Consider the following 72089-nt stretch of genomic DNA (forward strand, 5'->3'; position numbering starts at 1 on the left):
CTGTTCGGGCTGAACGCGAAAGGTATGTGCAGGAGCCTTTTTATAGATCCAGCCGTGTTGACCATGTTTTTAAAGTCCGCGAATTCGCGGCAAAAACTGAATTGTTTAAAATGTCTTTTTTTCCGAAAACCATTAGAGAATGGAACAGACTACCGAGCGATGTTGTGCGTGTGACGTCAAATGATGCATTCTTTCGTTCTTTAATGATGTGATGCGATTGTGATGTGTTATTTTGAAGTGAGATATACATGGCGAACGCATTATGCTTGTAACTCTGCCTGCGAGCGGAGGAGTCATGTGTGCTTCTTTTTTGTATATTGCCCCCCCCCCCCCCCCCCCCCCCACTGTAATGCCTCGGCGCTGTGGGTTCCTTACTAAATAAATAAGCATAGGAATGTGATTCGCCTGTAGCATTGCTACGCATACTTCGAGTTTTTACGTTGCAGTCATTGCCCTCCTTTCACCAAACAACCAAGCCTATTTCTTTTTCTTATTAAGGAATACCACAGAAAGCGTTGTCAATGATCAGGAGTGCCGTGCAAGGTTCCAATAGTTTTTCAAAAATAAGGTAGGTATGCCAGCGGCGTCGATTTAGGTACTTTGAGAATAGGTGACCCCATCAGCTAGCTGGACTGAACCTCCCTCATGCGAGAAGGGTGGTAAAATCCACGTGGATCAAAGGGTTCACGTACGGTACGTTTGGTGGCATCCGTTTGAGAACATCATTTTTCTACTTTGAAAATGGGGCCCTTCTATCCAGGGGACGTTTTTCCGGGACCGAGCAAACACATCGTGTACAAGCTGGCCTGAGCTGGTAGGGTTCCGTGTTATAATCTCGAAGAGCTTACTCTAATCTAAAACGGAGACTTTATAAGCCAGAAAAAAAGGAAGAAATAAAATACAGGTGTCGCCATCATTCAATTATTTCGGAAGTAAAATGCGGGCGCCGACAGCAACTTTAGGGCGCGTGTCTAAGACGATAAGCAGAAATGACGTTGCGTGAAAACGATGTCAAGCCTTCCTTTTCGGCAGGGACGTGAAAAGTTCGAACCAAGTGCAGCGGACACGGTGACCGGTGCTGCGCTAGCCCAACTACACAGCAAGGCCACGGATGTGTCATTACTGTTGCAAACTGCCTTGCACATGTCGCCGAGTGGAATAAAACGCGACCGATTGGCGATTGAGTGTCCTCTAGCCGGAACCCGCCCTATTTGTAAGCTCATTTTTCAGTAGTCACCGCCTATCATTCCGTCATCTGGCATATTTCTTTCATAAAAAAAAATGCGAGCAGACCACGTTTTCTTCAAGCCGGCAGCAGTATTTCCTCTATGCCACGTGCACTGACTTATAGAAATTGAAGTAGGGGGAATGCTTCAGAGCGTGCCAACTTTTCGACAAGACGGCGTGTCCATCTGGACAAGGCATTCATCATTCACGGGTTTTGAATACGACCTCCACTCCGAGGAGGAATGCCCGCGGCGGGGGAGGAGGATGGTTAGTAGAAAGGGTGTGAGCGCCCCCCTGCACCTATATAGCGAAATACTCGAACGCACTTCAAGACATAAGCAATATTCAGAGGAAACATGTCCAACATTCCAGGGCCAAAATTTTGAATATTGAACAATTGGGAGATATCATTATGGAAATACTCAAGGCAGTGATCCATTTTTCTTAAGTATAACCAAATATTTCATTTAACGTGTTTCCTTCGGTCACTTGAGAAGTGAAGGCTGTCAATAAAAAAAAAGGGAATGCTTCTGACTTTAGCCGAAACGCTAAATGCAAAAAAAAAAAAAATCCGCTGCCATCGGGTGTTGAGCGGATATACTAATTGTTGTCCCGAAGTCTTGTGATATATCAAAACATTTCATTCATAAATTGTTTCCAGCTGAAAAACGCTTTTTTTCCGAAATTGTTGGGATTGTGCCACATTATTTTAACTATATAGCAACGACCGTCTTCAGAACTCAGAAACGCTTTTCTTTCACACTCCCTCTTCTCTGCTTTCGCTATTTCTCTGGACCTCTAAAGTTTCTCTTTTTTAGTTCTTTCCCTCACGGCATTTCGTTCCGCCTTAGTGCTCAAATGTGCTCCAGACTATCCACTCATGCGTGCCACCTGTCGCATCTCCCCCATTTGTGGAGGCACAGCCTTCAAGCCCATGTTCGCACTCTCTCCACCTTTCCACGAACCCTCCCCCGGGATTTATTTTTGAAACAGCGCAACAAAGACGGGACGTGGAAACTGTGGGGTAAAGACAAACAGGCGCTGACTAACAACTGGGTTTATTGAAAAAAAAAACACACACACACAAATATATAGACAGAGTTGGAAAGATTAATCGCCACCATATTCAACTCATGACACATGTGACGCCAGATACCCAATCTCCCCTTCGGAAAGGGCGACCGATGGGCAACTAATGCACTTTGCGCCCTTCTCACGTATAAGAAAAGCTTCAATAACTTCTCGCGTCATCTTATCACAATGGCGGAACACGATATTGGTGTTCTTATAGTCGGGGGTACATTTGCATTTCTTGCAACGGAATGCACCTTTAGCGAGAGGTTCTCCTTCTGATTTTCTTTTTTCGTAATCTTTTTCGTGTTTACATTTGCACTTTCTGCAGTGGACCGCCACGTGTGACAGGGGGTCTTTTTTTCTGGTGTTATCATGCTCCATCAGTCGCTTGTTGATGCATCGTCCTGTTTGGCCAATATATGTGGCGCCACACGAGAAGGGAATTTGGTATACCACCCCTACCTCGCAAGGTACATAAGGGGAAACATGGCGCACCTGCCAAGCCCTTTTGTTTCCCTCCTGCCTCTGCCTTACCTGTTTGCACATCCTGTCTAATTTCTTCGGGGCAGAAAACACGACGTCAACGCCATATGATTCCAAGCTTATAAAAGAAGGCATTATCTTGTCTTGCCTGCAATCTTCACTCAAGAAGTCCTGCCATGAAATGATTGGGGACAGCATTGCAGCCCAATCAAACAGATTATGCGCGAATGGCTATCCGGCTCACCTCATTTCCAGGGCAGCGGAGAAATTGCGTAGGCAGGTGAAGTATGAGGCTCGGCCGAGTGCAAGAAATGAAAATAAAAATAAAAGGCCGGCAGTGGTTCCATATGCCCACAGCATGTCCCATGGACTTAAAAAAGTGGCAGGCAGATATGGCGTTGACGTCGTGTTTTCTGCCCCGAAGAAATTAGGCAGGATGTGCAAACAGGTAAGGCAGAGGCAGGAGGGAAACAAAAGGGCTTGTCAGGTGCGCCATGTTTCCCCTTATGTACCTTGCGAGGTAGGGGTAGTACACAAAATTCTCTTCTCGTGTGGCGCCACATATATTGGCCAAACAGGAAGATGCATCAACTACTGACTGATGGAACATGGGAACACCAGAAAAAAAGACCCCCTGTCACACGTGGCGGTCCACTGCAGAACGTGCAAATGTAAACACGAAAAAGATTACGAAAAAAGAAAATCAGAAGGAGACCCTCTCGCTAAAGGTGCATTCCGTTGCAAGAAATGCAAATGTACCCCCGACTGTAAGAACACCAATATCGTGTTCCGCCATTGTGATAAGATGACGCGAGAAGTTATTGAAGCTTTTCTTATATGTGAGAAAGGCGCAACGTGCATTAGTTGCCCATCGGTCGCCCTTTCCGAAGGGGAGATTGGGTATCTGGCGTCACATGTGGCATGAGTTGCCTATGGTGGCGATTAATCTTTCCTAACTCTGTCTATATATTTGTGTGTGTTTTTTTTTCAATAAACCCTGTTGTTAGTCAGTGCCTGTTTGTCTTTACCCCTCAGTTTCCACGTCCCGTCTTTGTTGCGCTGTTTCAAAAATGAATACGTACCAACTTGCCCAAATTTTTGCTTTACTCCCCCGGGATTCCTTTCTACTGAGCTGGCATATTTCTTTTCCCAGTTTTCCAGGTCTGTCGTTTTCAGCTACCATCATGCCTGGACAAGGTTCACCCGCAACTGTGTTTATTCCACACCTTTTTTCCTGGTGACCAGTATTTGCGTCGTTCACACCTCTTGTCTTTACGAACGCTTCCGAAATAGAGCATTCTCTGCATTTCCGTGAATTTTTTCTGCTGAGCTATCCATTTCCTTTATCGCATTCCATCAAGTAGCTGGCCAATCTTTCTTATCTCGTGTGAGGCTCTTTGTGCCAGCAGGTGGCAGGGGAAAGAGTGGTGGGCTATTGTCTGGCTCCTGGAGAAGATATTGAGGGTAGGAAAAACTGTAAAAACAGCACCATCAGGAAGTGACGTGTGTGCTCCTTTTAGCCGATGGATTTATTTTCCTGCGAAAGGAACACTACGCTAGTCGCCTAGAAATTTCGAGTAGCCGAGCAAAGGCCATACTGCGCATGCGCGAAAGCAGTGACGTAACACGGCGCACAGCTGGCGCGTCGCTGCCGTCGCTGCACGGGTGACTCAGAGGTGCCACCGCACCTGCCGCGCGCTCTCCATCAGTTCTCTCTCTCTCTCTCTCCTCGTTGTTTCCCAATCCTCCAGGTTTAACCAGAGCTAAACCACTGCCATTTTTTTTCCTTTATCTCCCTCTCACCCCCTGTAAATTGGCCTTCACAGAAAATGCTCAATCCCCTGGGCTTATCTTTTGGTGCAGACTGTGTTATTGACCAGAATCCAAAGCCGTTTTCCGACGCGGCTATTTACCACCAACTCCCGCGCCGCGGGGCGGTCGTTTCTTTGGGACTGCGGCAGCTTCCCGGTAGCACCTACACATTGCCCAGCATACTTCCGCAGCGCGGTATTGCTGCAGCAAGCATTGTGTTATCATAGGGACAAAATTAATGGGATAAAAATGGAATTTCTTTTGACCTTCACGTTAACCTTGTCAGCGCTTTGCACGCGCTTGTGCTCATATGGCTACCATCATCGTGGTGCATGGCGGAGAAAACTTTTTGGCCAACATCAAGCTTTAGGTGCATAGCTAGCATGCAGACAAAATTACAATGCTCTCTTAATCCTTCTTGCCGGACATAAAGCACCCACAGCAAATAGGGCTTCGTTGTCGCCTCCGTGGAGGTGCCCCAGTTATATCAACAAATTATTGTTGTGAGCTCAACTGAGTCTCAACGCTAACAGAAACCAATTTTGTCATGGTTTATATTATCTGGCACATATAAACGTACTTTCCCTTGATTTATCAAAGCTTCAATATATTTTACAGAGAAGCTCTGCTTTCACGAATTTGGGGGCCCGAAATCGCGTCTATTTTATTCGGAAGCTGTCGCCCCGTGTAACAGCATTCCGTAGCCCTTTAGCTTAGTGTAATAGAATGCAATAAAATCGTTTACATTTTCCTATGCTTAAGGTACATACCAAAGTAGAAAGATACTACGGACACCCATTTACCGCGCCGATCCCTGAGACATGCGCGTGGAAAGAGCAACTGAAATTGGCAGCAGTCATGTTTACATTCCGGTACATAAAATGCCATTTAATGGGAACAATAGCAAGCTCAGCACAAGGATGCCGAAGGCGTACTGGTGATCGAATCACGCGCTTTGCAGGGACAACCTTCAGCCTGCAGCTGGCCTACCCGGTTATTACACCATCGAGTGAAATCAGTAAATTCATATTCTTATGCATGAAATTATCAGATTGTAGCGCACATCGAAGAAGGCAATAAACAACATGCAAGCGCAGAAATCTGCTCTAACTACCGGTTTCTAGGCCCTTTCCTACCTGGTCGAGTACCCCCGGATGTCACGTTAACGAGCAACTGTGCGTCAGATAACCGCACTACTGTCTGGTAGAGGGAAAATGATCACCAAGGGGCGCAACAACAGAGAGTTATAGCATACTGTTGCCGTGTTAACGTCACCATTTACAGTGGAGAGTTAGAGCATATCGTTAGCGTGTTTACGTTAAGGTCTACCGTGTTACTGGACGCCGGACTTTCCGGCTAGCCCTGCGCACGCTAGAAGACGTTTTAGCATATATCTTCTCTCTCGCAACAAGTAACCGTAAGGCGAAAACGAATGATGCTGATGGCAGATGCCCCAGAATTATTTAGAAACAAAAATACGCATGGATTGCAAGCATTTCTTCGCAGTGAGATGCTACATGCTTTTTAATCATCTTTTTCTCTTCGTATAAAGACGTGCACAATACTTTTCTGCCACCGGCCTTCAATCGGCTTTAAAAATACCCGCACCGGTAGACAAGTCTACTACACAGGACGCACTCAGCTTGAGTACGCTGCGGTTACTGCGTTGTGAACGCTGTAATATATGCGGCTACATCTACTGTTCACCCCGCGAAGCATCGCTTCTTTGGATGTTTGGATGTATGATATGGATGGATGGATGGATGGATGGATAGGAGCGCCCCCTTTGAAACGGGGTGGTGGCAATTGCCACCATGCTCAGCTTTTCTTTATTTATTATTTTTTTTTGTTTACTGTGTTGGCAATTCTCATTAAGATTCTCCATCAACTTTGCCTACGGTTTCCTACTATTGGTGTAAGAATATGGGTGTAAGAATGGGTGTAAGAATAGTGGCGCCATCTGGTGACAGTAAATCAGAGCGCTCGAACTCTAGACTGGAGAAATGTTCTTTTTCTGAATTTAGTGGTGTTTATAACAAGCATTACAGGATTTTTTTTTTTTTTTTTTGACCGGAGAGAACTATGAAAAAAGAGGAAAATGTTCAAGCTGGCTCAAAAACTACAGTGTTGTCGTTGCTGCTTTCGCAAACCGCACGGCATATAGATATGCTTAACTGCTCGAAAATTGCTGAATTATCTCAACAACACGGGCTAGTTGTCACTTAAACCTCGACGTATGAGTGAGAGTACGCGTATAAAGAGCGAATGCTTTCATTTCGAGCGGCAAATGGCGCCGTTGAAAGCGGCGGCGATGCTGGGTTAGGCCCGAAGCGGCCGTGCGTGGCGCCGCCATGTTTGTTTACGAGCGAACGCTAACTCTCTCCGCAACGCTAAAAGAGATTCCGTAGAATGCGCGCAAACTTCAGAACACAAGAAGCTTAGGCGGCTTGGGAACGTGCTTACCGCGTTGCAAATCATGTAAGAAACCCAGCTACGACAACTCTTTGCCGTGTGCCGCTTCTTTGGATATTTGATTCCATGGTTTAGATGTGAGCGCAGTGGTGCCATCTAGAGACAGTAAGTCAAAGCGCATACACTGGGGTGGAGAAACATTTTTCTGCATTTAGTGATCAATATGCGAAAAATTACCAAAATAGTCTAGTTTTTCAGGGAAGAAAACTATGAAAATAGAGGGAAAGTTCAAGCTGGCACAAAAACAAAAGTGTTGTCGTTGCTGCTTTCGCAAACCGCACGGCATATAGATATGCTTAACTGCTCGAAAATTGCTCAGCTATCTAAAAAACATCGGCTAGTCACTTAAACCCCTACGTATGAGCGAGGGTATGCGAATTAAGAGCGAATGCCTCCATTTAAAGCCGGAAATGGCGCCGTAGAATGCGGCGGCGATGCTGTGTTAGTCCAGAAGCGGCCGTGCAGGGCGCCGCCATGTTTGTTTACAAGCGAACGCTAACTCTCCGCACAACGCTGAAAGAGATTCCGCAAAGTGCTAGCGCCCCGGTAACGGGCGCGCATGCACAGCAGTCGCGAGCCGAGTCCCGTAAATATTAACGTAAACACGGCGACGATATGCTATAATTCTCTAACGACAGAAGCGAGCACGTAATCACTCGTTCTACGAGCGGCGCTAGCGGCATCCCGAGTCCATCTGCACGCAGCACCGACCGCTGGCGACTGGTGTCGAGAGTAGGGGCGCGACCACACCCTGCGTGCGAGGGTCAGGGATTAGGCTTATAAAAGGGGTCGGAGTCACAGAATGTTCACTCGAGTGCTTTCTGGTGACTGCAGCAGCCAGAGAAGAATGGCTCCCACTCTTTCGAAGCTGTTGCACCAGACGAAAAAGAAGCTCCGCAAAGTGAAGAAGGACCCGGCCCGCATCGACCTGCATCGCCTCGTGCTGCTCAACGCGACGCTGCAGACCATACGCGTCCTGAAGGCAGAAATGAATTTCCAAGAGGCGTCGGTTCAACGGCTCGAAGCCCACAGGTTCGGTCCTGAGGGGAGAGCTTGATGATCTTCCACTTGGCCCCAACTTCTTCGCCTGACATTTAGCCCTCGGAACCTTCGAAGCAAGACAACGGCCCTTGTCAGGGCCACCCACGTGATGCATTGGCAGAGCTTCGCACGCCCCATCCATAGCCCCGTTTCCTCTCATTCGTCGACCTGTGATTTTACTAGATGTTTGTTGATGAAATATCCCCGCAGTGTATTTACAGTAGCGGCAATAAGCACTTCGGCAGGACAGTAATTTGTCAATGACCTGGAAGCTTTGCAGTTGACAGAATCGTTTTGCTTTTTTCGCTGAGCTGGTGAGCGCAACAGGCAGTGTGTATTTTTAATTGTATTTGCGCTATTTTGCGCAATACTGAAGTTGCTTGCAGGAGCTCTCCCTGCGTTCTCTATAAGGCCAAATTCTCAGCGCAGACATTATTCTCTTCAACGGCGCTTGCTATATTTGAACTTCACAGACATAAGCATGGGAATGTGATTCACCTGTATACCACGGCTACATATGGTTTGAGTTTTTACGTTGCAGTCGTTGCCTTCCTTCTACCAAACAACGAAACCTTTTTTTTTTTCTTATCAAGAGATACAACAGAAAGCGTTGTCAATGATCAGGAGTGGAGTGCAAGGTTCCAATAGTTTTTCAAAAGTAAGGTTGGTGTGCTAGCGGCACCGATTTAGGTACTTCGAGAATAGGTGACCCCATCAGCTAGCTGGACTGAACCCCGCTCTTGCGAGGAGGGTGGTCAAATCACCGGCGTTTAAAGGGTTTTCGTACGGGACGTTTGGTTGCATATGTGCGAGAACATTATTTTTCTACTTTGAAAATGGGGACGTTCTATCCATGAGAGGCTTTTTGCGAGGACACACAACGAGTAAAAGCAGGCCTGAGTTGGTAGGGTACCGTGCTATAATCTCGAAGAGCTTACTCTAATCTAAAACGGAGAGATTACAAGCCAAAAAAAGAAACAAGAAATAAAATACAGGTGTCGCCTTTATCAAATTATTTCGCAAGTAAAACGCGGGCGCCGACACCAAGCTCTATGGGGATAAGCTACTAAGACGTCGCCTGAGAAACGGTGTCAAGCCTTCCTTTTGGGCATGGACGTCAAAAGTTCGAAACATCTGGCAGAAATACTTTTTAAACCAATTTTCTTGGCTATACATGTGGTATTTTTTTTTTTTTTTGCTGGCGGACAGATCACCAACATAGCGACTGTGAGCCAGACAAAATATTTTAATGCAGGAATGCCTTATTTTACGTCATGTTTAGCTCTTTGTCTGCACATTTTTGTACCTTCGTAGGTGCAAACCACATCGAAAGATATAGGTTTTCGTGGGAATCATCTCCACGGAAAATTTCACTTTTTAAAATTTCGCGGGATGTAGGGAGCCCCTGTAGAAATGCATTACGGGTGCCCATGAGATCATTCGTCACGCACGCTCGCCTAGTGTTGTGCTGGTCCACTCTCCATGAAGAGCTCCATTAAAATATTTCTGCCAGTGTGCCCCGTTGGGCAAAAAAGATTCCAATGCATGCCATGTTGCGAACAATGGCGCGAATAGAAGTAGGGCACTGTCAGCCAGCGTATACAACCCCTCTGTGAACAGGCATCGCAAGTGCGATAGAAACCGCAGGACGCAAGCGGGGCTGGCCTTCGGTTGCTGACGGGGCGAAGCGTCAGGTGCCACACGCACTGAAGCAGTTCTGACCGCGCCGCAAAGGGCAGCAGGGAATGGCCCGAAAAAAATTTTCGGTTTCTATCCTGGCATAATGAGAGCTAAAAAGAATAGACCTGCAAGACTGTGAAAGGAAATACTCCCTAGAATGGAAGCCCGGGGGTGGGAGGGCGGAAAAAAAAGGCGCTGTGGCTTAGCTTGGTTAAGCCCGGTAATTGCGAAAGCAATATCCGTACCTACGCCATGGTTCAGCTGGTAGTGTAGCTGGTGGTGGTGCTTCTGGTTAGACTTGCAGCGATGCATCTGTTATGCAATCCAGTCCAATGTAATCTAATTTAATCTAATCCAATCCAGTCCAGTCAGGCCGCCGTTCATGTGCACCGCCGTCGCACACGGACGGCGCGAGATGGTCACCCAGCTCTTCGGCGTGACGTCACACAGAGGTCATGCGAAAGTTCATTTCACTTGCACCGCCGTCGCACCGCAAAGGCTTGAAAGTGAAAGTAGTATTGCTTTCGCAATAATAGAGAAAATGGGCTCGATGGCTGTGCATCCCCAAATAGGGAGTTGGAGACAGGTGGCACGGTACGACTGACAGAGTGGACCAAAGTTTAGCAGTAAGCCCGAACGAAATACCCGGAAGGAAAGAAAAAAGAGGGAGGGGTTCAATGAACGAGCGAAACAGTAGGTGGCGGAGAGTGCGAAAGCACAGGGTTCCTGAGAAATGATAGCAGGTGGTGCCGAGCTAAAGGCAAGAATAGATAAGAATAACCGATAAGAAAAGGGAGGGCAGTAAGGTGGAAGAACCGATAAGCAAGAGATATGCAGCAATGAAAAAACCCGTTCTTTTTCTCAGAACACATGCAAGACTTTTTTAAAGAATCAAGACAGTGACAGCTTTTACCAGAGATATTCTCTGGTACATGCTCTGGATATGTTGATTTCTGCCGTGTGAGGATTTAAGTTTGTGCATAAGGATTGCTTACTTGTTTTTTCTATCGCTTCCAGATTAGATGGCTGATTGTAGAATGAATAACTTAAGATAATGCCAGTTGTGTACACATTGATTAAAACGGCTGGACACTGCCTTTTGGACGCCCTTTCGAGCTGTGCCTGCACGGAGACCATTTAGTCTAGTTCTCATTGATTGTGCAGTTTCTCCAATATATCGTTTTTGACAGTAAGGGCAATTAAGCATCTGGGTAACAGTACACGCTGTGCAGGTAAATGTAGTCGTTTTATCAAAGGGAAAGTCGCTTGTCGTGCTTCTAACAATAGTGTCGGTTTGCAAATGCTAGCACTTCTTGCATCTAGGCCTAGAACATAAGCCAATTATGGGCGGGGATTCTTATCGAGTCTAACGTGTACTAACGTGAGCGCACACTCGAAGCTCGTCAAACGTGGAATAATAGCTGGTCTTCTTCAAGCAGCACTTGCCAGGAGCTGTTCACACAACCTGAAAAGCAGCGTCACGATCCAGATCAATCGTCTTGAAAAAGCAGGGTATCCCGCCAACGCAATCCACAGTGTAACAGCAGGTATACTACATAAAGCACGAAGGAATGACAGTAAGGAAGCCTCGACAGTGCCTCGGCCAAGACAGCAGAGTCAAGTCATCCCTTATCTGCACAAAATTTCCCATAACCTGAAGAAGATTGGAAACAGGAATGATGTGACTGTACTTTTTTCCGCGCCTACTAAGCTGTCAAGCGTATGTACCGTTCTGGCCAAAAAACCTCAGCGATGTGAAAAGAAGCATGGCACTAGGTTCGTCGAATGTTCCACCAATGTTGTGTACAGCCTGCCTCTCACTTGTGGGTGCATATATATTGGACAGACGGGTAGATGCGTGAATGACCGCATCATTGAACACAAGAGGAATGTGGAAAGTTACAAAACTGGCAACCTGTATGACCATATTGTCTGCCATAAATGCAAACCTGTGTATGAGGGCACTATAATTCTCGCACGTAGCAAAACCAAAATGCAGAGAGAGATCACTGAGGCCTTTTTAATAACGAAAAACGGTGAAAAATGTATTAGTTCCACCTCTTTAACACTCCTTGATAAGGAGCTAGCCTTTTTAGGACATGTGTGATTTGTTGGGCTACTTGCTGTTACATACCTTCTTGTCTGTTGTTGATTTTTATAACTGACGCGGCTTTTGCTTAGAAATCTATACGTCTTGTTTTTGTTGTTGGTTTTTTTGTTGTTGGTTTTTTGAGTGACGCGGCTTTTGCCTAGAAAATTGATTTTATTCACTCAGGTTTAGCCTTTTGGCTGTTCTTTCGGTTTTAGTTTGTGACTGCCTGTTTTACTTTGTTTTTAGGTCTGACTTGGCTTTGCCAAAGATATGTGTTGTTACAAGGTTACGTGTGCTTGTCTATTTGTGTGTGTGTGTGTGTATGTGCATGTGTTGTTTGCGCGCGCGCAGTCGTGCATGTGTATGTGTGTGTATCTGTCTGCGTTGCTGGTATTACCCTGCATACTTCATTCAGCCTTCTTACAGCTAGCATCTTTTGGCCTCAGTGATAACATGATGAGATTTTATTAGCTTTGCCCTGCTTGGTAGTGGATCTTCGCTGGTTGTGTGCACACGTGTTTACGCTTGATCACTCTGATATGATTTCACCTGTCTATATATGTAGGTACAGTTTCCTAAATAAACCAGTTGGAAGTTTGCGCTCTGTCCTGTTGTACCGTCTCCTTCTTCTTCTACTGTTTGCGCAAGTCTTTTACCTTTGGAAATTATGAACCAACTCGCCCAGAAGAAAGTACTTATCGGGCCATTCCCTGCTGCCCTTTGTGGCGCGGTCAGAACTCCTTCAGTGCGTGTAGCACCTGACGCTTCGCCCCGTCAGCAGCCCAAGGCCAGCCCCGCTTGCGTCGTGTGGTTTCTATCGCACCTGCGATGCCTGTCTACAGAGCGGTTGTATGCGCTGGCGGACACTGCTGTGCTTATCTCCGCGTCAGACCTCACAGCATGGCTTGCATCGGAGTCTTCTTTGCCCAACGGAGCGCATTGGCAGAAAAATTATAACGCAGTTTCAGGGAGATCGGCCCAACACAACACAAGGCGGGTGCGCCTGACGAATGATCTCATGGGCCGCCGTACTAGATTTCTACAGGCGGTCCCTACAGCCCGCCAAAGTTTAAAAGGCTTGAAAATGAATCGTAGGGAAACCTATACCTTTCGGCGTAGTTTGTACCGAAAAGGAACAAAAATGTGCAGACAAAGAGCTAAAAATGACACGAAATGTGCATTCCGGTATTAAAATATTTTGTGTGGAACTCTCTGCCTATGCTGTTAATTGTCTGCCGGCCAAAAAAAAAAAATATGCATGTATAGCCGGTAAAATTGGCTAAAAAATTATACCTCCACTGGTTCGAACTTTTCATGTCCGTGACGAAAAGGAAGGCTTGACACCGTTTTTCACGCAGCGTCATTTCTGCTTATCCTGTTAGATTCGCGCCCTAGACTTGCTATCGGCGCCAGCATTTTAGTTGCAAAAATAATTTGATGATGGCGGCATTTGTATTTTATTTCTTGTTTTTTTCTGGCTTATCAAGTCTTCGCTTTAGACTAGAGTAAGCTCCTCGAGATTATAGAACGGAACCTTACCAATTCAGGCCAGCTGGTACTCGTTGTGTGTCCTCGGTCCCTCAAACAGCCTCCCTTGGATAGAACGTCCCCATTTTCAAAGTTGAAAAATAATGTTCTCAAAAGGATACCACCAACATCCCTTACGTAAACCCTTTAAACTCCGGTGATTTGGCCACCCACCTCGTATGAGGTGGGTTTAGTCCCGTGTACTGATAGGGTAGCCATTTATAAATGTACCTAAATCCACGCCGCTGAGATACCTAACTTACTTTTCAAAAATTTTTCGAACCTTGCATTCAACTCCTAACCATAGACAGCGCCTTCTGTTGTATTTCTTAATAACAAAAAAGAGGTTTGGTTCTTTAGTAGAAGGAGGGCAGCGACTGCAACGTACAAACTCGAAGTATACGTAGGAATCCTACGGGCGAATCACATTCCTACGCTTATGTCTATGAAGTTGAAATACTGGAAGCGCAGTTGAAGAGAATAAAGTCTGAGCTAAGAATTTGGACTTAAAGACTACGCAGGGAGAGCTGCTGCAAGCAATTTCAGTGTTGCGCAAAATACCGCAAATAGAATTAAAACATACATGCTGCCTGTTGCGCTAGGTCTGCTGCCCAGTTCAGCGAAAAAAAAACGATTCTTTCAACTGCAAAGCTTCTAGGCCATTTACAAACAACGACTGCCGAAGTGCTTAAAGTCACTGTAAAGGCACTGCGGGCGTATTTCATGAACAATCATCTTCTGAAATCACAAGTCTATCAATGAGAGGAATAAGGGAGTAATTACTCATTGGCATCCACCCAAGCGCAGCCATACGGCTACAAAGGAAAGCTATACAGCTTTCTCATGTGAGCTTTCTGTATAGCTTTCCTTTGTAGCCGTATGGCTGCGCTGGGTGGATGCCAATGAGTAATTACTCTCTTATTACAAATTTACTCCACCTTGGGGGATTCCCCTAAAAACATTTGACCATCAATGAGAGGAAACGGGGCTATGGATGCGGCGTGCGAAGCTCTGCCAATGCATCAGGTAGGTGGCCCTGACAAGGGCCGTTGTCTTCCTTTGATGGTTCCGAGGGCTAAATGTCGGGTGAAGACGTCGGGGACAAGCGGCACTTCATCAGGATTTCCTCTCAGGACTGACCTTGTTGGCTTCCGGTCCTTGAACCGCTGGCTCTTGCGACTTTGCTTCTGCCTTCAGGACGCGTATCCTATTGAGCATCGTGTTCAGCAGCACGAGGCGATGCAGGTTGATGCGCGCCGGGTCCTGTTTCACCTTGCGGCGCTTCTTCTTTGTCTGGTGCATCAACTTTGAAAGCATGGGAGCCATTCTTGCCACTGCAGTCACGAGAAAGCACTGGAATAAAGCTTCTGCGACTCCGACCGCTTTTATAGGCCTAACCCCTTACCCTCGCACGCAGGGTGTGGCCGCGCCCCTACTCTAGACACCAGTCGCCATCTGTCGGTGATGCGTGCAGATGGACTCGGGGTGGCGCTCGCGGCGCTCGTAGAACGAGTGATTACGTGCTCGCTTCTGACGTTAGAGAGTTCTAGCATATAGTCACCGTGTTTACGTTACCATTCACGGGGCTCGGCTCGCGACTGCTGTGCATGCGAGCCCATTACCGGGGCTCTAGCACTTTGCGGAATGTCTTTCAGCGTTGTGCGGAGAGTTTGCTTTCGCTTGTAAACAAACATGGCGGCGCCCTGCACGGCCGCTCCGGACCAAACACAGCATCGCTGCCGCATTCTACGGCGCCATTTCCAGATCTAAATGGAGGCATTCGTTCTTAATTCCCATACTCTCACTCATACGTTGGGGTTTAAGTGACTATCCCATGTTTTTGAGATAATTAGCGATTTTCGAGCAGTTAAAGTTAACTATATGCCGTGTAGTTTGCCAAAATAGCAACAACACTTTAGTTCTTTTGCCAGCTTTAACATTTTCTTCTATTTTCAGTTTTGTTCCTTGAAGAACAAAAGATTTCGGTAATTGTTCTCATATTCATCACTAAATGCAGAAAAAAAGGTTATTCAGCCCAGAGATGGTGCGCTTTGACTTATTGTCACTAGATGGCGCCACTGCGCTTCCAACTAAACTGTAAATGCAAGCATCCAAAGAAGCGACGCGGCACAGCGCTAAGAGAAGGTGCCGTAGCTGGGATTTTACAGCATTTGAAACGCAGTGAGCAGGTTCCCAAGCCACCCAAGCTTCTTGTGTTGTGTGTGTTAAAATTGTCTACTGGGCAGGGTATTTCAAAGGCCGCTGAGCAGGCCGTTGGCATAAAAGTAAATGTGAGTGAAGTTCATGTAGTATCTCACTGCAAGGAAATGCTTGCAATGCATGCATATTTTTGTTTCTAATAATTGCTGGTGAGTATGCCGTCATTACGACTCGTTTTCGTCTTACGTTAACTGCCCATTACCGGGCCGCTACAACTTTACGGAATCTCTTTTAGCGTTGCGGAGAGAGTTAGCGTTCACAGGTAAACAAACATGGCGGCGCCATGCACGGCGCTTCGGACCAAATATAGCATCGCTGCCGAATTCGTCGGCGCCATTTTCTGCTTTAAATGAAGGCATTCGCTCTTAATTGGCATACTCTCCCTTTTACGTCGAGGTTTAAGTGGCGACTAGCCTCTGTTGTTGAGATAAATCAGCAATTTTCGAGCAGCTAAGCCTAACTATCCACGTACGTAGCTAGCGTAGCAACGAAAACACTAGTTTTAGTGCCATATTTAACATTTTTCTCTATTTTCATATCTTTCTTTATTGCAAAACAAGAACATTCGGGCAATGCTTGTTATATTCACCACTAACTTAAAAAAAAAATTCTCCAGACCAGTTCAATCGCTTTGACTGGCTGTCACCAGATGGCGCCACTATGTTTACGTCCAAATCCATCCAAAAACATTCAAAAGCAGCGACGCTGCGCGCGGCAAACAGCAGCAGGGCCCGCTTGCACAAAACTCTTTAGTCCTGTCTTAGTCTAATCTTCAGGCTCAATTTAATCTCATTGACGTCTTAATCTTCCCTGGCCGATAAGTCACTCGCGCGAAATGAAATAGTCTAGAACGAGACAGAAAATGCAGTTTTCAATAAGCCTCGAACCACGGCTACTTCAGGCAGTCTCAATTAAATCTTTTCCAGTCTTCTCCAACATGTAGTAAGGTGGAAAGTTGGGCGAGTTGAATCTTATTCATGATGAAGTTTAGCGCCAAAAACGAGGACAAAGTAGGAGTGAAGACACAACACGAGCGCTTTTTCGCAACTAAAACTTTAATGGAAGAACACATAACATATATACCCATCTTGTGAAGTAAATCAAAACGAAGAAACATACATGATATGGTCAAGGTAAACCTTAGAGGGCGATACATCTGAAGAGTGCTGAGGGTGCAAAAGGTACATCAAGGGTGCAAAAACAGGAAACTTCATGGTCACAATAACAATCACGAAGGCGAAACCAAAATACCAAAAAAACCAAAAAGGGGGGAAAGGAAAAAGATATTAATTCCACGTGTGATCCAGGTATGCCAGCTCTTTTTCTGTTAAAGAAATGGACGGTGCGCTTATGCATATATATATGCTATATGTGTTATATATATATGTTATATGGGTATATATGTTATGTGTTCTTCCATTAAAGTTTTAGTTGCGAAAAAGCGCTCGTGTTGTGTCTTCACTCCTACTTTGTCCTCGTTTTTGGCGCTAAACTTCATCATGAATTCTCCAACATGGCTACCGTGTGGTTAATCCGTCTCGAGTTGCTCGCCGCGAGCGCGTTTTTGTTTGGTTGTTTGTTTGAATATTGATACTGTCAACCCTATGGAAGGGTCATTACAGGAGTGGCGGCAAAAAAAAGAAAGCAAAGATATATGGAAATCTATCATCAAGCGCATTGTACACGTAGCAAGTCAGTAAAGAGGACGAGAGAAGTGTACACAGCGCCCTATTACATTGTAAAAGAGAGCAACAAAAACATAATCACGCACACTCAAGAGCAACTACGCAGTAAAACACTGTATAAAGACACGAAACACAATACACAGAGTTAACCCAGTCATGTTAGCACACCGCGCTCCCGGAATAAATAAGAGTCTAAATGAACCAAAAATGCACTGAGCGAAGAAGATTGAACTACGGAATCGGGAAACATGACATGTTCCATTCTTTTATTGCTCTTGAGAAGAAACTATATTTAAATGCATCGTTACGAGTTACTGGAGGCGGAATATACATGCTATGGCGATGTCTAGATGATTAATCAGAACGAATGTCGAAATAATCGGGCCTAATGATTTTAATTGCGTTACTGATAATAAGGACAGGTATTTCGTGACAGGAAAAATCCGCTTGACACATTCAGCGAGGAGCAGCTGCAGCGCCGTTTACCGTTCGGGCGGGAAGGCATAGCATTTCTCGCCGACGTAGCTCCGAGATCGGGCCCCCGACGCGTCGAAGCGGCGCTTTGCCCAGACGAAAAAATTACAGCTGGTCCTAGATGGTGCCAGTTCAACCGTTTTATGAAATAATTCCCATTTGGGACCAGCTGACAATGGGTCCCAGCTGCCCAGTTGGGACCCACTGCCAGTTAGTCCCAATTGAAAATTACTCCATAACCCAGTTCAACTGGTCCCAACAGCCGGGACCCATTGCAAACTAGTCCAAACTTGGACCAGTTGCCAGCTGGCTATGGTTACTACTGGTGCTGCTTTTGCCACAGTGCACCGAGGCTGGTCAAAAGCCGCTCAAAAGGCAGGCAGTGACCTTCCAGGAAGCACATACTGCCCACAGCATGAAAAGTGTCAAGACTATTTATTAGCATGGACTTAGGTGCTTCCAAGCTTCCTGAGGAGAGATTTTGTCACATCCCAAATCTCCTTGGTCAGGAGTACCGGGATGATGGCCAGTGTTTTCCACATCCACGCCTTTTCGGGAGCCCCGCTGCCCGACTGTGTCTAAAAATTACAGAAAAAAAAAACAAATTTTAAAGTCAACGTGCGCATTATGCAGCAGTCTTGCTGGCATGTGCCTTCCCAAACTAAATAGTTGGGGAGAGCAGCAACATGAGAAAATGAAAAATTCCAGCCCTACGTTCCATAAAAATTGTCACACAAGCTCAAATGCAGCCGCGAGTTACAAATACAATTGGAAATGCCTGCTGTGTGAAATTTTACAGAGGAAAGGTAAAATGAGGATTGTAGAACATTAAAATAATAAAACATAAGGTCACTGACCAAGTCAAAGTTTAATGAAACGTACTGACGTTTCGGAAGCACTACGGCTTCCTTATTCACAACCTAATGAAACGTCAGTTCGTTTCACTAAACTTTGACTTGGTCAGTGACCCTATGTTTTTATCTTGCCTCTACTGACCAGACGATGTTTCGTCGAACTCTCGACTAAGTAGAACATTAAAAAATACTACATGCAAGGATATCTATTATGGCTATCAATGTACGATACAGCATGTGTGGTAAAAGGGCCAAATAATTCACAGTGAACAACCATGCTTCTTGAAGTAGTGAGCAATCACAGTCATACATTGCCCGACTAGTGCACTGCTCAGCAGACAGTTAACAATTAAGGTATTGAGCTCAAGATCAGCACAAACCCTTTCTCAGGCCATTCACAATTATGCAGGATTTCAGACACCATTAAGTGCAGACTGTTAGATATGTGTGAAGGCACGTACAATTCTTCACTGCACCACACAGTGTATGAAGAACCAGAAAATATTAAGACTTCATATCTGTTCTAAAACTCCCCAATACCTTCAATCACGGCCATCTTTTCGGGTGTCTGGGCCTGCTTTGCTGACTGCCTCAGGGCTCTTTTAGTGGGTGCCACAGAGCCACTAACTCAGCGTTGAGCCAGCACCTCACTAGTCCTTATGGCCTGGGATCAATGGCCATTACAGACCAACGTTGCCTTCTTCGAACCCACCACTTCGCTTTTGTTAGGTGAAACAATCAAACAAATGCAACATAAAGTAGCACAAGTTTTGAAGGACTGTTACAGATATCAATCATGAGCCAATAAGAAGTGCGCAAAGGCAAAAAATTTACCTTGCTCAGTATGGGATGACCATGTGTAATACTGCACATGCCCGGCAATGTAAGCCGGTATGGTGGCTGAGTGGTTAATTAAGGCACTAAGCTGCCAAGCCAGAGGACCTGGGGTCGGTACCAGCTGCTACGCCACAATTTGATGGAGACGAAATGCAGAACTTGCCCGTTTGCTGTCAGTACGTCCAGAGCCCTTCACTACGGTAATGTATCACTATGAGATGAGATGTTAAGCCCCATGATTTGCAATTTATTTCTACAATTTGCATGCCAATATAACTGAGCACATTTTGACTTAGCAAGGCATCTAACAGAAGTATCAATTATACTGAAGAACTTAGAGCGAAAACCACGCAAAGGACGATACACAGGAAAGAAGTAGACAGGACGAGCGCGGACTACATTACCAACTAGCCCCCCATCGTACATTGGTTATACTGAAGACAAAAGCTTGTCATCATAAACATCCCGTAAAGGCTTTCATTTCAGCTGTGAGTTATCAGTTGAGATGAGTCAGTTTGATTTTCCACATTTCCCATTCTTGCGCACACCAAAGCATACATACACAGAATTCAATGCCCGTCAGTTTGACCTGTACTGTCACAAGTGTTAGACCGCTGTTCATAGCATAACTGAAATACAACAGAATTTCCCTTTATATGCCTTTTTAATGAAGCACAAGAAACTTGCGCACCCAGGATACATACGGTAACAGCAGACATACACATTTGGAAGAAAATTATTTTGGTAGCAACTCCAATAACTGCTCAATGCAGAGGTCAGAAGTGTATATGCTCATATCGAAGCTCTACATATGAGCAAAATGACTCACCGTCGCCTGATAAGCTTGACGTTGAGTACCACCTTTTCCGGCTCTAAGAATGCAAAATAAACAATCAAGTAACATACGTTGTGCTGTTAGCCCTACAATTACTGATATGTTGCTTACCTCCCCTGGAAGGATGAATCAGAAGGCGACACTTGCTTCTTCTGTGCACTATTCAAGTGCTTCTGCGAGATTGCATTATAAGGAGCAGCACTCCAACTGCTGGCTTTCTTTTGCTTCTATTTGGTGGCAACCCAGCGCAAAGAGGGGGCACATCAAGCACTACAGAATAGAGAATTATAGGGGTGAGTGGAGGCTATTGAATATTTTGATCATTACATGAGGCTTGCATTCCACTCCAGCTGGTGAGCATTCCTGCTTTTCCTTTTGGCTTTGACTTGGCTCCAAGTCTTCTGGACCTTCTTGAACTCTGATTTTGGGCATCGTTACTCTTTGCGCCGATATTCTTTCAGTGAGTGCAACACAGGTTTCTGCGCAAGTTGTGAAACAGATGGAATATATTATGACCTACCAAAAACGCCAACAGAAGTAGCCACAGCAGTTCGGCTGGCGGGATGCACCAAAATTACGCTAACTAGTGTGAACACACATCTGCACTAGATTTAACCTCAAGCCACGGGAAGCAGCAACGAAAACAAGCCAACCTAAATAAAACAGACCAGATCTTTTGCTTCATATTTGCTTGGCCCATGTAATCCACTTTCATGTCCGTTTTTTTGCAGCCTATACGTATTTTTCTGTTCCAATCGCAATATACCATTAATTTTAGTTCTCTAGTAGGTAAAGGAATTCATAATCTGAACGAACAAACGTAGCGTTGAAACAGGACACAGAAAGATGAGGACAGGACGGGGCTACAACTTACAACTCAGTTGTAAGTTGTAGCCCCGTCCTGTCCTCATCTTTCTGTGTCCTGTTTCAACGCTACGTTTGTTCGTTCAGATTATGTATGACCAACTGGCCCCACAGTGTACTCTGTTAAAGGAATTCATACCATTAAGCATGCTTTGGCTTGGTCGAACCAGCGCTACCCGTGTTTGGCACACTATCGAAGCGTCAATTAAGTTCTTGCTGGTGCTGGCTGCTGCGCTTCACTAAAATAACAATCCGCTCAGGCAATTACTCGAACTCCAAAGCGCGCTGAATGTCTGATTCTGTCTATGCCAGTACGATAAACAAGGTCACATATTGTGTACAGTGCGTGGTGTTTACATTCCAAACGTGGGCTATGGGGGATCCTATAGTAAAGAGCTCGGACTGATTTACACTACCTTGGATAGCTGAACCTGCACTGGCATCGCAGAGTACACAGGCGTTTCTGCATTTCGACTTGAAAGAAATGCCGTCGCAGGCGGGATTCGCGATTTTAGAATCAGTAACCGAACGCCAAATCACTGTCAGAGTGCCGTGTCTTGACACATGGTTGCAACTTACCGGCTAGTAAGAGGACCTACGCGACGTAGTAGCCGGTGTCTTCTCCGTCCCCTTCTTTGTGTGTCAAGAAGACCGACTTGTCGAAATCCTATGTTGACATCGGGCGAGAGTCTTCAATATCGGACGCTGGCACCATGTGCGGCTTCTTGTCGATATCCGCGAGGAATCTTATTAAGGCAAACATGGAGCAAAGAATCTAAAACATACCTGCTGCTCAGAAATGTATAGGAAAATCACTAGATCCAACAACACACAGACAATACACAATCGTAGCCAGTGCGGCCAGTGACAGCGATGGCTACCGCTTGTTATGTTCAAGTTTGAGCGCGGTTGAACGACGCCAGACAAAATGCGAGATGTCGCACCAAATGCGCAAAAAAAAACAATAGAAATACTTTTGGTGTTTGTCGTGAGGTTTTGCAGCAACAGTATAAATATACTTGTTAGAATATGCTTAGAACTTTTACTTTTGGGGGAGACATCGGCGAAATCCAGAGCCCCATCTACATCAGCATTGGCCGCACCGGCCGCGCGGTGAAATGTGCTCCGTGCATGGTTTGTTTTGATTGTTTTGATGCATGTTTTGATGTCTGCTTTGCGATCTGTTCTGATCTTCTAGTCGCGTTATCGAAACAGCGAAATGCGGCCTCACAAACGATACCTCGACTCCACACTAAGTGTTGCTGACATTCCAAGCACGACAAGGTGGAGATGTGGACACGACAGGCAAAAAAATCCGGTTGCAGCCCCTGTCGTCTCGGCAGCCGATAATGAAGTGTGTGGAGTACTCAGGATTTCTGACGTGAAGATTCGTTTCATGTTTTGGTTGGGCCTACCCTCATCATTTCTGATAAAAATGAAATCCAACGGGGATAACTGTTTAATAAAATGCGCACTTTTTTCATGTCATTGAAGAAGTGGCCACATATAGACGTGCAAGGCATTGTTGCTGTCTAGAGTGGAGATGATTTTTTACGGCCTGTTACTGTATGCTGTTTTGTAGTGAATATGAACTTTGTTTGCATATATGCTATAAAATCAAACTTTCACTAATTATAAAGTCTGCTGTATCAATTTTGAAATAAATCTTGGATTACTGTTTTTCCTTTCTGATGTGAATTGCTGCATGTCCAGTGTGCATAATTTCTGCCTGCTTTTGATGCACTATTGCAAGATGTGAGAAGGTGTCATTAAACACAGATGATCAAAAACAGGACTGAGGTAATATTCAGGACAAACCACGTTTTTAACTTAAATCAGAATGCAGTTATGCGGATTTGAGTTCGGGCCAGTTGGTCCCAACGGCAGCCCAGTTGGCCACAACTGCAGGCCAGTTGGCCCCAACAGCAGGTCAGTTGGCCCCAACTGCAGGTCAGTTGGCCCCAACTGCAGGCGTATTGGTGCCAACTTCAGGCCAATTAGCCCCAACTGCGGGCCAGTTGGCCCCAACTCCAGTTGGGTGAGCGGGCCAGTTGGTGCCAACTCCAGGCCAGTTGGTCCCGACTTCAGGCAAGTTGGTACCAACTGAAGGCCAGTTGGTGCCAACTGGCCTTCATTGGAGACCAGCTGGGACCAGTTGATCGCAGCTGAATCCAGTTAGAACCAATTGAAACCAGCTAGACTTTTTCATTTGGGTGAGCACCGAGCTGCACCTGATGCTGGCACTCAAGTTTTTTCCTCCAGCTGTTTCCTGATTACTGCCGGAGACATGATCGGTGTCCACGAATCGACAGCAAGCCGCACAGTGCGCCGAGTTGCTGTTGCCCTCGTCCGCCGCAGCAGAGATCGGATCTCGTAAGCCTATCTCGGGCCTTCAATCTTTTGCCCCATGGTGTTACTGCCACTTGCTTTTTTTTGGCTCTTCGTGTTCACGCATGCAGTTTAGCCAGTTGCGCGGCTGGAACATCAGCTGCTGTGCGTACGGTGTATCAAATGTGTACGTGTATTTGCACGTACAGGACTGCACGCGAAAGTATCGCAAGTAGTACGTTGCTCGCTCGCCCTGAATGTTTCGGTACTCAAGCGCGCTTTCCTTGATTTTCTTCTTTCAAGTCGTCGTCGTGCGAGGCTGTGTGAGAGTCAGCATGAGATTAATGTTTTATATAAATGTGCCCCCCTTAATACGAGCGCGTGCGACTGGGTGCCAGGCCGCGCAAGACATTGGCGTGAAACTAAACATGAGCATCCACGTTTTCTTTCCGGCTGGCCGTCGCCTAGCCAGTTGTGGGAAGCCCAAAGCGGCTTCTACGCTGTCGCCAGCTTTCAGCGCGTTGTAGGTGCAGTCGACGGCACCAATGTGCGAATACAGGATCCCGAAGAACATGAAGAAGCCTATATCAACCGTCATTTTTATCACTCGATCAACGTGCAGCTGATGGCTGATAACCACTGCCGCGTCATCGATGTGGTCGCACGGTGGCCGGTGTCACTCACGACGCGCGGATGCTGACGAACAGCAGCGTTGTCCAATGGTTCGACGGTGGTGTTTACACCAGCGTGCCACTCGGAGACAGCGGATATCCATGCAGGCCATGGTTGATGACGCCGTTCCGGACTGCGGACACTGCCGGGAAAAGGCGCTACAACGCTGCTCACGGCACAACGAGGGCAATTGTGGCGAGGTGAGCCTTGATGCTCCGGTGGAAAGCAAACACAGATGCCGTGAGGAACGCACGAAAAGAACGCACGCAGCTCTATGTAAGCGAATGCGCTCTGATAAGAGTACGTGAATACTCGGTCATGCCACTGTGGGAAAGTGTGGCAAAGTGTGCATTATTCGGCAGTTTTTTGTACATTCTGATTGTGCTGTTCAGACACTAGAGAGTTAAAACAAGCTGAGTGAACCTCTTCCTTAGCTCACGGACTATGGTTGTCTGCACCACCCTTATTTTGGGCATGGTATGGTATTAAACTTATTTCAACAAGCAATAATTTAACAAGCGGGTGTGCTCATTAGTACGCTGCACATTTCGAATTTCGGCGGAATGAATTCTGCCAAGTGATTATTTACATTACGCAGTACAAACGTAATTAACTTTCAGAATGTTAATGCATGGTATATAGTTTACACATAGCAGCCCGCAAGACACATATCCTGAAGTAGGCACGTGTATCAATATTTGCATGCTACTGCCATGTTTGAGGGTGATCGCGGCACTTACGGGTGACACTCCGCCTTTGCAGCACGATCGGGCAGCTGAAGCTACGCTTCCATCGTCTGCATGGGGAGCTCCTAATGGCACCTCACCAGAGCTCAACAATCATCTTCGCCTGCTGTGTGCTGCACAACGTTGCCAAGCAGTACGCATGAACTAGCGATGAAGAATGTGTGCTACCAGCTGAGGTGCCAGCTCCTTCCAGTGCCATGGCTGATGATGGCAACACAGTGCGAAATGCACTTGTGCAGCAACACTTTTCTTACTGTAAGTAGCCAGAGCCATATCTCGAAGTCGGTGATTTTAATGCTCACTCCGGTTTTTGGGGAAGTACACAAACAGTTACTAGGGGTCGTATTTTAGAAGATTTTATTCGGTCAAATAATGTCTGCCTGCTGAATACATGGAAAAACAAATACTGTTCTCGAAGCTCGGGGAAAATGAGCTGTACAGAGTTGTCTTTTAGTTCACCGTCTGTTTTTATGAAATTTAAATGGGATGTTCTTGAAAACCTCTACGGAAGCGATCATCTGCCAGTAGTAATAAGCTTTGCGGCATTACCATCAATCATCCCTAGCAAACCGCGTCGTTGGAAACTTGACATAGCTGACTGGGAGCTGTTTCGGGAAAAGGCCTCTGTGGAAAAAATATTTGCGGATCACCTTAATGTAGATGAACTAAATGAAATGATCACATCCTGCATAATTTCTGCAGCTCGCCTGGCTATCCCTCAGTCCTCTGGGTGGTTCGACACAACCACAAGATGTGGTATGGCAAAGAAAGTAGAGAAGCGAAAAAGGTGCAAAATAAAGCCACGGGGATTTTTAGAAGATACCCCACACACGAGAACCTCATAAACTTCAAAAAGGCGAGAGCTAATGCACGGCGTATCCGTCGCAATGCGGAGAAAGCTTCCTGGAAAAATTACATATCAGCCATAAACAGTTCAATCACATCCAAAAAATGTGGGAGCAAGTTCGTAAATTAAAGGGCAACTTCTCCGTTTCCACAATTCCTTTTCTTACATTTCCTGATACACAAACAGGTATAAAAGAACTAGCAGACATCCTGGGTGAACATTTTTCAAGTGTTTCCAGTTCCACACACTACACAGGATCATTTTTAAGACACAAAAACACAACTGAGAAAAATAGGCTTCCAACAACTGGTTGCACAACTGAACCTTTCAATAGATTAATGACAATCAAGGAAATAGTGTTTTATTGGCCGGCAAACAGACTGCCCCAGACGCTGATGAAATACACTACAAAATGCTAGCACATCTTTCGCAACCTTCTATAGAAGCACTTTTAAAATTTGTTAACAAAATTTGGACACTAGGAAATATTCCGGAAGCTTGGAAAAAAGCCATTATAGTGCCATTCCTGAAACCTGGTAAGGAGCCAACATCACCTGGCAGTTATCGGCCAATAGCTCTTACTAGGTGTCTCGCCAAGTCTTCTGAAAGCATATTAAATATCCGGCTAACCTTTCTGCTTAAAACTCATGAACTCCTTGACATTCATCAGTGTGAGTTTAAAAAGGCATGTTCGACAACAAACCATTTTGTTCGCCTAGAAAATACTGCCCGAGAGGCTTTCATACATCGACAACACTGTCTTGGTGTCTTCTTCGACCTCAAAAAAAGTATACCACACAACTTGGAGGTTCGGGATATTCCGCGATTTAGCAGAGCCCGGTATCCAAGGAAGGATGTTTAACTGCATAAAAGACTTCCTATCCAAACGTTCTTTTCACGTACGCCTCGGTTCAACCATCTTAAGGAAGTTTATTCAGGAGAATGGAGTACCGCAGGGGTGCGTTTTAAGCGCTACACTCTTTGTCGTAAAAATGAATTCGTTAGCCCAAATAATCCCAAAATCCGTTATGTACTCAGTTTATGTTGACGACCTCCAGATCGCCTGCACATGCACCAAATTATCAACTTGCGAGAGACAAGTACAATTGACAATAAATAAACTAGCGCATGGGCAGACAGGAACGGATTCCAGTTTTCTCTTCAAAAAACAGTGGCCGTCGTGTTCTCTCTCAAACGATCAAACGAGGCCTACAGAACAATCCCACTCTCCACCTAAGGGAAACCGAATTACCGGTATATGAACAGCACAAATTCCTAGGTATAATTTTTGATAAAAAGCTAACATTCCTTCCACACATTAACAACGTGAAAAAGAAAGCTTCCCTATCCTTAAATGTCCTAAAGGTGCTTTCACGCGAACGGTGGGGGTCCGATAGGACATGCCTTTTACACATTTATCGTGCTCTAGTACGATCCTGCCTCGATTACGGGTGCATAGTATATGGGTCTTCGAGATCATCATGCTTGAAACGACTGGACCCTGTGCATAACCTTGGTTTACGTCTCTGAACTGGCGCTTGCAGAACATCCCCCATAAACAGCCTCTATGTCGAAACCAATGAACCTTCCCCCACAGACAGAAGAACAATGCTGACATCCGCATACGTCCTAAAAACCCGTTCACTACCAAAGCATCTCTGCTACCTCATAGTTACAAAATGCCAATCCAAACAACTCTTTAAGAAGCCCCAAACAATAAGACCACTCCTACTCCGCTTTGAAGGAACATGCGAAGAATTAGGTATACTGAATACACTGCCCAATATTGCCCCGAAATCGCGCCCACTGCCACCTTGGTGCAGCTTTTCCTTAGTATGCGATTTTACGTTGACGCACATCCATAAAAAGCAAACTTCACAAGAATATATACATCAGGAGTTTTTGGCAGTGAAGGAAATCTACAATAATTACACAGATTATTACACAGATGGATCGAAAACCGCGCACTGCGTTGGGAGTGCAGTATTAAAAGAGAAAGAAGAAAAAATAGTCAGGCTACCTGAGTGCGCATCAGTTTTCACAGCTGAAAGTTACGCCATTGCGTCGTGGTTCAAGAAATATTTCAGAAAAATATACAATAATCTGTCGTCTACACCGACTCCCTCAGCGTAATTACAGCACTAAACTTCAGAAATGCAGATCAACCATAATAGGAGACATAATACGTAACGTAATTAAAGTTGAAACAAAAAGACATCATAAAGTTTTGCTAGATCCCTAGTCACGTGGGAATCAGGGGAAACGAGAGAGCTGACGCATGTGCCCGTAACGTACAAATAAAACAAGTATATATACCTTATAAAGTCTGCATGAAACTTGTAAAAAATAAACTTAGAGGAAAATGGCAGGCTTCATGGGACAACGAAGTTAACAGGCTACATTTAGTGAAGCCTGTCCTTGGTGAATGGAAGAGCTGCGTGCACCACGAACGTTTTATGAAAGTAATTTTGTGTCGTCTGCGCTGCGCATTGGACACGCACACATTACACACAGCTTCCTGCTAGCAAAACAAGAGAATCTAGTGTGTGAAAAATATGGTGATGACCTTGTAGCGCCCGGCGACGCTATAAAGCGCCGGCGCTGAGATCGGCGTTACAGCGCGCGCTAGAGGAAAATAAAGACGGACAGCGCGTGCTCGTGGCGCACGCCCGGCACGGGCAGTTCGGAACTAGAAGCTGCCACGCTGGTCGTCTCTGTCTGGTGCTCCGCTGCGACCCCGCTAATACCTCAACAACCTTACAATTAATCATATTTTATTCTCATGCTTGAAACTTGAAAAAAGAAGGAGAAATTACTTCACTTCATTTCACAACGAGCACATTCCTTTTCCCCCTACACTTGTCTTAAGCGACAATGCATTTGTTGACATATCTTGTGTTTTTAGTTCTTTAAGATAAGCAGGTTTTCTCGATAGACTATAAATTCTGATCCACAGCTTTGCTCTACTTTTTATACACCTCAGCCGCCTTCTCATTCCCGAGAAGAATGCTGAGGCTTTTTACTTGATTGGTGTGGAGCCTCGGGATCCTTGCCCTGCCAAGGATTGCCACTGAGGTTACTCGACCTTCTTTAAGGGTTTTAATACTAACAGTTGCAAAATTTTTATTCCAGAATTACACTGTAGCAGCAACTAAATTTTTAGGCTCTTTACACCACACATATTTTTTCGCTTTTTAGTGAAATTCTACAGAAATCAATTTTTCTACACCTTGAGCTTGGCGCATCATAGCCTTATATGCTTATGCGCCACTAAACCCAACACAACACAACGCAAACTTGCTGTAATTATGAGAGCTGTTGTTTAATTTCATAAACGAATAAAGGGTAAATATGTTATCCCCTGTGTAACTGTTCTGACATATCTTGCCCTGGACTACACGAATATTCTTGCTGAATTGTCGTGCTTTTGTCATAAGGGTTGACAGACAGACAATGACTAGGAATATGTTTTATTTTGTTTGTGTACACAACGAAAAAGTGACAATTCAAAAGGTGAACAAATTTAAAAACACACGAAAACCGCATATCTGAACAGCAAACAGCAGATATTAGCATATAGCATATCAGTACACATACTGCCACTTAGCATTTCATGTATGTTAACCTTGGGTGGAAAAGATGATTGCATATTCGAACCTTGCTCTTTATGCCCCGATTGCTGCATGGCCCCAGAACGGCACAAGTTGAGATGAGGGATCATGGCACAAGAAAGTGTCTGTATTCAGGGAAGTCTAAACACTTGAGTATTGCGTGCTACTTCAGAAAACGGTCGTAAATAGACAGCACATCACCTAGAAATATGCTACTGCGTTAATGTGAAAGCCATGCAACCGTGTCGCAGTTCAGAGAACAATTAACGATATCATTTTGAAAGTAAATGCAGGGGATGGGTTGTACCACTGAGGTTAATGCTCCGACATGCATGTATGTTGCCTGCAACTAGGCCAATTTTCATTTTTATTATGCAATGTACTGGTCACGATTGATGACAAAAACCCAAAAAGTGGATAGATAACGTTTTTATTATGCACGCAGGAAAACCTCAATTTAAAAATGCTAACAAGGGAAATGAATACAAAAAGAAATTAAATATTATTCAGGAACCTTGCTATTTCTTAGCATGTAATATAACTATTCTGAATTAGTGCAGAGAAGAGGGTTGTTCTTCATACACTGCTGCTAAGACTCAGAATGACGCATGTAGCCAGAAAAGTGCAAGTTCGAATAAGGAATTCAGTCACACCAATCACATTGTAAACAAAGTAACCGCCCATTCACTGGAGCAGCACATACTCCTTCAAGAAATGGTTGAAGATCGACTACACACACATTACATACAGATGTGCATTTCACTGTGAAAACTACGTAATCAAGTCACATGTACGTACTCTGCAATATCAGTGCATGTTGAAGAACCGAAGTTGGTCGAAATTATCTGATCCCTCCACTACAGAGTCTCTGATAGCCTGACTTGCTTTGGGTCGTTACCCCACAAAAGAAAACCACAGCTCAGAAAAAGAAAGGGCACAAAATGCAATGGGGCTCCAGAAATAACAAATCTGCATCCACAAACTTTGCGTATTGTTTCGACACATGTTATGCGCAACCTTTGTCCCATTAAAAACCTTATGTTTCATTTGGTTTTAATGGTGTAAAGTTCCGATGAAACTCAGTATATGAGGGAAGCCATAGGGGAGGTCTCAGGATAATTCTGGCCACCTGGAGTTTTTTAACATGTACCGAGTTCGCACAGTACATGGACCTTGAATTCGGGAAGATAGCATCTCTAAGAATGAAATGATAGATAATTTTGCACAAGTTCACTCCACGACAAAGTTTAGAGTGGGCTTAAAGAAAAATAAACAAGAAAAGCGTAGCCCTGCCCGCACCGTCTTGCGACACACAAAAAATGAAAAGGGGGTGCACCATCAGCGAAACCACCGCCAAGGGGCCGGGCAGGCTCAGCGGCGTTTATTATATTTTGTTAGTTGTCTTGACTCACATGACATTTTCTTTTCTTGACGTAGAATGGTACATTTTGCTGTGTTAGTGGTACACATTTCTTTATGTTGAGCCTTCGCTTGTGCTATTCTCTCCATTCTTTTTCTTCTTTTCTTGTCTTGCTTTGTGGTGCCTGGTTACCCATTCAGTTCTTGACTCTCTCGCTGTCTCCGTCTGGAAAGCTCAACTCAAAAGTTCTGGTAATAGTTCGCCCTTTATCTCCTTTTCAATTAATTCGAATAACTAGTGGTTTTAATTTTCCTCTTTTATTACCTCCCTTTGTTGAATGAGGATGCTGGAAGGTATTTCCACTAAGAAGGCCATGTATGATGTTTTGCAATTCAACGTCCTTGTCCCCCCTTTGTCTCAATCACGTGTATTCCCTCCCACTTTGAACTTGTATTAAACATACTGTCCGATAATTCTTTGTTATTTAATTTTCTTTTGCCTATTGCGGCGGCCGTCGTTTAATATGTTACGCTTTAGTTTTCTATATTCCTTATTCTACCTGATGTGTTGTTCACGATCAAGCAACTAGCCAGAATTATTTATTGCTGATGTTGTTCTTGTGTTTTTTTTTCACAATATATTCCCACTCCTATTGTTTTATTATTATAACAGCACAACATAATTCCACTTCTACATGATGATGATATCTAATTAATTACCGCTAACTGCAGAACATGCCTTCTCGGGGTTTGGGGAATCAAACTTAAGATTGCCATGATCGTGCCATGTTTTGTCTTCATTTCGTGATTGCCCTTGAGATGATCAGAGAGGACGAAACACCGTGTTCCAAGCACCACGACAAATATAGCATCGTGCGATACCGTTCTGCTCAACCGATCGTTTGAAAGCCGCGTACTCGTATGCTAGCCTTGCCCTGAATGCAGGCTGCCGCCAACTATAGCCCTTCTGAAAAATTACAAACATCGCCAGAGACTCGTAAGGCGTTTTCAGTTATACAAATTGAACCGTAGCGATCAGTGCCACAGCGAAAGTTTTAATACAACGAGAAGGTGAAGTAGATCTTTTCCCGGTTTGTCTTTCGTTCTGGTGCACGCGCTGAATTGCTGCCTTCAGCTGCTGCTTTAAGTTTTGCCATTGCTTTTTTTCTTTAACTTTTCTCCTCGTAGTGCGGTGTGGATTTATTTTTATGACGATTTCTGCCCACGCCTCATCTCGTTTTTTTTTCTCGTGACAGACAAATTGAACTTGCTGAATAATGCCCTAGACTTGCCGCTTATAATATGTACCCAGTCCATTTTCCCATCTTCGCACAAATTCTGACACATATCGGTTGGCGGGCGGTTGCGAGGCCATGCTTGAAGGTCGTGCGAGCACTATCCCGACGTTTGATCCCGGCTCCGCTGCTTCTTCAGGGCTGACAGAGGGCAGTTTGGTTTGCAGCTTAAGTTGAAAGGAAGGGTGGGGAGGAAAGGAAGATTGTCGACGGACAGCCTACGGCTGTGAGTCAATGTGCCGGTTTCCGCGAGCTATGCGGGGATGACTGCAACGTATGCTCTTGTTGCTTTTGGTTCTGCGAAATGCAGAGCGAAGTCGCTGCGCACAGGTTGCCCTCTGAGCGTTTTGCATCGTTCTAGCTTCAAAGACCGGCTACCGGCGTATCAGCTCGCCTTGAATTAGCCTATCAGAGAAGGAAATAGCCTTTCTTGTATGCTTTCATAAATTGAGCTCGTTTATTTTGTGATTCTAGCCAAAGTGTCTGCATCTTTTTTCCGCATGATGCTGGTTTTTGCTGTTGTGTTTTAACGGTTTTTGTGTTTTGTTTTTAAGGTTACGTTTTAGTTCTGACCCTGCTTTTGGTACGAGCGTTTGACTCTGCTTTTGATACGATCGCTTCAGCAAATACATCCCGACTGTGGCTGTTCGGCCTCGGCTTCTTGTGTGCCTGATATAGTGGCATGTGCCCGTACGTATCGCGTGGTTTCCTTTGACCACGTCATTTTTCATGCTCTTGGGTGGATGCGCGGTCGGGTTTTGCGTTCCCGCGTCTGGTCAAGTGATGTTCTTACCTTGTATAGATACCGGTTTGTTTGCTCCAATGAACCAGACATTATTGTCAGCGCTGCTCCTATCGTCTGTTTTTTTTTAGGCTTGCTTACTGTTTCTGGATGAATTACGGACTAGGCCACAAGAAGATATTAACACATCTTGAGATAATACAATCGTTCTTTCATGCTAATGGTGGCTGTGCTGAGGAGCCGTATTGGAGAGGACCAGGTAAAGAAGCTCACGGAACGCCTGAGAAGCGGCGCTCCGTTGTGGCCAAGTGGATTTGGCGTTCTGCTGCTGTCTGGTCATGGGTGCCATCGAGGACGCATCGACCGTGCATCGATGGAGGTGAAGTAAAAAAGCGCCTGTTTTCTGAGCGATGTCTGCGCACGTAATTAATCCCGGGGGGTCTAAATGTACCCGGAGCCACTGCTACGGCGTCTCTCAAAGCCTATGAGTCTCTCCGGGACGACAAACGCCAAAATTTACAAAAAATACAAAAGAAACCACGCTTTAAAGAAGGTAGATGAAAGCAAATCCTGCCATGCCAAATTGCCTCCTGTGCTGCACTCATTTTCAACTTACTTTACTGTTTTTTACTCACCTATATAGTGGAGCATGACCATGAAAACTGCCATGAAATCTGGTTTCAGTTGCCAGCTTTTGATCGAGGCTATATTGTTACATCACTTCATCTACGATAATAGCTTGGAAAACCCAAGGAGACGACAAACAGATTACTCCTGCTGCTTCCGTCTTCGCCGCAGCCGCGCCTTCATACGGCAAAAATAAACCTTGACTCAGGCTCATGTGATACCAGAACGATTGGTTACGCTGGTTCAACGGCTGCACGGGCAGCCGGTGAATAAATGACATGCTCATTGTCGTGCCGTCAATACCCTAGCTTTGACCTGTTAATTACTTGCGCAATAGTGCGGACGAAATTGAAAATTCTGCAGCAACGACGTCATCATACAAACTTTCGCAGTCCATGTTTTCAAGTAAATACCCAGCATTTGCTTAGTACGCCCGATATATAATATTGGAAAAGTTGTGAGAATCTAGCCGTCTAGTTATGAGCCGTCTTGATCGTAGTAAGAAGAAAAAATTTCAACAATGGTCAGTAGTGTTCATCTTACCAGCATCGGCGCAGACGTTCATATCACGGCTAGACAAAGGTCATTGTTCCAGACTGATAAGCTAATCCACCAGGTGCATTGATGATGTGTTTGATAATGAACGATTCGAGCGAAATTTTATAACCGTGACCGTCTTGCTTTTCAGATCAATAACGAAGTGACCGCCTATTACTACTAGGTCCTTCAGGACATAAGAGGCGGCAAAATAGTTTTCATATGGGACATGAATTGGCACGTACGCTAATTTGCCGGGCGATTACTACGCCTACTATGAGCTCTGTCTGGAGTTGAATAAAAACGGCTTCCGTGCTTTCAGAACTTTGGTGCGGAATCACTGAGCTCTTTATGACTTACGCTGCTTGAAATAATAGTGGCACAGCAACCTGGAGGGGCGCTATCTTTTGATAATGGTATAATAATGGTATGGGACCTCGTCTTACTTTATCCAGGTTTCTATTACAGCAGTGAGATCATGTTGTAGAAAGGAAAACTGGAAACTCCTCAAAAGAAAGAGGACAGAAGGTAACGAAACGAACACGGCACCATGGGCGCAGCATTGTTTTTGTTTCTCTCCTCTTCGAAAATGAATCAGCCAGCCGGCAAGAATGTTCTAAATGAAAACACTGTTTCCATAAATGTACACGTGCACTAAGCTCGTTTAAATTTTCATTTATGGATTAGGCATTGCAATGAAAAACGGAAAGATTATCGCTTTCCTGCCACTGGGCGTTGATTCCTTCAGCTGACGAAAGTCGTGATTCTGGATTAGCTGAGCGAAATGAACGTCACTGATAACACGCAGCGCAGGAGTGGTCTGTACTTCGCAGCAAGACTTCGCTATCTGATTGCCTCGCGAACTTCTGGTGTTTTTTATCCTTTTTAGCTCTCAACGCTTTACACAGCCGGACCTTGCAATAGTGACAGCAACCACGTAGGCAGTTACCAATACCCAATCCTTCACTCTGCCATGCACTGTACCATGTACAGAGGGCAAGATGCATGTCTAGAACGGCCGAACTGCGTGCTCCGGGTCGCTTGGAGCTACATGTGCGACGTCTATCGATATAACGCCTGATTCGAGACGACGGAGTGTGGGCATGCGTGGCCAAACTGATAGCGCTGCCTGTCTTTTCGGGGCTCGCAGGCGGCCGCGGCTTTACCTCCTGCTTTTGTCGATTGTAGCGCTGATTTGCGCTACCGTCTGCGAAAGGACACACGCGGGAGAGCGCACACCACTGGCTCCTTTTTTTTCTTTCTTTTTGTGCACTTGCGAAGCTCTGACGGGGAGGAATTCACCGCATCCCATACGCGCCCGTGTACTGCATCGTCATCGCGGCTACGAGCCTTAGATAAGGGAGAGAGGTTTGGCATTTTGCGTTCTTCGCCAAATGCCAAAATAGGCGTGTGATTATTGAAAACATACTGGGGCCTCACGTGAGGTGGCTGTCGTCGCACAAAAAAAAAAGTAAAAAAGAAAAGAAGCCAGTGATGTGCGCTCTGCCGCGTATGTACTTTCGCAGACGGTAGCGCAAATCAGCGCTACTAACGGCAAAAGCAGGAGGTAAAGCCGCGGCCGCCTGCGTGCCCGAAAAGACAGGCAGCGCTATCAGTTTGGCCACGCATGCCCACACTCCGTCGTCACGAACCAGGCGTTATATCGATAGACGTCGCGCACGTAGCTCCGAGCGGCCCGGAGCACGCAGTTCGGCTGTTCTAGACATGCATTCTGCCCTCTGAACGACCCCAAAACAGGAACGCTGCTGCGGCTGAGTGCCGGAAATTTCATGGGCGTAAAATGGAGACCAACCCGATCAACCAAGCAAACATGCATCCCTACGCGTGCTCCTTCTGCGGTCTGATTTCCAAAAGCACCATGCTACTACCTGGCTGCCACGCCCTTTGCGAAACCTTCAAGAAGGGCTGTGTCCAAGATGGCGTCGGCGGCGTCTGCCCTCTAGACCAGCAACGCTTCGACGAAATGTGTGCAGGAACATTCCTTTGCCGCCGAATGAAGTCCAGAAGCTGAAGGTGAGTGTGGTGCGCCTAATCATTTCTTTCCTCATGATTAAACGTTTCATTTACGAAGCATGTATTCATTCCAGCATGAGTGTGAAGGTGCGTTTGTGCGCGCGCGTAAATTCTTTTACCCTAATGTGTAAGATGCGTGCAGCCGTAACGTAGAATACCCCCGAAGGCTTTTCTTAATTTTTCGGCTTTCTAATCGGTTAATGAGGCACTGGTCGAGGTTCGAGCTTCGGTAAGCAGCGATGTTGCGGCGTACTGGTGGCTTCAACCCCGGTTATAGCGACCGCAATGTTGGCGATCAGGGCCTGAGAGAAAACATGCGAAAGGCTGCGTGGTTCAGCATAGTGTCGCGCGTAATGTCCTGTGGAATTCATCTATTGGTCAATGGATTCATCTATTCTGTTTGTCGTGCAAATTCTGGGCATCTAATTTGTGTACGACAGTGAGCCATAGAAAGACAATGAAAGGTATTTGGGTAGGATTTTTCTGTTTATACTGTTTTACAACACTGTCACGTCTTTTTCGGTGCTTATTTTCGAGCCCGATTTTGGTTCTTCTCGGTTAATATTACTGTTGTAGCTGCGGGTGCCGCCCAAGTACACGAACTGCCAGCAACCAAACAAACCCGCTTTATTGCCTCATACAGTCATATATATACACATAGCGACATTGGTGCCTCTGGCGGCAGGTGATCCCCAAACCGGAACCGAAACCACATATACAACATATTCCCTTCCTTATAAAAAAACAGCTACATGGGTTAGTGATTTAGTAGCGGTAGTACATTAGTGCTATTTTACAGAATTATATTTACAGTAACAATGTGCTTGTCTTATGCACTTAATACAAAAATATAAAAAAGAGAAAAATAAGATACAACTCCATTTATGTCCATATTTCACAACGTCAGCAAACTCAACACTCGTGCAGATTGTGACAGGTTCATGTTCACTGAAAAACGTGTCTTTCTGTACTTTGTGTCCATAGCGGTCTGGGGGTTGTCTATTCCTTCATGGCTGTACCCTACGCTGTGGTCCCGATGCTTCTGAGAAGCCACTGGATGCAGGCGAAGTCTCTTCCGGCTCGCAGCCACTCACTGGTGGCATAGGCGGCTGCTTCGCAGCAGCCACAGCTGAAGGTCCGGTTGGCGCTTCTAAAACGGGTCTCTCCAAGGTAGGCGGTGAGCTGCTTTCCCTAGCGGTGTCATTTGTATCATGCCTTTCCCCCAACCCACAGAGAGATGCAGAAGCTCGTGGCATGCTTGACAACTTTGAAGCGTTCCACGTTTTTCCATCATCAAGTTGGAAAGACGATTGTCCCTGCTTTCTTATCACTTTTCTTGGGCGGCTAAAAGCCAGGTCACCTTTAAAAGCAGTTGTCTGTCTGCGTACTCGTACAAGGTCACCAACATCCACTTTGGTTTCCCTTGCGGCCCTGTGAGCGTCTGTGTATAGTTTACTGGATTGCTGCTTTTGCTTCACCGGCTCGCGTAGGCGGTGGAGCTCTGAACTAGGGACGGTCGAAAATATTGCTGACGGATACCCAACGCCATCGAGCCGAGTCCTTGGCAGACGTCCATGCAGGAGAAGTGCTGGGGCAACTGCAGTTGTGGCATGCGGCGTACAGCGGTAAATGTCCAAGTTTCCGTTACCGTTTGACGTAAGGGACGCTGCTCGAGTGTAGCCACTTGAACAAAGCTTTTAAAAACTCTGTTGAACCGTTCTACCTGTCCGTTTGCTTGCGGGTAGTATACGGACGAATGCCGCAAGCGGATGCCGCGATCCTGCAGAAAAGCTTGGAACTCTCGAGATGAAAACTGTGGCCCGTTATCGCAAACAATTTCCTCTGGGTAACCTTCACGTGCGAACACTGACACCAAGAAGCCTGTTACTGTGCGTGTTGAGGCTTGGTTGCAAAAGTATACTTCGGGCCACTTAGAAAAGTAGTCGACCAGCGTGATCGCATATCGACAATCGTGTGGTGCTCTCTCAAATGGGCCAACAATGTCCATGCCCAGCTTTAGCCACGGTTCCTTTGGTAAGGGGACCGGGTTCGATGGTGCAGCCACAACCTTCGTGCTCTTGTCCGCTACCTGGCAAATACTACACGTTTGAATAGCTAGCTCGACTTGCCTGTCCATGGCTGGCCACCAAAATTTTTCTCGCAGACGTGCTTTCGTTCGTACAATTCCAGGGTGACCCTCATGACCAGCGGTAATTATCCGCGCTGTAAGTGATGCCGGAACCACAAGGCGTTCGCCACGCAAAATCAAATTGTCCACCACTGACAGTTCTTCGCGAAGTTTGAAGAAAGGTTGAAGCTCACCTGGCAGAGATTTGTGCGCAGGCCAGGACGATTCAACGTAGGCCTTGATTCGTTGCAGTGTGCTGTCTTCCGACTGGGCCTGTTCAAACTCTTCCCTGGTAATGCAAGAAGATATAAGGGCATCCGATAAAGTTTCATCTGGTAAAGTCTCTTCTTCCTGAGGAGGTGACGCAGGCAGACGAGAGAGCGCATCTGCAACTTGATTTTCCGAACCCTTCCGGTACTTTACTGTATAGTTGTACTGCAGTAGGCGCTCCGCCCACCGTGCTATCCGCAAAGGACGCCTTCCTGGCCCTTGAGTAGACAGCAATGCGACAAAGGCTTGATGGTCAGTAAGCAACGTCAAATGGAGTCCCCACAAGTAAACATGCCACTTCTCGAACGCCCAAACACACGCAAGCGCTTCGCGTTCTCCTACTGAATATCTCCTCTCTGCAGATGAAAGCGCTCGAGAAGCAAAAGCGACAGTGTGCAGTTTCTCTCCCTCCACCTGTTGGAAAACTGCTCCAAGCCCGCAGTCTGAAGCGTGAGTGGAAACAACAACTGGAAGAGATGCATCGAACATCCGCAGAACTATGTTGGACGCAAGTGCCTCTTTGATCTTTCGAAAACTGGAGTCTACCTCGCCAGACCAAACAAATGGTTGCCCCTTTCGAAGAAGAACGTGCATCGGTTCAACCATATCGGCTAAGTTGGGAACGAACCTGGAGTAGTATTCGACCAGTCCCAGGAACGATCGAAGGCTGGCTGCATTGGTGGGTACCGGTGTATCCTTGATGGAAGCAACCTTTTCCTCCAGCGGAACAATACCACTTGCTGAGATCCTGTGACCCAAACATGAAAGTTCCTGCGTATCGAAGATACATTTGCTGTGCAGTTTGAGTCCTGCGTCTTTAATGCGTTTAAGTACTGCTGCAAGGTTATCTATGTGCTCCTGCCGGCCCCGCCCGAAGACTATAATATCATCTATATAGTAGAGCACGCCCTTACATCCTTGCAGGACTTTGGACATCATACTCTGAAATGCAGAAGGCGCGGAAGCCAGTCCGAAGCACACTCGTTTAAAACAAAAGAGGCCTTCGTGAGTTATAAATGCGGTCAAATCGCGACTCGCAGGATGAAGCATGACCTGGTGGTAAGCTGATGCGAGGTCTAGCTTAGAAAAATTTGTATCCCCCACTAAACTATGCAATAGCTCTTCTGTATGAGGAAGAAGGGTAAAGCTGTCTATTACGACAGGTTTGATTGCTTGTCGAATCTCTTCACAGAGGAGAATACCTCCCTATTTCTTCTTAACAACCACAATGGGTGACACCTATTCATATGCTTCCACCCTCTATCACGTCCAGATTTTCCAACCGATGGAGCTCTTCCGAGACCAATGGTCGTAGCGAGAGCGGAACGCGCCGATTTTTGGATTGCACTGGCTGCACCGTGGATCGCGTTTTTACGTGATGCACAAAACCTTTCGCGAGGCCAAGGCCTGGATCGAAAAGAGATCCAAACTCGCCAACTAATTCCATTGGGAGGTTAATATCCTGCACGGCTTTCGTCCGGACAGAGCGCTCTTCCCTTCGAGAATTAGAAGGTAGCGTCGTTTCAAGGCATTGAACAGATGACCCATCAATCTGTAGACCGAGCGCCTTGATGGCATCGATACCCAAGAGTGAGGTGCCTTGTTCTACGACGTAGAAAAGAAGGCTTGTTGTGCTAGCTTTGTACGTAACGTCAGAGAAGAAACAGCCACGAACCGGAATTGGCTGTTTTGAATAGTACAGTAACCGAACAGTCGGGGCCAAAAGTACTTGGCCTTCAAAATACTGCTTAAAAAGATCTTGTGAAACAATGGAAACTGACGACCCAGAATCTGCAAGGAAAGTTATGCCCGCATGGCCAATCGAAACTGCGACGTGAACAGCGGAGCGAGCGGCCGTCGTCACAGCCAGAATGCTCAGAACTTCCTCGCTAGGAGAATCTTGGCTGTCTACCTCACGCACCGGAGCGGAGCCTCGTTTCTGGCAAACAGAGCGAAAGTGACCCATGAAACCGCAATGGTGACAACGCTTGCTTTTGGCTGGACAGCGAACTGACGCTGCATTGTGCTGGGATGAACCGCAGCGGTAACAATGAGACTGGCGGTTGTGCGACCGCTTCGAGCTCTCGTCGGATTCTGGTGTACGCGTAGGCGTATTTCTACGAGTATTTATGCGTCGAACATCTACAGAAGGAAATTCTTGCAGATCATTGTACGCCTGTTCAAACTGCCTTGCCAGTAGTACTGCTCTAGCGAACGAGACGATCCTTCAAGCAGAAGACGCTCGCGCAAGCTCCGAGACGAAATACCCGCAACGAAATGGTCACGCAGCGAATCTTCTTCGACAGGAAAAGAGCATGTAGCAGAAAGCTCCCGCAATGCAGTGATGTACTCATTCAGTGATTCACCAGCTTGCTGGACTCGCCTACTGAAACGATGCCGTTCGGCAACAACATTGCTTGTTGCCGAAAAATGAGCGTTCAGAGCGGCGACTGCGATATCGTACGATGATACTTCAGGCCTTGTGTCGACTGTGCCCTTGCTATCTCCCGACACTTTCTCAGTATCAGTTTGCTCACCGAGCTTGACGTTGTACAACGATGGAAGTGGTAATGTGTAAAATACGCGCTGACCTTCTACGCCGAGACTGTAAAGAAGTAGTGCTTTGCGACGATCCGGCGTGCAGTCAGAGGCCCCCGAAGCAAGCAGGTAGTTCTCGAAGATGCGGAACCATTGTGGCTACGCAACAGCAGGTCCACCAGGCACAGGCAGGAACGGGGGCGGTGGCGCGAATCCAGAAATGCTCATGGCGCCGGAAAGCAAGCGGCGAAAGTCACGCCACCCGAAATGATCCCGTCCTCGTCACCAATGCTGCAGCGGCGGGTGCCGCCCAAGTACACGAACTGCTAGCAACCAAAACAATCCCGCTTTATTGCCACATACAGTCATATATACACACATAGCGACACTGGTGCCCCTGGCGGCAGGTGATCCCCAAACCGGAACCGAAACCACATATACAACAATTACTTTTGACGGATGAATTGCTGCTATTCTTCAGCGCTATAACTGTTGTATCCCTGCGCGGTCAACAGTAATGAGAGTATGTTTTTCTTTGTGTTAGCGGTTGCTTTCCCAGTAATTAAATAAAAAATAGTGATACTTAGTGAGGTGCAGTGGAACTCCACATTACCGCTCCCACAAAATGAAACAATAGGAAAATAAATTATCAAACCATCCCACAAGAACGTGAGTAGTAGTTCAGTTCTAGAAAATGGTTTTTCGTGTTCATATTGCGCTCTAGATTCAGCGCAACGTGAGCAAGGTCTGCCCGCTCACGACAGACACAGAACTACCTGTAACCTTCGCGAAAGCTGGAAATTTTCCATTTTTCTCGACGCTTATACATATTGCTTCACTCCGTTCTACTTTTATGCACTTCAAAAAGCCTGTAACTAAGCAGGAGCCCACAGCGGGTGATGCGGATGAGTGACAGTCCCGTTCAGTGACTCAGCTATTTATCTCAGCGACACAGAGAAGGCGGATGGGGACGGAAATGGCACATCCATGGCCTTGCAGTGCTGTTATTGGTATAGTGCAACACCGCCCATCATGTCCGCTGCTATTGGTGAAAACTGCACCATGCGCTGATGCATCGAAATGCAATAAAAGGAATAGTGTGCGGCGTTGTCCGCTACGCGATGAGCGATGTGAAACTTTCGAGCTGGGTAACCCTAGGCAAAAACATCGTCACTTTATTGTACCGTGTGCTTAGGCCGTGGACTTTACGTTGTTTGCATTTCTGATAATTCGGCGCCTTTCGGCTAATCGTACACTGTAAACGCTACAAACGGTGACTGGCTGTAAAACGTTTTAGAACTTAGCAAGGACGCATGATACATTTTCATCTCATGGCTACACACGCTTTGCCCACTGGATGCAGTAGTAGGGGTGTTGACCTTGCTGACTAGGATTAACCTACTTGTGTTTACGGTAGCCAAATTCAAAAACGCTTGTTCAACGTTAGTGATTGCGACGATAAAAGGCATTGGGAACAAAGCGGGCTAGTTCCATTTGCGTAGTTTTCAAAACAACGAAGTGATCACCGTAGCATTCACCCCAAACAACAGAAAGTTTGCGCCTCCATGTTAAGCTTCATCAGGTTGCACTCGTTCCGCACTGCGAGTCTGTAGGTCTTCTGGAAGTAGGCGCGCTAATTTCTCAGGCAACTCAGTTTTCTACAAGGCTCAACAATTTTTACATTCTTTTAGAGCAACAGAACAACTTTACTTTCAGAAATATTGGGGCCACGAGAAGGGTGGTCCTCCCTCATCATGGTGATTCTCTTTCTAGTCAAGAAGGGCTTTCTGGCGGGCCAGTTGGTACTTGTCGTTCATCATTAAACTGCGCGAAAAAAACACGGACAAGGACTGAAAACATGTACACGCATAGAGCGCAGAACACAGAACAGAGCCCAGGGTAGGAGAAATATATCCAAGAAGGGTTTTCTGGTGGGCTAGTTGGTACTTGTCGTTCATGATTAAACTGCGCGAAAAAACACGGACAAGGACTGAAAAAATGTACACGCATAGAGCGCAGAACACAGAACAGAGCCCAGGGTAGGAGAAATATATCCAAGAAGGGTTTTCTGGTGGGCTAGTTGGTGCTTGCCGTTCATGATTAAACTGCGCGAAAAAAACACGGACAAGGACTGAAAGCATATACACGCATAGAGCGCAGAACAAGGAATAGAGCCCAGGGTAGGAGAAATATATCCAAGAAGTGTTTTCTGGTGGGCTAGTTGGTACTTGTCGTTCATGATTAAACTGCGCGAAAAAAACACGGACAAGTACTGAAAACATGTACACGCATAGTGCGCAGAACACAGAACAGAGCCCAGGGTAGGAGAAATATATCCAAGAAGGGTTTTCTGGTGGGCTAGTTGGTGCTTGTCGTTCATGATTAAACTGCGCGAAAAAAACACGGACAAGGACTGAAAACATGTACACACATAGAGCGCAGAACACAGAACAGAGCCTAGGGTAGGATAAATATATCCAAGAAGGGTTTTCTGGTGGGCTAGTCGGTGCTTGTCGTTCATGATTAAACTGCGCGAAAAAAACACGGACAGAGACAGAAAACAGCTACACACATAGAGCGCAGAACAAAGAACAGAGCCTAGGGTAGGAGAAATATATCCGAGAAGGGTTTTCTGGTGGGCTAGTTGGTGCTTGTCGTACACTCAATCGCCAATCGGTTGCGTTTTATTCCACTCGGCGACATGTGGAAGGCAGTTTGCAACAGTAATGACACATCCGTGGCCTTGCTGTGTTGTCGGCCTAGCGCAACACCGGTCAGCGTGTCTGCTATAGTTGGTGCGAACTTCAGCATGGGCTGATGCGTCGAAATGTAACTATACATGTGGTGTGCGACGATGTCAGCAACGCGATGAGCGATATAATTCTTTCTAGCTTGGCAACCCTATAGTAAAAACATTATTATTTCATTGATACGCGTGCTTAGGCCGCTGACTTGCTGTCGTTTGCATTTCTGATAATTAGGCGCTTTTCGGCTAACCGTACCGTGGAAACATTACACGCGGCGTTTGTGGCTGTAAAAAGTTTTCGAAGTTACCAAAGACGCACGAATCATTTTTACCTCATTGCTGCACACGCTTTCCCCACAGGATGCAGTAGTAGGGGTGTTAGCCTTGTTGACTTGGGTTAGCATGCTTGTGTTTACGGAACCCGAATTTGGAAAATGCTTGTTCAACTTTAGTGCTTGGGATGATAAAAGGCATTCGGAACAAATCGGGCTAGTGGCATCCGCGTAGTTTCCAAAACAACGGAGCGATGACGATTGCACTGACCCCGTGCAACGCAATGTTTGCGCCCCCATATTAAGCTTCTTCAGTCTGCATGCGTTGCGCTCTGCGTATCTATACTTCTGGGGAGCCGAAAAAATGTTCCAGAAAAAACGTCCCCGGAAGATACGTCCCGGAAAAAACGCACCCTCAACATACATCCCCGGAAAAAACGTCCCGATTTGCGAAGAAGGGAAAATGTCCCCAAACGGATGACATCCAACGTATTGTAGGCTGTCGTAATTTGAGCATCCGGCCGGCTTGCATGTGTACAGTCAGGCCGGAATGAAACGCGATCACTCATATGTCATACATTCCTGCTTTGCACCGAGATATTCCTTTACAATCTATTTTCGACTAAGCATTTCAGTAGGCCCTTTACCCAGACACATGAATCAGGCTAGTTGTACACTTCAGCTGCAAGTAGGCAGGTAAAATATTTTGTTTTCTTGACATGATCTGTTCGCGTTTCATTCGGGCCTGACTGTACATGCATGCAACACGCATGCATGTACGGCTCGCATGAGGCGGGTACATGTTGGTTGCCGGTGGAACGAGTCCCTGACCCGTAAACGCAACGGCATGGTCAGAGCAACGCAAGTGTGGCAGTGGTTTATCTCTCAACGCTTGGAAGGTTTGCAACAAAACACATGATGAGAAGGACATCTCGTTACACAAGCTAAATACAAGCTAAATTCAAGCAAATATCGTGGATTGCAGAAAGCAAATGGAAAAAATTATATCTATCATCAGATCATGACGAAGGCACTTGACATCATGACCGAACGTTTCTTGCTGGGCATCGTGTTTGTAGGCACGAGGACTGCGCGTGTCCTCTAAACTATCATGCAGCTATCACATAACGCCATAGTTCAGCGCCTATGCGCTGCACCTGGAGACAGCAGCTTCGCGCTTGCACCTGCTCTTGTAAGGTAAGTGTACGACTTGGCAGATGTGATGTAACGGTATACAGAGCGCTAAAAGTTGGATACTTGTCAGAGTATTGATTTAATGCTCTATTTAATTTCAGGATGGAGGCCATCAAGTAGAACAAAGGAGGCGTAAAGCTATGCCTTGACGTCTTTATGTATGCAAGGCAAAAAGATATTGCCTCTGGCACCCGCCGGTGCTGTGTTAAACGCAAGAGCTGGAGAAGTGCTCTAATTCTGGAATATCCTTCACAGTACCGCCTAAGTCGCCTGCCGGTGTGCCACGCCATGTACCGATGCCCCTCGTTGACAGCGGTGGCCGTGCTCACGTTCCAGCCTTGGAACGCCTTCCCTGGAAGCAGGAACAACATCTCTCGGACGAGTGCCGTTGCCGCGTAGCCAACGCATCTGACCATCGCGCATCCCAACTTGCGCATGTGCGTCCTCCTGCCCTGAATAAATCACATCAGCTGCAACCACATTATCGGGGAACCTGCCTCGTGATCCAGTTATCACCACTTCGGCATGTTTACATAAACCCTTTCCACAGCAAAGCGACCTTCAGTGGGCCTGGCGGCACGGAAATAAGGGCCCCACTTACCTTCGGAATTTTCCCTTCTTGCTTGTACAGGTGAGCAATTGCCATTCCTTGTATGCAAAACGCTCGAGTAACCGCCTTTTATTCGTGCTGCCAAGCTCACACTGTGCATGTAGTATTTTCTATGAATGTTCTTGTGTAATTTTTGACTTGCTTCTGATGGCTGGTGATGTCGAATCCAATCCTGGACCTACTGAACCAACCCTATCTGACCTGCTTAAAGCCATCCAGGACGTCCAGAACGGGCAGTTAACAATGCTTACTGAAATAAAATCAATCAAATCATTTTTATCCGACCACGAAAAAGCTTTCACTGAAGTGAATAACCGCTTTTCTAAAATCGAAGCAGACTGCGCTTCTTTTTGCTCAATAAAACCTGAAGTCGAAAATATAAAATCTACGACAGCTAAATGCATGGCTGAAATGGAAGCACTGACTGCTTGACTGGACGATATGGAAAACCGAGCACGAAGAAACAATCTAGTACTTTATCGTATAAAAGATTCCGACAATGAATTGTGGCAAGATTCAGAAAAAATAATCACTGAACACTCCAGCCAGTACCTAAACGTATCTCTCGAACCTCGCAGCATTGAACGTGCCCACCGACTAGGCACTTATTCACCAAATAAAAACCGGCCGATTATTGTCAAATTGGCTAATTTTAAAGACAAGCAGCCTGTACTATCGGTGAATAGCAAATTCAAAAGTACTGGCTTCAGTGTCTCCGAGGATTATTCTCCAAACACCCGTCTCGCGCGGAAACGCCTCTATGACTATGGTCAACACGAAGGGCTCAATTTTAAATTACGCCATGACAAGTTGATATCCGGAAGTAAGACTTATGTATTTGACCGCACCACTAATCATGTAGTTGAACACAAACCCTAGCAACCACTTCAACAGAAACACACTGCGAAGCAGACTTACCGTTCCCCATTATCATTCTTATTCAGTAACATCCGTAGTGTGATCCCAAAACGCGATGCTTTATGTAACCTCGTTGAATCATGTTTTGCTAACGTAATTCTGTTAACCGAAACTTGGCTTACCTCTGCTGTTTGCGACACTGAGATATTACCCTCCCTTCCAAATTTTGATATATTTCGAGCAGATCGTAGCGAAACGAGGGGTGGGGGGCTTCTCATTGCCACTGATCGATCATTACGTTGCTCACGTGTGACAATTTCAAGAAAATTGGAAATGGTTTGGCTCTGCTGTAATGCATGTTATCTACGTGTTCTCATTGGTATATGCTATCGCCCCCCAAACCATGATCCTTTATTTAATTCCTTGTTTCATGATGCCCTAAACACGCTAACGACCTTTTATACCAATACTCCAATTTTATTGTTTGGAGACTTCAACTTTCCATCTATCATCTAGTCGGATCTTGCTTCCATGCTTTCAAAATCTAACCCTGAGTGTGAATTTGTTCACACCTGCCTCACGTTTGGATTAGATCAAATAATCCACCGTCCAACTCGTTTAACAGATCATTCTGCTAATATTCTGGACCTTGTGCTGACATCACAACCTAATAGCTTCTCACCCATCACTTACATTAAAGGGCTCAGCAACCACATGGCCATTCATGCTACATTTTCTTGTGATTTGCGAAACGCGAAAAAGATCAAGAAAACGCTTACCCTCTATAATAAAGGTAACGACGTTGGCTTTAACCACGATCTTGCTGCTTTCCTTGATAACTTTTCGTCTGGTTTTTCACTACGCTCTCTTGAATCTAACTGGTTACTCTTTAAGTCCGAAATGCTACGCCTAATAAATTTACATATCCCGACCATAACCGTAACAGAACGTCCTGGCTCCCCATGGTATAACAAAACACTTAAAAGATTAAATAACAAGAAGAAGCAATTATTTCGTGCGGCTAAAACTACTGGCACGGCTACCGCCTGGGAGGAATATTACACTGCCGCTGCTAATTACGATACCGAGGTCATCAAAATTAAGAATAACTTCTACTCATCCACCTTGCCTAACATGCTGCATGAAAACCCGAAGCGTTTCTGGAAAACTATTTGCCCCTCCACTTCTAGCATAATTTCTCTCACTGATAATTCTGGTGTTTCCTCTTCTGAATCAGAGGTTCCAAATATTCTAAATGACGCATTTTGTTCTATATTCACAAACGAACCACTTAATAACCTCCCTGATGCACCCAGTTTTCTTCACACACCTATGGATAACATTGCATTTGAACCGCGGGGCATCGCCATGGTCATCGATAAACTAAAAAATTCTTCATCCGCTGGTATTGACGGCATCAATGCCAAAATCCTCAAAAACACCAAAGACCTCTGCAGTGTCATATTGCCTCTCATTTTTCAGCAGTCATATTCTTCGTGCTCATTACCACGGGACTGGCGCATTGGGAAGGTCATTCCAGTCTACAAGCCGCCGCGGTGGCTCAGTGGCTATGGTGCTCGGCTGCTGGCCCGAAAGACGCGGGTTCGATCCCGGCCGCGGCGGTTGAATTTCTTTGGAGGAGAAATTCGAGGCCCGTGTACTGTGCGATGTCAGTGCACGTTAAAGAACCCCAGGTGGTCGAAATTTCCGGAGCCCTCCACTACGGCGTCTCTCATAGCCTCAGTCGCTTTGGGACGTTAAACCCCATAAACCAAACCAAACCATCATTCCAGTCTACAAGAAAGGTAACAGATCTTCACCCCTTAACTATAGGCCAATCTCATTAACCTGTGCTTGTTGTAAAATTATGTAACATATCATATATTCTCATACTTCCAAGTTTTTATCATCTCGTAATTTTTTTCATTCTAACCAACACGGCTTTCGTAAAGGCCATTCCTGTGACACGCAACTTGCTCTTTTTCTTCATAATATACACGCATGCCTAGATCGTAACATTCCCACAGATGCAATATTTCTGGATTTCGAAAAAGCATTTGATAAAGTCCCACACGCGCGCCTAATTCTTAAACTGTCACGCCTAAACCTTCATCCCCTAGTTCTGGATTGGATTCGAGCCTTAATTACTGATCGTTATCAATTTGTTCATGCTAACTCACACTCGTCATCCCTCTCCCCTGTCTTGTCTGGCGTCCCTCAGGGGACCGTTTTACGCGCTCTTCTGTTCCTTATCTACATAAATAATTTACCCTTTAACATCAGATCTAATGTCCGACTCTTTGCGGATGATTGCGTTATCTACCGCCCAATACATAATTCCTCCGACGCCACCATTCTTCAAGAAGACCTCGCACGCGTCGAAGAATGGTGTAGTACCTGGCTCATGTTCCTAAATAGCAGTAAAACGTCACTTATTTCTTTCCATCGCCGGCGCAACCACCGTTAAAATACTTATGCAATTCTCAACAATCCTATTTCGTCCGTTGACTCATACAAGTATCTTGGTATCCATTTAAGTAAAGATTTAACCTGGTCGCATCATATTCACCACGTCACCAATTCAGCTAATCAAGTTCTAGGGTATTTGCGCCGTAACCTATCATTAGCTCCCCCTCCCATTAAGCTTCTTGCTTACATAACTTTCATACGTCCTAAACTTGATTACGCATGTGCTGCATATGATCCCCACTATACTAACCTAATCACCACGCTCGAAGCAGTCCAAAACCGCGCCGCCAGATTCATTTGCTCAGACTACTCTCATTATACTAGCGTTACAACACTAAAATCTCAGCTTAATCTCCCAACACTGGCCTGTCGGCGTAAAATCGCCCGTCTTTCGCTCTATCACAAATTTTATCACACTTCCGATCATGAAACTGCCCCGATAACACGCGCTCATCGCTTTTCTCGTCATAGTCACCCTAACGCCGTCTAGCCTGAACGGGCCCGCACCGAAACATATAAAATGTCATTTTTTCTTCGAGCAGCCAATGACTCGAATGACCTTCCATCCGAAGTGGCGACCATCATCAATCGTGTTCTATTCAAAACCGCCATTGAAGACCATCTGTGTTCATATTAACTCTTTTGTTTGCCCACCCCTCATGTAATGACCCCTGTGGACCCTTGAGGAAACAATAAATAAATAAATAAAAAAGTGTTCCCCACAATCACCCCGCTGATGATGCTGCTGCCAATATCGCAAAAACAAAGCAGAAATCGAAAGAAACCGCTCTTGTCTCGAAATAAGAGAATGCTGCTATTCTCGCAGATGTAGTCCGATACCTTAGTGCAGAAGAAAAATGTCGCGTAATTAGCGAGCAGAGCCTGAAACGCTGCATTCACCAACAGCGGAGCAAAATCTACCCGCCGAATCCTGTCAGCCGCAGTGACCTTGTTGTTCAGCCACCGTGGACTATGACTTCGGGTAGCAAGCCAGAGCCCTTCCTCTGCTACGACAATAGTACGGAGTCTGAAAACCGAGTACTTGTATTTGCCAGCACAACTTGCTTCAAGTTGTTAGCCGAGAGCAGGACATGGTTCACGGATGAGAATTTCGATCTCGCACCCAAGGGATTCCTGCAGCTATATTTTATTCTTGTACCACTCGGCGAGGGCGTTGTATCAGTTGCTTACGCCTGCATGACAAGAAAGAATCAGGAATCCCACGAAGAGCTTTTCAGGTCACTTCGTCACCAGTGCGAAATCCATAAATTGGTTCTGTAGCCGGAACTCGCTATGTGCGACTTTGAAAGAGCGACCATGAATGCTGTCAAGGCAGTGTTTGGAGAAGGCGTTATCATAAAGGCGTGCTTCTTCCATCTATGCCAAAGCACCTGGCGAAAAAATGAAGAGCTCTGTTTGGCGAACGTTTACAGGCACGACGAAGAATCTATTCTCAAACCCAATGCGGAGTCTAATAAAGAGGTACATTTTCTGTGAAGTGGGTTCCGGATGAAATTTTCTTCATTTGGGGACATTTTTTCTAGACGGCTCTCGATTTTTCGCATTCTTGAAAGTAAGAAAACGCCTTCGGAATAGGGCGAAGAAGCTGGACATGACGAGGAGCTGAAGCAGTCCTGTTCACCTTAGTTAGCCGTCCTGTCCATCCTAATCAGTGCACATTGAAAAATTGTGAATTTTCGATGTCTGAAGCTCTAAACAGATTTTCAGGCGCCTTTCACCTTTACGGAATGCGCTTAAACTGCCAACAAGAAGGCAGCAGGATCCACCTTCGTGCTGCTTCGTCAAGCTGTCTTTACAGTGGTTTCTGGAAGATGTAAGATCGCGGGTGAAGAACTGTGCGATGCTTTATTCTCATATATAGCTATCCACAGAGTCTGCGCGTTTGAGGCTCGTATTCACATCCTTATATATGCCCCGCCGCGGTGGCTCAGTGGCTACGGCGCCCGGCTTCTGACCCGAAAGACACGGGTTCAATCCCGGCCGCGGCGGCCGAATTTCAATGAAGGCGAAATTCTAGAGTCCCGTGTACTGTGCGATGTCAGTGCACGTTAAATAACCCCAGGTGGCCGAAATTTCCGTACCCCTTCACTACGGCATCCCTCATAGCCTCAGTTGCTTTGGGACGTTAAACCCCAACAAACCAATGACATCATGATACCTCAAGCTTCTATAACGGCGGTAGTGTTTTCCCTACTTAATGGTTTAAGACAGTGTAGCTATAAAACCGTGGAAATGTGCAATGATTCAGGATGTTTGTTTGTGCATCAGTCGTTGACAATATATAATGCCCTATATCAGCAACCTACCATTTATGCGAGAGCAAAACCCCATTTCAAACAATACAAATGTTACTCATCAGTACGTTTAGACCCGCAGTAAGAACATAGCGAGAGCGAGTTTTAGGGGAAGTACCCTAGCAGCAAATATTGTATAATTTTTAATCAAAAATGAATTACATACATAATTACAGCATTACATGGCAGGTCACGAGATGAAGATAGTAGCGTGCTTGAACGTTTACATATGTCTGACTTTTCTCGTCTATTTTCCGGAACAGCAGTTTTTAAACACATCTGGACAAATGATTTTTGTACACCATATGTTCCTGTCAAAGATCTTTGTTCTTGAGTTGTTTCCGACTGAAGTAGGAGATTGACTGTGGCGGCTCGAGATCAGCGCTGTAAACAAGTAATAGCCCCTTATAAAAGCTGGCGACTCGTCACTAGCTTTGGTGACAGTTCCATTTTTGCAAATGCCAGAATATTTACCGGGCAGCTGTTGTAGCTGTGGTCGCACTGGCTTCGGCGGAAAAACAGCACGTGCTAGCGATTATGCTTCAGTTATACCAGATGTAACAGCTAATTGTGCAAGAAAGTTAACAAAAAACACGATGTGTGATAGGTGTTGAGAGGCATGAGGCTTAGCGTGCAAGATTTCTTTCGTTCTGGTGCGTTTGTAAATCCGTTAGAACTAACTAGATGAGTTTTAGTTACCAGCTTCAGAGAAAAAGTGTCAATCCGAAAGTTGCAGATCATCCTAAAAAAAAATAGCTGGTTCAAAATGTCGCAGCAAGGTACCGTTTATGTAGATGAAAAATCTGCCCCTTGGTGGCTCTTCTACTTGATCGTTCCGGACGCTACCAGAGAGGGGAAGATTCACGTATATCACATTCCGCAGCCAGCGCGCACCCAAATAAAAGCGTACAAAGTAAGTCCGAAATTAAGGAAAGGGACTATTTTCGGCAGGAACAAGGTCGTGCCCAAACAATCGAGATATCCCGTTGGAGGCGGCAGGCATGTGAATGAAAGGCGCAGCGACAGCCATGGACACTTCAAATTTGGAGAGAAAAGTGGAGCATTGTTAGAAGGGCCATGACTGGCATAACCACGTGTCTTTGGTGGTTTCAAGACTCGGTTTAAGAGTGAAAAGCTCACAACCACTATTGAAAATTAAAATTGATCGTTACTATACTCTCGCACAACTTTTTTGACACTGCAGTAGATCGTATAGACAGGAAAGGGAAAGAGACGGCCTTTTGTGCCCGCGGGGAATCTATGGAGCTTAATAGTGAACAACTCAGGGGTACGAAATCCTTCTCGTTACCTTTCCTGCCCAGGCTCTACTGCGTTGCCAAAAAAAAAAGTTGTCCGCGAGTATAGACATACGATTTCAAGGAAATGAACGACACGAAATAAGTTTAGGTTTGGTGAAATGCTTTAGGGGAATCCCGCAAGGGGGAGTACATTTGTAACAAGGGAGTAATTACTGATTGACATCCTTGGGAGGATGTCGTTGAGTAATTACCCCCTTATTAGGCTTCGGTTTATTGGGGTTTAACGTCCGAGAGCGGCTCAGGCTATGATGGACGCCGTAGTGAAGGGCTCCGGAAATTTCGACCATCTGCGGTTCTTTAACGTGAACTGACATCGCACAGTACACGGCTCTCTAGAATTTCGCCTCCATCGAAAGACTCGCGTCTTTCGGGACAGCAGCCGAGCGCCGTAACCACTGAGCCACCGCGGCGGGACATCGGAACGCCGGTTGTCATTGGGGTGAGTGAATACAGTTCAACACAAATCTCAAAAACTCATGTGTGCTTCTATTCTCTTTCCATTGGAACTCCAGTCTTCATTGGAGTGCGTGAATACAGTTCAACACAAATCTCAAAAACTCATGTGCGCTTCTATTCTCTTTCCATTGGAACTCCAGTCTTCATTGGAGTGCGTGAATACAGTTCAACACAAATCTCAAAAACTCATGTGCACTTCTATTCTCTTTCCATTGGAACTCCAGTCTTCATTGGAGTGCGTGAATACAGTTCAACACAAATCTCAAAAACTCATGTGCGCTTCTATTCTCTTTCCATTGGAACTCCAGTCTTCATTGGAGTGCGTGAATACAGTTCAACACAAATCTCAAAAACTCATGTGCGCTTCTATTCTCTTTCCATTGGAACTCCAGTCTTCATTGGAGTGCGTGAATACAGTTCAACACAAATCTCAAAAACTCATGTGCGCTTCTATTCTCTTTCCATTGGAACTCCAGTCTTCATTGGAGAGCGTGAATACAGTTCAACACAAATCTCAAAAACTCATGTGCGCTTCTATTCTCTTTCCATTGGAACTCCAGTCTTCATTGGAGTGCGATAATACAGTTCAACACAAATCTCAAAAACTCATGTGCACTTCAATTCTCTTTCCATTGGAACTCCAGTCTTCATTGGAGTGCGCGAATACAGTTCAACACAAATCTCAAAAACTCATGTGCGCTTCTATTCTTTTTCCATTGGCACTCCAGTCTTCATTGGAGTGCGTGAATACAGTTCAACACAAATCTCAAAAACTCATGTGCACTTCTATTCTCATTCCATTGGCACTCCAGTCTTCATTGGAGTGCGATAATACAGTTCAACACAAATCTGAAAACCTCATGTGCGCTTCTATTCTCTTTCCATTGGCACTCCAGTCTTCATGGGAGTGCGTGAATACAGTTCAACACAAATCTCAAAAACTCATGTGCGCTTCTATTCTCTTTCCATTGGAACTCCAGTCTTCATTGGAGTGCGATAATACAGTTCAACACAAATCTCAAAAACTCATGTGCACTTCTATTCTCTTTCCATTGGCACTCCAGTCTTCATTGGAGTGCGTGAATACAGTTCAACACAAATCTCAAAAACTCATGTGCACTTCTATTCTCTTTCCATTGGCACTCCAGCCTTCATTGGAGTGCGATAATACAGTTCAACACAAATCTCAAAAACTCATGTGCGCTTCTATTCTCTTTCCATTGGCACTCCAGTCTTCATTGGAGTGCGATAATACAGTTCAACACAAATCTCAAAAACTCATGTGCGCTTCTATTCTCTTTCCATTGGAACTCCAGTCTTCATTGGAGTGCGATAATACAGTTCAACACAAATCTCAAAAACTCATGTGCGCTTCAATTCTCTTTCCATTGGAACTCCAGTCTTCATTGGAGTGCGTGAATACAGTTCAACACAAATCTCAAAAACTCATGTGCACTTCTATTTTCTTTCCATTGGCACTCCAGTCTTCATTGGAGTGCGATAATACAGTTAAACACAAATCTCAAAAACTCATGTGCGCTTCTATTCTCTTTCCATTGGCACTCCAGTCTTCATGGGAGTGCGTGAATACAGTTCAACACAAATCTCAAAAACTCATGTGCGCTTCTATTCTCTTTCCATTGGAACTCATGTCTTCATTGGAGTGCGATAATACAGTTCAACACAAATCTCAAAAACTCATGTGCACTTCTATTCTCTTTCCATTGGCACTCCAGTCTTCATTGGAGTGCGTGAATACAGTTCAACACAAATCTCAAAAACTCATGTGCACTTCTATTCTCTTTCCATTGGTACTCCAGTCTTCATTGGAGTGCGATAATACAGTTCAACACAAATCTCAAAATTTCATGTGCGCTTCTATTCTCTTTCCATTGGCACTCCAGTCTTCATTGGAGTGCGTGAATACAGTTCAACACAAATCTCAAAAACTCATGTACGCTTCTATTCTCTTTCCATTGGAACTCCAGTCTTCATTGGAGTGCGATAATACAGTTCAACACAAATCTCAAAAACTCATGTGCGCTTCTATTCTCTTTCCATTGGAACTCCAGTCTTCATTGGAGTGCGTGAATACAGTTCAACACAAATCTCAAAAACTCATGTGCGCTTCTATTCTCTTTCCATTGGAACTCCAGTCTTCATTGGAGTGCGTGAATACAGTTCAACACAAATCTCAAAAACTCATGTGCGCTTCTATTCTCTTTCCATTGGAACTCCAGTCTTCATTGGAGTGCGTGAATACAGTTCAACACAAATCTCAAAAACTCATGTGCGCTTCTATTCTCTTTCCATTGGAACTCCAGTCTTCATTGGAGTGCGTGAATACAGTTCAACACAAATCTCAAAAACTCATGTGCGCTTCTATTCTCTTTCCATTGGAACTCCAGTCTTCATTGGAGTGCGTGAATACAGTTCAACACAAATCTCAAAAACTCATGTGCGCTTCTATTCTCTTTCCATTGGAACTCCAGTCTTCATTGGAGTGCGATAATACAGTTCAACACATATCTCAAAAACTCATGTGCACTTCTATTCTCTTTCCATTGGAACTCCAGTCTTCATTGGAGTGCGATAATACAGTTCAACACAAATCTCAAAAACTCATTTGCACTTCTATTCTCTTTCCATTGGCACTCCAGTCTTCATTGGAGTGCGATAATACAGTTCAACACAAATCTCAAAACCTCATGTGCGCTTCTATTCTCTTTCCATTGGCACTCCAGTCTTCATGGGAGTGCGTGAATACAGTTCAACACAAATCTCAAAAACTCATGTGCGCTTCTATTCTCTTTCCATTGGCACTCCAGTCTTCATTGGAGTGCGATAATACAGTTCAACACAAATCTCAAAAACTCATGTGCGCTTCTATTCTCTTTCCATTGGAACTCCAGTCTTCATTGGAGTGCGATAATACAGTTCAACACAAATCTCAAAAACTCATGTGCGCTTCAATTCTCTTTCCATTGGAACTCCAGTCTTCATTGGAGTGCGTGAATACAGTTCAACACAAATCTCAAAAACTCATGTGCACTTCTATTTTCTTTCCATTGGCACTCCAGTCTTCATTGGAGTGCGATAATACAGTTAAACACAAATCTCAAAAACTCATGTGCGCTTCTATTCTCTTTCCATTGGCACTCCAGTCTTCATGGGAGTGCGTGAATACAGTTCAACACAAATCTCAAAAACTCATGTGCGCTTCTATTCTCTTTCCATTGGAACTCATGTCTTCATTGGAGTGCGATAATACAGTTCAACACAAATCTCAAAAACTCATGTGCACTTCTATTCTCTTTCCATTGGCACTCCAGTCTTCATTGGAGTGCGTGAATACAGTTCAACACAAATCTCAAAAACTCATGTGCACTTCTATTCTCTTTCCATTGGTACTCCAGTCTTCATTGGAGTGCGATAATACAGTTCAACACAAATCTCAAAATTTCATGTGCGCTTCTATTCTCTTTCCATTGGCACTCCAGTCTTCATTGGAGTGCGTGAATACAGTTCAACACAAATCTCAAAAACTCATGTACGCTTCTATTCTCTTTCCATTGGAACTCCAGTCTTCATTGGAGTGCGATAATACAGTTCAACACAAATCTCAAAAACTCATGTGCGCTTCTATTCTCTTTCCATTGGAACTCCAGTCTTCATTGGAGTGCGTGAATACAGTTCAACACAAATCTCAAAAACTCATGTGCGCTTCTATTCTCTTTCCATTGGAACTCCAGTCTTCATTGGAGTGCGTGAATACAGTTCAACACAAATCTCAAAAACTCATGTGCGCTTCTATTCTCTTTCCATTGGAACTCCAGTCTTCATTGGAGTGCGTGAATACAGTTCAACACAAATCTCAAAAACTCATGTGCGCTTCTATTCTCTTTCCATTGGAACTCCAGTCTTCATTGGAGTGCGTGAATACAGTTCAACACAAATCTCAAAAACTCATGTGCGCTTCTATTCTCTTTCCATTGGAACTCCAGTCTTCATTGGAGTGCGTGAATACAGTTCAACACAAATCTCAAAAACTCATGTGCGCTTCTATTCTCTTTCCATTGGAACTCCAGTCTTCATTGGAGTGCGATAATACAGTTCAACACATATCTCAAAAACTCATGTGCACTTCTATTCTCTTTCCATTGGAACTCCAGTCTTCATTGGAGTGCGATAATACAGTTCAACACAAATCTCAAAAACTCATTTGCACTTCTATTCTCTTTCCATTGGCACTCCAGTCTTCATTGGAGTGCGATAATACAGTTCAACACAAATCTCAAAACCTCATGTGCGCTTCTATTCTCTTTCCATTGGCACTCCAGTCTTCATGGGAGTGCGTGAATACAGTTCAACACAAATCTCAAAAACTCATGTGCGCTTCTATTCTCTTTCCATTGGAACTCCAGTCTTCATTGGAGTGCGATAATACAGTTCAACACAAATCTCAAAAACTCATGTGCACTTCTATTCTCTTTCCATTGGCACTCCAGTCTTCATTGGAGTGCGTGAATACAGTTCAACACAAATCTCAAAAACTCATGTGCACTTCTATTCTCTTTCCATTGGCACTCCAGCCTTCATTGGAGTGCGATAATACAGTTCAACACAAATCTCAAAAACTCATGTGCGCTTCTATTCTCTTTCCATTGGCACTCCAGTCTTCATTGGAGTGCGATAATACAGTTCAACACAAATCTCAAAAACTCATGTGCGCTTCTATTCTCTTTCCATTGGAACTCCAGTCTTCATTGGAGTGCGATAATACAGTTCAACACAAATCTCAAAAACTCATGTGCGCTTCTATTCTCTTTCCATTGGAACTCCAGTCTTCATTGGAGTGCGTGAATACAGTTCAACACAAATCTCAAAAACTCATGTGCACTTCTATTCTCTTTCCATTGGAACTCCAGTCTTCATTGGAGTGCGTGAATACAGTTCAACACAAATCTCAAAAACTCATGTGCGCTTCTATTCTCTTTCCATTGGAACTCCAGTCTTCATTGGAGTGCGTGAATACAGTTCAACAAAAATCTCAAAAACTCATGTGCGCTTCTATTCTCTTTCCATTGGAACTCCAGTCTTCATTGGAGTGCAATAATACAGTTCAACACAAATCTCAAAAACTCATGTGCACTTCTATTCTCTTTCCATTGGAACTCCAGTCTTCATTGGAGTGCGATAATGCAGTTCAACACAAATCTCAAAAACTCATGTGCACTTCTATTCTCTTTCCATTGGAACTCCAGTCTTCATTGGAGTGCGCGAATACAGTTCAACACAAATCTCAAAAACTCATGTGCGCTTCTATTCTTTTTCCATTGGCACTCCAGTCTTCATTGGAGTGCGTGAATACAGTTCAACACAAATCTCAAAAACTCATGTGCACTTCTTTCTCTTTCCATTGGCACTCCAGTCTTCATTGGAGTGCGATAATACAGTTCAACACAAATCTCAAAAACTCATGTGCGCTTCTATTCTCTTTCCATTGGCACTCCAGTCTTCATGGGAGTGCGTGAATACTGTTCAACACAAATCTCAAAAACTCATGTGCGCTTCTATTCTCTTTCCATTGGAACTCCAGTCTTCATTGGAGTGCGATAATACAGTTCAACACAAATCTCAAAAACTCATTTGCGCTTCTATTCTCTTTCCATGGGCACTCCAGTCTTCATTGGAGTGCGTGAATAGTTCAACACAAATCTCAAAAACTCATGTGCACTTCTATTCTCTTTCCATTGGCACTCCAGTCTTCATTGGAGTGCGATAATACAGTTCAACACAAATCTCAAAAACTCATGTGCGCTTCTATTCTCTTTCCATTGGCACTCCAGTCTTCATTGGAGTGCGTGAATACAGTTCAACACAAATCTCAAAAACTCATGTGCGCTTCTATTCTCTTTCCATTGGAACTCCAGTCTTCATTGGAGTGCGATAATACAGTTCAACACAAATCTCAAAAACTCATGTGCGCTTCTATTCTCTTTCCATTGGAACTCCAGTCTTCATTGGAGTGCTATAATACAGTTCAACACAAATCTCAAAAACTCATGTGCACTTCTATTCTCTTTCCATTGGAACTCCAGTCTTCAATGGAGTGCGTGAATACAGTTCAACACAAATCTCAAAAACTCATGTGCGCTTCTATTCTCTTTCCATTGGAACTCCAGTCTTCATTGGAGTGTGTGAATACAGTTCAACACAAATCTCAAAAACTCATGTGCACTTCTATTCTCTTTCCATTGGAACTCCAGTCTTCATTGGAGAGCGTGAATACAGTTCAACACAAATCTCAAAAACTCATGTGCGCTTCTATTCTCTTTCCATTGGAACTCCAGTCTTCATTGGAGTGCGATAATACAGTTCAACACAAATCTCAAAAACTCATGTGCGCTTCTATTCTCTTTCCATTGGGACTCCAGTCTTCATTGGAGTGCGATAATACAGTTCAACACAAATCTCAAAAACTCATGTGCGCTTCTATTCTCTTTCCATTGGAACTCCAGTCTTCATTGGAGTGCGTGAATACAGTTCAACACAAATCTCAAAAACTCATGTGCGCTTCTATTCTCTTTCCATTGGAACTCCAGTCTTCATTGGAGTGCGTGAATACAGTTCAACACAAATCTCAAAAACTCATGTGCGCTTCTATTCTCTTTCCATTGGAACTCCAGTCTTCATTGGAGTGCGTGAATACAGTTCAACACAAATCTCAAAAACTCATGTGCGCTTCTATTCTCTTTCCATTGGAACTCCAGTCTTCATTGGAGTGCGTGAATACAGTTCAACACAAATCTCAAAAACTCATGTGCGCTTCTATTCTCTTTCCATTGGAACTCCAGTCTTCATTGGAGTGCGATAATACAGTTCAACACAAATCTCAAAAACTCATGTGCGCTTCTATTCTCTTTCCATTGGAACTCCAGTCTTCATTGGAGTGCGTGAATACAGTTCAACACAAATCTCAAAAACTCATGTGCGCTTCTATTCTCTTTCCATTGGAACTCCAGTCTTCATTGGAGTGCGTGAATACAGTTCAACACAAATCTCAAAAACTCATGTGCGCTTCTATTCTCTTTCCATTGGAACTCCAGTCTTCATTGGAGTGCGTGAATACAGTTCAACACAAATCTCAAAAACTCATGTGCACTTCTATTCTCTTTCCATTGGAACTCCAGTCTTCATTGGAGTGCGTGAATACAGTTCAACACAAATCTCAAAAACTCATGTGCACTTCTATTCTCTTTCCATTGGCACTCCAGTCTTCATTGGAGTGCGATAATACAGTTCAACACAAATCTCAAAAACTCATGTGCGCTTCTATTCTCTTTCCATTGGCACTCCAGTCTTCATTGGAGTGCGATAATACAGTTCAACACAAATCTCAAAAACTCATGTGCGCTTCTATTCTCTTTCCATTGGAACTCCAGTCTTCATTGGAGTGCGTGAATACAGTTCAACACAAATCTCAAAAACTCATGTGCGCTTCTATTCTCTTTCCATTGGAACTCCAGTCTTCATTGGAGTGCGTGAATACAGTTCAACACAAATCTCAAAAACTCATGTGCGCTTCTATTCTCTTTCCATTGGAACTCCAGTCTTCATTGGAGTGCGTGAATACAGTTCAACACAAATCTCAAAAACTCATGTGCGCTTCTATTCTCTTTCCATTGGAACTCCAGTCTTCATTGGAGTGCGTGAATACAGTTCAACACAAATCTCAAAAACTCATGTGCGCTTCTATTCTCTTTCCATTGGAACTCCAGTCTTCATTGGAGTGCGATAATACAGTTCAACACAAATCTCAAAAACTCATGTGCGCTTCTATTCTCTTTCCATTGGAACTCCAGTCTTCATTGGAGTGCGTGAATACAGTTCAACACAAATCTCAAAAACTCATGTGCGCTTCTATTCTCTTTCCATTGGAACTCCAGTCTTCATTGGAGTGCGTGAATACAGTTCAACACAAATCTCAAAAACTCATGTGCGCTTCTATTCTCTTTCCATTGGAACTCCAGTCTTCATTGGAGTGCGTGAATACAGTTCAACACAAATCTCAAAAACTCATGTGCGCTTCTATTCTCTTTCCATTGGAACTCCAGTCTTCATTGGAGTGCGTGAATACAGTTCAACACAAATCTCAAAAACTCATGTGCGCTTCTATTCTCTTTCCATTGGAACTCCAGTCTTCATTGGAGTGCGTGAATACAGTTCAACACAAATCTCAAAAACTCATGTGCGCTTCTATTCTCTTTCCATTGGAACTCCAGTCTTCATTGGAGTGCGATAATACAGTTCAACACAAATCTCAAAAACTCATGTGCGCTTCTATTCTCTTTCCATTGGAACTCCAGTCTTCATTGGAGTGCGTGAATACAGTTCAACACAAATCTCAAAAACTCATGTGCGCTTCTATTCTCTTTCCATTGGAACTCCAGTCTTCATTGGAGTGCGTGAATACAGTTCAACACAAATCTCAAAAACTCATGTGCGCTTCTATTCTCTTTCCATTGGAACTCCAGTCTTCATTGGAGTGCGTGAATACAGTTCAACACAAATCTCAAAAACTCATGTGCGCTTCTATTCTCTTTCCATTGGAACTCCAGTCTTCATTGGAGTGCGTGAATACAGTTCAACACAAATCTCAAAAACTCATGTGCACTTCTATTCTCTTTCCATTGGCACTCCAGTCTTCATTGGAGTGCGATAATACAGTTCAACACAAATCTCAAAAACTCATGTGCGCTTCTATTCTCTTTCCATTGGCACTCCAGTCTTCATGGGAGTGCGTGAATACAGTTCAACACAAATCTCAAAAACTCATGTGCGCTTCTATTCTCTTTCCATTGGAACTCCAGTCTTCATTGGAGTGCGATAATACAGTTCAACACAAATCTCAAAAACTCATGTGCACTTCTATTCTCTTTCCATTGGCACTCCAGTCTTCATTGGAGTGCGTGAATACAGTTCAACACAAATCTCAAAAACTCATGTGCACTTCTATTCTCTTTCCATTGGCACTCCAGTCTTCATTGGAGTGCGATAATACAGTTCAACACAAATCTCAAAAACTCATGTGCGCTTCTATTCTCTTTCCATTGGCACTCCAGTCTTCATGGGAGTGCGCGAATACAGTTCAACACAAATCTCAAAAACTCATGTGCGCTTCTATTCTCTTTCCATTGGAACTCCAGTCTTCATTGGAGTGCGATAATACAGTTCAACACAAATCTCAAAAACTCATGTGCACTTCTATTCTCTTTCCATTGGCACTCCAGTCTTCATTGGAGTGCGTGAATACAGTTCAACACAAATCTCAAAAACTCATGTGCACTTCTATTCTCTTTCCATTGGTACTCCAGTCTTCATTGGAGTGCGATAATACAGTTCAACACAAATCTCAAAATTTCATGTGCGCTTCAATTCTCTTTCCATTGGCACTCCAGTCTTCATTGGAGTGCGTGAATACAGTTCAACACAAATCTCAAAAACTCATGTACGCTTCTATTCTCTTTCCATTGGAACTCCAGTCTTCATTGGAGTGCGATAATACAGTTCAACACAAATCTCAAAAACTCATGTGCGCTTCTATTCTCTTTCCATTGGAACTCCAGTCTTCATTGGAGTGCGTGAATACAGTTCAACACAAATCTCAAAAACTCATGTGCGCTTCTATTCTCTTTCCATTGGAACTCCAGTCTTCATTGGAGTGCGTGAATACAGTTCAACACAAATCTCAAAAACTCATGTGCGCTTCTATTCTCTTTCCATTGGAACTCCAGTCTTCATTGGAGTGCGTGAATACAGTTCAACACAAATCTCAAAAACTCATGTGCGCTTCTATTCTCTTTCCATTGGAACTCCAGTCTTCATTGGAGTGCGATAATACAGTTCAACACATATCTCAAAAACTCATGTGCACTTCTATTCTCTTTCCATTGGAACTCCAGTCTTCATTGGAGTGCGTGAATACAGTTCAACACAAATCTCAAAAACTCATGTGCACTTCTATTCTCTTTCCATTGGCACTCCAGCCTTCATTGGAGTGCGATAATACAGTTCAACACAAATCTCAAAAACTCATGTGCGCTTCTATTCTCTTTCCATTGGCACTCCAGTCTTCATTGGAGTGCGATAATACAGTTCAACACAAATCTCAAAAACTCATGTGCGCTTCTATTCTCTTTCCATTGGAACTCCAGTCTTCATTGGAGTGCGATAATACAGTTCAACACAAATCTCAAAAACTCATGTGCGCTTCTATTCTCTTTCCATTGGAACTCCAGTCTTCATTGGAGTGCGTGAATACAGTTCAACACAAATCTCAAAAACTCATGTGCGCTTCTATTCTCTTTCCATTGGAACTCCAGTCTTCATTGGAGTGCGTGAATACAGTTCAACACAAATCTCAAAAACTCATGTGCGCTTCTATTCTCTTTCCATTGGAACTCCAGTCTTCATTGGAGTGCGTGAATACAGTTCAACACAAATCTCAAAAACTCATGTGCGCTTCTATTCTCTTTCCATTGGAACTCCAGTCTTCATTGGAGTGCGATAATACAGTTCAACACAAATCTCAAAAACTCATGTGCACTTCTATTCTCTTTCCATTGGAACTCCAGTCTTCATTGGAGTGCGATAATGCAGTTCAACACAAATCTCAAAAACACATGTGCACTTCTATTCTCTTTCCATTGGAACTCCAGTCTTCATTGGAGTGCGCGAATACAGTTCAACACAAATCTCAAAAACTCATGTGCGCTTCTATTCTTTTTCCATTGGCACTCCAGTCTTCATTGGAGTGCGTGAATACAGTTCAACACAAATCTCAAAAACTCATGTGCACTTCTTTCTCTTTCCATTGGCACTCCAGTCTTCATTGGAGTGCGATAATACAGTTCAACACAAATCTCAAAAACTCATGTGCGCTTCTATTCTCTTTCCATTGGCACTCCAGTCTTCATGGGAGTGCGTGAATACTGTTCAACACAAATCTCAAAAACTCATGTGCGCTTCTATTCTCTTTCCATTGGAACTCCAGTCTTCATTGGAGTGCGATAATACAGTTCAACACAAATCTCAAAAACTCATTTGCACTTCTATTCTCTTTCCATTGGCACTCCAGTCTTCATTGGAGTGCGTGAATACAGTTCAACACAAATCTCAAAAACTCATGTGCACTTCTATTCTCTTTCCATTGGCACTCCAGTCTTCATTGGAGTGCGATAATACAGTTCAACACAAATCTCAAAAACTCATGTGCGCTTCTATTCTCTTTCCATTGGCACTCCAGTCTTCATTGGAGTGCGTGAATACAGTTCAACACAAATCTCAAAAACTCATGTGCGCTTCTATTCTCTTTCCATTGGAACTCCAGTCTTCATTGGAGTGCGATAATACAGTTCAACACAAATCTCAAAAACTCATGTGCGCTTCTATTCTCTTTCCATTGGAACTCCAGTCTTCATTGGAGTGCGATAATACAGTTCAACACAAATCTCAAAAACTCATGTGCGCTTCTATTCTCTTTCCATTGGAACTCCAGTCTTCAATGGAGTGCGTGAATACAGTTCAACACAAATCTCAAAAACTCATGTGTGCTTCTATTCTCTTTCCATTGGAACTCCAGTCTTCATTGGAGTGCGTGAATACAGTTCAACACAAATCTCAAAAACTCATGTGCGCTTCTATTCTCTTTCCATTGGAACTCCAGTCTTCATTGGAGAGCGTGAATACAGTTCAACACAAATCTCAAAAACTCATGTGCGCTTCTATTCTCTTTCCATTGGAACTCCAGTCTTCATTGGAGTGCGATAATACAGTTCAACACAAATCTCAAAAACTCATGTGCGCTTCTATTCTCTTTCCATTGGGACTCCAGTCTTCATTGGAGTGCGATAATACAGTTCAACACAAATCTCAAAAACTCATGTGCGCTTCTATTCTCTTTCCATTGGAACTCCAGTCTTCATTGGAGTGCGATAATACAGTTCAACACAAATCTCAAAAACTCATGTGCGCTTCTATTCTCTTTCCATTGGAACTCCAGTCTTCATTGGAGTGCGTGAATACAGTTCAACACAAATCTCAAAAACTCATGTGCGCTTCTATTCTCTTTCCATTGGAACTCCAGTCTTCATTGGAGTGCGTGAATACAGTTCAACACAAATCTCAAAAACTCATGTGCGCTTCTATTCTCTTTCCATTGGAACTCCAGTCTTCATTGGAGTGCGTGAATACAGTTCAACACAAATCTCAAAAACTCATGTGCGCTTCTATTCTCTTTCCATTGGAACTCCAGTCTTCATTGGAGTGCGTGAATACAGTTCAACACAAATCTCAAAAACTCATGTGCGCTTCTATTCTCTTTCCATTGGAACTCCAGTCTTCATTGGAGTGTGTGAATACAGTTCAAAACAAATCTCAAAAACTCATGTGCGCTTCTATTCTCTTTCCATTGGAACTCCAGTCTTCATTGGAGAGCGTGAATACAGTTCAACACAAATCTCAAAAACTCATGTGCGCTTCTATTCTCTTTCCATTGGAACTCCAGTCTTCATTGGAGTGCGATAATACAGTTCAACACAAATCTCAAAAACTCATGTGCGCTTCTATTCTCTTTCCATTGGAACTCCAGTCTTCATTGGAGAGCGTGAATACAGTTCAACACAAATCTCAAAAACTCATGTGCGCTTCTATTCTCTTTCCATTGGAACTCCAGTCTTCATTGGAGTGAGTGAATACAGTTCAACACAAATCTCAAAAACTCATGTGCACTTCTATTCTCTTTCCATTGGAACTCCAGTCTTCATTGGAGTGCGTTAATACAGTCCAACACAAATCTCAAAAACTCATGTGCGCTTCTATTCTCTTTCCATTGGAACTCCAGTCTTCACTGGAGTGCGTGAATACAGTTCAACACAAATCTCAAAAACTCATGTGCACTTCTATTCTCTTTCCATTGGCACTCCAGTCTTCATTGGAGTGCGTGAATACAGTTCAACACAAATCTCAAAAACTCATGTGCGCTTCTATTCTGTTTCCATTGGAACTCCAGTCTTCATTGGAGTGCGTGAATACAGTTCAACACAAATCTCAAAAAGTCATGTGCGCTTCTATTCTTTTTCCATTGGCACTCCAGTCTTCATTGGAGTGCGTGAATACAGTTCAACACAAATCTCAAAAACTCATGTGCACTTCTATTCTCTTTCCATTGGCACTCCAGTCTTCATTGGAGTGCGATAATACAGTTCAACACAAATCTCAAAAACTCATGTGCGCTTCTATTCTCTTTACATTGGCACTCCAGTCTTCATGGGAGTGCGTGAATACAGTTCAACACAAATCTCAAAAACTCATGTGCGCTTCTATTCTCTTTCCATTGGCACTCCAGTCTTCATTGGAGTGCGTGAATACAGTTCAACGCAAATCTCAAAAACTCATGTGCGCTTCTATTCTCTTTCCATTGGAACTCCAGTCTTCATTCGAGTGCGATAATACAGTTCAACACAAATCTCAAAAACTCATGTGCGCTTCTATTCTCTTTCCATTGGAACTCCAGTCTTCATTGGAGTGCGATAATACAGTTCAACACAAATCTCAAAAACTCATGTGCGCTTCTATTCTCTTTCCATTGGAACTCCAGTCTTCAATGAAGTGCGTGAATACAGTTCAACACAAATCTCAAAAACTCATGTGCGCTTCTATTCTCTTTCCATTGGAACTCCAGTCTTCATTGGAGTGTGTGAATACAGTTCAACACAAATCTCAAAAACTCATGTGCACTTCTATTCTCTTTCCATTGGAACTCCAGTCTTCACTGGAGTGCGTGAATACAGTTCAACACAAATCTCAAAAACTCATGTGCACTTCTATTCTCTTTCCATTGGCACTCCAGTCTTCATTGGAGTGCGTGAATACAGTTCAACACAAATCTCAAAAACTCATGTGCGCTTCTATTCTCTTTCCAGTGGAACTCCAGTCTTCAATGGAGTGAGTGAATACAGTTCAACACAAATCTCAAAAACTCATGTGCACTTCTATTCTCTTTCCATTGGAACTCCAGTCTTCATTGGAGTGTGTGAATACAGTCCAACACAAATCTCAAAAACTCATGTGCGCTTCTATTCTCTTTCCATTGGAACTCCAGTCTTCACTGGAGTGCGTGAATACAGTTCAACACAAATCTCAAAAACTCATGTGCACTTCTATTCTCTTTCCATTGGCACTCCAGTCTTCATTGGAGTGCGTGAATACAGTTCAACACAAATCTCAAAAACTCATGTGCACTTCTATTCTCTTTCCATTGGAACTCCAGTCTTCATTGGAGTGCGTGAATACAGTTCAACACAAATCTCAAAAACTCATGTGCGCTTCTATTCTCTTTCCATTGGAACTCCAGTCTTCATTGGAGTGCGTGAATACAGTTCAACACAAATCTCAAAAACTCATGTGCGCTTCTATTCTCTTTCCATTGGAACTCCAGTCTTCATTGGAGTGCGTGAATACAGTTCAACACAAATCTCAAAAACTAAACTCATGTGCGCTTCCATTCTCTTTCCATTGGAACTCCAGTCTTCATTGGAGTGCGTGAATACAGTTAAACACAAATCTCAAAAACTCATGTGCGCTTCTATTCTCTTTCCATTGGAACTCCAGTCTTCATTGGAGTGCGATAATACAGTTCAACACAAATCTCAAAAACTCATGTGCGCTTCTATTCTCTTTCCATTGGCACTCCAGTCTTCATTGGAGTGCGTGAATACAGTTCAACACAAATCTCAAAAACTCATGTGCGCTTCTATTCTCTTTCCATTGGAACTCCAGTCTTCATTGGAGTGCGATAATACAGTTTAACACAAATCTCAAAAACTCATGTGCACTTCTATTCTCTTTCCATTGGCACTCCAGTCTTCATTGGAGTGCGTGAATACAGTTCAACACAAATCTCAAAAACTCATGTGCGCTTCTATTCTCTTTCCATTGGAACTCCAGTCTTCATTGGAGTGCGATAATACAGTTCAACACAAATCTCAAAAACTCATGTGCACTTCTATTCTCTTTCCATTGGCACTCCAGTCTTCATTGGAGTGCGTGAATACAGTTCAACACAAATCTCAAAAACTCATGTGCACTTCTATTCTCTTTCCTTTGGCACTCCAGTCTTCATTGGAGTGCGATAATACAGTTCAACACAAATCTCACTCATGTGCGCTTCTATTCTCTTTCCATTGGCACTCCAGTCTTCATTGGAGTGCGTGAATACAGTTCAACACAAATCTCAAAAACTCATGTGCGCTTCTATTCTCTTTCCATTGGAACTCCAGTCTTCATTGGAGTGCGATAATACAGTTCAACACAAATCTCAAAAACTCATGTGCACTTCTATTCTCTTTCCATTGGAACTCCAGTCTTCATTGGAGTCCGATAATACAGTTCAACACAAATCTCAAAAACTCATGTGCGCTTCTATTCTCTTTCCATTGGAACTCCAGTCTTCATTGGAGTGCGTGAATACAGTTCAATACAAATCTCAAAAACTCACGTGCGCTTCTATTCTCTTTCCATTGGAACTCCAGTCTTCATTGGAGTGCGTGAATACAGTTCAACACAAATCTCAAAAACTCATGTGCGCTTCTATTCTCTTTCCATTGGAACTCCAGTCTTCATTGGAGTGCGATAATACAGTTCAACACAAATCTCAGAAACTCATGTGCGCCTCTATTTTCTTTCCGTTGGAACTCCAGTCTTGAATGGAGTGCGTGAATACAGTTCAACACAAATCTCAAAAACTCATGTGCGCTTCTATTCTCTTTCCATTGGAACTCCAGTCTTCATTGGAGTGCGTGAATACAGTTCAACACAAATCTCAAAAACTCATGTGCGCTTCTATTCTCTTTCCATTGGAACTCCAGTCTTCACTGGAGTGCGTGAATACAGTTCAACACAAATCTCAAAAACTCATGTGCACTTCTATTCTCTTTCCATTGGCACTCCAGTCTTCATTGGAGTGCATGAATACAGTTCAACACAAATCTCAAAAACTCATGTGCGCTTCTATTCTTTTTGCATTGGCACTCCAGTCTTCATTGGAGTGCGTGAATACAGTTCAACACAAATCTCAAAAACTCATGTGCACTTCTATTCTCTTTCCATTGGCACTCCAGTCTTCATTGGAGTGCGATAATACAGTTCAACACAAATCTCAAAAACTCATGTGCGCTTCTATTCTCTTTACATTGGCACTCCAGTCTTCATGGGAGTGCGTGAATACAGTTCAACACAAATCTCAAAAACTCATGTGCGCTTCTATTCTCTTTCCATTGGCACTCCAGTCTTCATTGGAGTGCGTGAATACAGTTCAACGCAAATCTCAAAAACTCATGTGCGCTTCTATTCTCTTTCCATTGGAACTCCAGTCTTCATTGGAGTGCGATAATACAGTTCAACACAAATCTCAAAAACTCATGTGCGCTTCTATTCTCTTTCCATTGGAACTCCAGTCTTCATTGGAGTGCGATAATACAGTTCAACACAAATCTCAAAAACTCATGTGCGCTTCTATTCTCTTTCCATTGGAACTCCAGTCTTCAATGAAGTGCGTGAATACAGTTCAACACAAATCTCAAAAACTCATGTGCGCTTCTATTCTCTTTCCATTGGAACTCCAGTCTTCATTGGAGTGCGTGAATTCAGTTCAACACAAATCTCAAAAACTCATGTGCACTTCTATTCTCTTTCCATTGGAACTCCAGTCTTCACTGGAGTGCGTGAATACAGTTCAACACAAATCTCAAAAACTCATGTGCACTTCTATTCTCTTTCCATTGGCACTCCAGTCTTCATTGGAGTGCGTGAATACAGTTCAACACAAATCTCAAAAACTCATGTGCGCTTCTATTCTCTTTCCAGTGGAACTCCAGTCTTCATTGGAGTGAGTGAATACAGTTCAACACAAATCTCAAAAACTCATGTGCACTTCTATTCTCTTTCCATTGGAACTCCAGTCTTCATTGGAGTGCGTGAATACAGTCCAACACAAATCTCAAAAACTCATGTGCGCTTCTATTCTCTTTCCATTGGAACTCCAGTCTTCACTGGAGTGCGTGAATACAGTTCAACACAAATCTCAAAAACTCATGTGCACTTCTATTCTCTTTCCATTGGCACTCCAGTCTTCATTGGAGTGCGTGAATACAGTTCAACACAAATCTCAAAAACTCATGTGCGCTTCTATTCTCTTTCCATTGGAACTCCAGTCTTCATTGGAGTGCCTGAATACAGTTCAACACAAATCTCAAAAACTCATGTGCGCTTCTATTCTCTTTCCATTGGAACTCCAGTCTTCATTGGAGTGCGTGAATACAGTTCAACACAAATCTCACAAACTGATGTGCGCTTCTATTCTCTTTCCATTGGAACTCCAGTCTTCATTGGAGTGCGTGAATACAGTTCAACACAAATCTCAAAAACTCATGTGCGCTTCTATTCTGTTTCCATTGGAACTCCAGTCTTCATTGGAGCGCGTGAATACAGTTCAACACAAATCTAAAAAACTCATGTGCGCTTCTATTCTCTTTCCATTGGAACTCCAGTCTTCATTGGAGTGCGTGAATACAGTTCAACACAAATCTCAAAAACTCATGTGCGCTTCTATTCTCTTTCCATTGGAACTCCAGTCTTCATTGGAGTGCGTGAATACAGTTCAACACAAATCTCAAAAACTCATGTGCGCTTCTATTCTCTTTCCATTGGAACTCCAGTCTTCATTGGAGTGCGTGAATACAGTTCAACACAAATCTCAAAAACTAAACTCATGTGCACTTCTATTCTCTTTCCATTGGAACTCCAGTCTTCATTGGAGTGCGTGAATACAGTTCAACACAAATCTCAAAAACTCATGTGCGCTTCTATTCTCTTTCCATTTTAACTCCAGTCTTCATTGGAGTGCGATAATACAGTTCAACACAAATCTCAAAAACTCATGTGCGCTTCTATTCTCTTTCCATTGGCACTCCAGTCTTCATTGGAGTGCGTGAATACAGTTCAACACAAATCTCAAAAACTCATGTGCGCTTCTATTCTCTTTCCATTGGAACTCCAGTCTTCATTGGAGTGCGATAATACAGTTCAACACAAATCTCAAAAACTCATGTGCACTTCTATTCTCTTTCCATTGGCACTCCAGTCTTCATTGGAGTGCGTGAATACAGTTCAACACAAATCTCAAAAACTCATGTGCGCTTCTATTCTCTTTCCATTGGAACTCCAGTCTTCATTGGAGTGCGATAATACAGTTCAACACAAATCTCAAAAACTCATGTGCGCTTCTATTCTCTTTCCATTGGAACTCCAGTCTTCATTGGAGTGCGATAATACAGTTCAACACAAATCTCAAAAACTCATGTGCGCTTCTATTCTCTTTCCATTGGAACTCCAGTCTTCAATGGAGTGCGTGAATACAGTTCAACACAAATCTCAAAAACTCATGTGTGCTTCTATTCTCTTTCCATTGGAACTCCAGTCTTCATTGGAGTGCGTGAATACAGTTCAACACAAATCTCAAAAACTCATGTGCGCTTCTATTCTCTTTCCATTGGAACTCCAGTCTTCATTGGAGAGCGTGAATACAGTTCAACACAAATCTCAAAAACTCATGTGCGCTTCTATTCTCTTTCCATTGGAACTCCAGTCTTCATTGGAGTGCGATAATACAGTTCAACACAAATCTCAAAAACTCATGTGCGCTTCTATTCTCTTTCCATTGGGACTCCAGTCTTCATTGGAGTGCGATAATACAGTTCAACACAAATCTCAAAAACTCATGTGCGCTTCTATTCTCTTTCCATTGGAACTCCAGTCTTCATTGGAGTGCGATAATACAGTTCAACACAAATCTCAAAAACTCATGTGCGCTTCTATTCT

Source organism: Amblyomma mixtum, chromosome 7 (genome assembly GCF_055824585.1).
Source record: "Amblyomma mixtum isolate Tamu chromosome 7, ASM5582458v1, whole genome shotgun sequence".
NCBI classification, from domain to species: Eukaryota; Metazoa; Arthropoda; class Arachnida; order Ixodida; family Ixodidae; genus Amblyomma; species Amblyomma mixtum.